The 72,089-nt window shown below is 36.8% G+C and overlaps 1 protein-coding gene and 1 pseudogene across 1 annotated transcript; one reads left to right on the top strand and one right to left on the bottom strand.

Annotated features, from left to right (window-relative positions):
- Positions 1 to 35,850: 35,850 nt before the first annotated feature.
- LOC149848850 (sister chromatid cohesion protein SCC2-like) lies at positions 35,851 to 38,191 on the top strand (annotated as a pseudogene).
- Positions 38,192 to 40,559: 2,368 nt separating this feature from the next.
- LOC149848849 (putative mitochondrial-processing peptidase subunit beta, mitochondrial) lies at positions 40,560 to 65,651 on the bottom strand. The gene is made up of 9 exons (XM_089997698.1): positions 64,842 to 65,651; positions 60,979 to 61,143; positions 60,639 to 60,776; positions 60,379 to 60,530; positions 60,150 to 60,258; positions 57,190 to 57,288; positions 55,942 to 56,007; positions 55,746 to 55,853; positions 40,560 to 41,019 (listed from the first exon to the last, which is right to left on the bottom strand). Exons 1-9 carry the CDS (start codon positions 65,529 to 65,531, stop codon positions 40,933 to 40,935), a joined length of 1,614 nt encoding a protein of 537 aa, XP_089853824.1. The 5' UTR covers positions 65,532 to 65,651; the 3' UTR covers positions 40,560 to 40,932.
- Positions 65,652 to 72,089: the final 6,438 nt, after the last annotated feature.

Raw genomic sequence — 72,089 nt, 5'->3', positions numbered from 1 at the left:
AATTTTGGGTTTTAGAAAAAGATTTAAAAGGTTGGATTTTTATGGGATGTTTAAGTAAAGCTTGCCAGATCCTAATCGGGCAAGCCTCACATGACCCCTTGTGCAACCCTAACAACAACCTGGGTTATCGTCCATATAAAATGGATCTAAATTAAGATCCAAATATTGGACAACAACCTAGGTTATCTTTCATACAAAATGAATCTAGATCAATATTCAAATGTTGAACAACAACCTAGGTTGTCTTCTATGCAAAACGGATCTAGATCCTAAGTTGTCATTCAGACAATTTGGGTTCAGGTCAGATCTATTTTCATAACAAACTTTGTTTCAGCCATAACTTTTGATTTATGTGCCTATTTGAGGTGATTTTTGATGTGTTGGAAAGCTTATAATGGTACTTTAATTACTATTTTGAAATAAAAACTTGAAAACATAGTTTTCTAGGCAAAAATATATATTTTAAGTAGATTCAACAGTTTTAGGAAAGAAACATTGGCGTTTCTATAAAAAATGATCATTTTAACAAAATCTATAAAATAATGATTGGTCAAAGTTGAGTGTCTACACCTAGAAAATCGATCATGTTGAACGCATCTTTAGGGTTAGATTTGCATAAAATAGCCCAAAACACATGTTTGCTCATGGTAGGTTGGCAATTATATATATATATATATATATATATATATATATATATATATATATATATATATATATATATATATATATATATGTGTGTGTGTGTTAATATTTGGTGCTATTAAAGTCACGAGCTAGAAATTATATGTTCAAGCTATAACAACTTAATCTGACCCTATAAATGTGTTCAACATAGTTTTTTTACTAAGGATCAAACCTTAGATCGTATTATTTCAATTTTAAAATATGAATTTTTAAGTCATAAAATTCTAGTCCATTGTAGGACATTAATTTTTTAAACCCTTAAAGAACCTACTTATAGTTAACAATCACATGATTCAAAACTCATTTTCTAGCTAGTGCGCAAACATTTTAGATCACATCCATAAAACCCGACTTATATGTCATAGAACTATTGAGCTGGAAATTATAGGTTCAAGCTATAATGACTCAATCGGGCTATATAAATATAGTCAGCATAGTTTTTTTTTTCCTAAGGATCAAACCTTAATCAGATTATTTTAATTTAAAAGTGTGATTTTTTCAGTCATAAAATTTTAGTGCATTGTAGACCATTGATTTTTTAAACCCTTAAAGAACCTACTTATATGACACAATTACATGATTCAAAACTCATTTTCTAGTGAGCAAACACTGTAGATCACATGTTCCCTGTACAAAAAATATGAAAGGTAGGTGGTTTATACTCAATAGTTCTGCGCCTTCTATGAAACCTGACAATACAGTTATAGAACCAAGCTGGATTAAGATAATAACAGGCTGCATCCGTAAAATATGGGCTGGACCCAATTGAAGCTCTAGTACATGGACATTGATATTAAGGTCTCGTGTCAGGTCAACTCAATGCAGCTGAGAGACGGACCTACATTAAGACTGGGGGGCGGGAGCCTCCCCCCAAGAATTTAAAACTTATATTGGGGTTCCCAATGATACCTGCTGATCCTTTGTCTAATTGTAACCGAGGTGACCCCTTGTCACCCTGTTCCTCTTCTCATCTCTTAGTATATTCAATTATCTTTCCCAAGGTTGTTAAATGTGATGAGGCGAAGCGAGGCCTTGAGCCTGTTATGAAGCGAGGCGTAAGCCTCGAGGCGTTGAAGCGTAAGCTTCATGATCAAAATAATAAAATATATAATATTAATAAAATAATGAATTTTTATTAATAATTTTACCGTAAAACATAGATGATAAACGGTGCAGGCCTTTTTTCTTATTTTTTCTATTTCCTTTTTTCCTTTTACTTTTTTTTTTTCCACCCTCTCTTATAAACGGTGCAGGCCCTTTGGTTTCCCCCTTTTACGAAAGGGAAAACTGAGAGAAGATGGAAGGTCGGGGGGCCAACGCCGTCCTCATCTCCGGCACCATCGACAGGCTCGACCTGCCCCTCTTTAGAACCACCGGCATGGGATGTCCGGTGGGTGGAGGCAAGGTTGTTAAATGCGATGAGGCGAAGCGAGGTGTTGAGCCTGCGCTTCGCCTCTGAGGCGTACGCCTCAGGTACTAAGGCGTACGCCTCTCACAACTGGTATAGAAGTGAAGCGGTGGGAGGGGAGGCAGGGAGCGGCGGAGGAGCAGTTGGCCGGCAAGTGGCGGTGGATCCACCGACACTTGGGGTTAGCACAGCCGACTAATCGAGCAGAGGAGGAAGACTTGGGGATGAAGGAGGGGGTTCTGGAGGTTGATGAGGGCCAGTTTGCGCATCACAGCACGCCTCAGTACCTTGAGCGTGCGCCTCGCCTCTGAGGCGTACGCTTCAGGTACTGAGGCGTACGCCTCTCACAACACTGGGTGGAGGTTCGACGGAGAAGCAGCTTCTGATCATCGATTCAATCTATCGTTCTTGCCCTAATTCGCATCTCCAATCAATGATGGACGCCGCTTCCTTGCTCTCCTGCTTGGAAAATCTCGAAATCAAAAACCTTTGTCGGGACTTCACCGCCTTCTTTCAGCCTCTCCTGCAACACCAGAAGGAGAAGCAGCAGAAGAAGAAAAAGGGGTTTTCCTGCAGAGCGCCTTCTGTTTCAGAACTCGCTCGTCGTCTTCCTCGAAGTTGGAGATTGTAGAGCTCAGCAAAAATCGTAAGATTTTTGGGGATTTCGTGAGGGAGATTTCCTTTTTTGTCATTCTTTTTTAGTTTAAATTTGCAATTTTTTTTGTTACGTAGGCAGAGCGCCTTCTGTATAAGAAGATTCAGAACTCACTCGTCGTCTTCCTCAGAGTTGGAGATTGCAGAGCTCAGTAAAAACCGTAAGATTTTTGAGGATTTTTAGTGTTTCGTGAGGCAGATTTCATTTTCTGGCGTTATTTTTTAGTTTAATAGAGAATTTGCGTTATTTTTCTTTTTTGTTACGTAGGCAGAGTGCCTTCTGTATCAGAACTCGCTCTTTGTCGTCCTCAGAGTTGGAAGTTGCAAAGCTCAGCAAAAATCGGTATGATTTTTGGGGATTTTATACTGTCTCGTGAGGCAGATTTCCTTTTTTGGCGTTTTTTTTAGTTTAGCAGAGAATTTGCGTTATTTTTTTCATTGCTGAGCTCTGCGTGGAGGCCGGGCCTGGTGACGCTGATGCTTACGCCTTAGAAGTGAAGCGCTTCTCGATGTGAGGCGCACGCTTCACCCATGTGAAGTGTGCGCTTCAAGACTCAGACGCTTCACTATAATGCCTCAGTACCTTCAGCGTGCGCTTCGCCTCTGAAGCGTACGCTTCAGGTACTGAGGCGTTCGCCTCTCACAACACTGATCTTTCCTCTCAAAAAACTGATATAACTTAAAAAGGTATTTAAAAATTTCATACTAATACTCGGGTCAGCGAAGACAGGTTGGATATTTTGGCAAAACTATATCTCATTCCCAGCTCACATGTTACTCAGGTCGGGTTGGGTTGACCCGAATAAAATTCGGTCAGCGTTGTCCTTCCCATACCTGAGTATTATTGTCCGGGACAAGTCAGGAATCTAACACAACATAAACTTGTTTTTTAATGATGTGTCGCCAGCGTGAAGGCCGTATGATCCGTTGAGTTATCATGAATCACCAAAACACCAGGCATCGCCCGCATTGGCCATTTATCTAATATATGTGACCCTTCCAGAAGTCGGGCTTTGGTGCACGTATTAGCTTGAGCTTTACTATGGTTACCAGAGTAACAGATACCATCAAACAAACTATTACTGATTCAATGAGGCATTCACAGTTTCACAGTCTGTCATACTTACACATGCATGGCTTAATCTTTGAGACAAGCAAATGACTACGGGCAGGATCAACCAGTTAACATCTCTCATAAACGTTGCAGCACTAGCTAGTAGGCCACGCAACTGCAAAGCTCTTATGACTCCCCACCTGAGCCAAGCTCACGTAGTGGCAAGGGAACCAACAACAACAACCAACAGCATGCTGCCGTGTGGCCTGCCAAACCGCATTTCCAAGCCCTCTGCAAGATGCACAAGGAACCTTGCAGTTGAGCTGTTAACACCAAGTAGGGACACGATTTCCCTGCAGCAAAGGGAAAGCAAAACACAACATAAACTTGTTGACAGCCAAGGATATCAATGGTTTAGATTTCGGTCAGATATCTGGCCTAATTTGAATCCATTTGGGTCACAGTTAGAACCCTTCAAAAAAACATTGTTGCATATTTTGCTTTATCTGAACCACCAAATGTATTTATCATTGCTTATTTATTTAAAAAATGTTATGGTTTGAAATAAATTAATTAAAAACTTGAATATTTTAATATCAAATTTTAGTGCGATATCAGCGATTGATTTTCCAGCTTTTTAGAAAACAAATCTGAGGATGAAAAACGTTTAATTCGCTACATGTTTTCTATATGGTAAACTATGATAAACACGTCTGCGGGTTAAGAGCAAACAAAAAAAACCTGTAGCCATGATTTTTTAAGGGTCCTAATTATAGTCACCGGTATTGCTGATATTTTGAAAGTATCATGATATTATTGGCTTTTCAAGATCAGCCGATATTTTAAAAAATTCATAAAACATTGTTTTTATATAGTTTACATTTTTTGTTTCTTTTTTATTTGAAAACCTTTTGTAATTGTTTCTTATATTTTTGCAAGAAAAGTACTATAGAACCTATTATTTCATATATTTTTATTATTCATAGCTTCCAACATTTTTCTGATATTTTTTTTAAGAAAAAACACTTTTTTTGAAAATATCTCCAAGAAAACCCCTAGCCAAGAATTTACTTTTAGTGATACAAGTGACTACGGTCTTAATAGGGAGCGAACAAAAAAAAGGGTAGGATGGTCCTTATATATATATATATATATATATATATATATATATATATATATATATATATATATATATATATATATATATATATATATATATATATATATATATCAGAGTTGTCGGTCAAGAAAAAAGGAGTGAGAAGCAATTCAGGAAGTGGAAGCAAGAAGCGAGGCACTTCAAAAATGTTAGGAAGTGAGAAGCGTGTAATGACTTAGAAGTGAACCGAAAGTGACATATGAATCGAACCGAAAGCAAACCAGGATTTGAAGAAAAAATGAAAGCGACCTAGGATTCAAGTGCAAAGTGAAAGAAAAACAAATGGGAATCAAAACAAAAAAAAAATACAATTATATTTTTCATAATTTACCAAATTATGAGATTTATGTCATTATTGATAAAATAAAACATGAGTAGATAACATTAAAGTTGATCTACTAATCTCAAAACTAAATCATATATATAAGTATAATCATTTAACAAATGCATCTTGTTACAATCATTTAATAAATAATACATGTATGTTTAACATATTGTGACGCCCCAATTTTTTTTTTCAAAACTTATTTTGAAATTTTCTTTTTTGAATAACAAGCACAATGGAAGACTTTTTCTTTTTTAAAACCATTTTTCGAAACACGGGTTCTAAACCAAAATCTCAAATATTTAAATACTTTGCACATATTTGCAAAAATATCATTTTCTCTATATACTATTACGGCACCAGCTATAGGCCAACACTACCTTGTTCACACATACTTTAAGTCAATCCTAATGTGTCATTCTAACCCTGAGTCAATACCCAAAACATTTTCATTTCACCGTGTATAAGTTTACTAAATACATCCCAACAACCAAAACAACTTCCTGAAGCAAAATAGCCAGTCCTACAAGGGCAAGCCGTTCTAAACTTCTAAGAATGGAACTCTTGTCATCTCCTTAGTTTTTCCATTCTTTTTCTTTTTGTTTCTTTTCTTTTCTTGAATCTTTGAGGCACTCCCTTCGTGCTTGTAACGTCGTAATTACATCTTCAATGGAATAAGAGAGGAAAGACATATGTCAGCATATCACCTTTTTCTTGAAACTTTCAGTATATTAATCTAAGTAACAGGAACTCGGCAAAGCAGGTGCCGCACCCGCGTCGACACTACACGAGTGCGCGTGCGGTTGTGGCACCGGGTGTGGTCAACACGAGCCTGGGTAAGGTCAACGCACCCAGGGTCATTTTCATCCACATTTCGAACGTTAAAAAAAATGATGGAAATGAGTGATTAGGGCAAAAACATTTTTTGCCCAAATCACTCCTCTCCTCTCCCATGCAGCTCAGCTCGAGCCCTCTCCTCCCAACGCCACCTCCTAAGCTCCTCCTCTCCCTCATCGTAGGTATGTCCCTCTCGCTCTCTGCTTGTGTCGGCAGGGGAGGGGCCGAGCACCCCATCTGCGCCCTCTCTTTCTCTTGTTGGGTTTGCAGGGGAGGGGTTGAGCCCCCCCTTGTGCCCTCTCGCTCTAAAGGTGGTTCGGCAGGGGAGGGGTTGAGCCCCCTCTGCTCCCTCTGATTTTGGCAGGGGAGGGGCCGAGCCCCTCCTCTCGCTCTCTTGTTGGGTTGGCAGGGGAGGGGCCGAGCCCCCCTGCTCCCTTTGTTTTCGGCAAGGGAGGGGTCGATCCCCCCCTCTCGCTCTCTTGTTGGGTTGGCAAGAGAGGGGCCGAGCCTCCCCTGCTCCCTTTGTTTTCGGCAAGGGAGGGGTCGAGCCCCCCCTCTCACTCTCTTGTTGGGTCGACAAGGGAGGGCTCACTCTCTTGTTGGGTCGACAAGGGAGGGGCTGAGCCCCCCCCCCCCCCCACCCACCCACCTCCTCTCGCTCTCTTGTTGGGTCAGCAAAGGAGGGACTGAGCCCCTCCTGCTTCCTCTGTTTTCGGCAGGGGAGGGGGTCGAGCCCCCGTCCCTGCTCCCTGTTTTTGGTAGGGGAGGGGCAAATCCCCCCTTATTGGTGATTTTATATCAAGATAATGTCAGTTTGTATAATTGATTTAAATTTTTGAATGTATTTTTTTTGTATTTTCAGGATAAAAATGATGGATAAAGGGAAAGGACTTGTGTCATCCTCATCCCAACGTGTGAGTTCTGCTGCTAGTTTTGCTGATAGTTTTAGTGGGATTGATGATGTGGGGCCACTATGGGTACATGTAGATAAACTTGCAGAAACTGGAGAATGAGGTGGTGGAAACAAGAGATTTTGATGCAAGCTCTGCGAAAGAGATTTTGTTGGGTCTTATACAAGAGTGAAGGCTCATTTGTTGAAGATACCAGGACATGGCATTTCAGCTTGCAGAAAAGTTGATGAGGCAATGCAAAGACAATACAAGAAAATACAAGAAGAATATAAGAAGAGAAAGGCAATGACTGATTCTTGTGCAGTTGGTGTGCCATTTGCAAGCCACCAAGAAGATGTTGAAAAAAAAAGAAAAGTCAATGTAGGAGGTAAAGGAATGATACAAGCATCATTCAATACATATGGAAGAGAAGAATTGGATAGAAAACTTGGGAGGTATTTTTATTCTGGTTCACTCTCATTTAATGCGGCTAGAAATACTTATTTGAAGGATTTAGTAACATCCTTGGCAAATTGTAATTTGAGTGGTTATGTGCCTCCAAGTTCAGAAAAAATATGAACCACACTTCTTACAGAAGAGAGGGCAAATGTGGAGAGGTTGCTGGAGATTAAAAAATATTCATGGGAGCAAAATGGAGTTTCTATTGTGTCTGATGGATGGACAGATATTCAAAAGCGTTCATTAATCAATTTTATTGTGTGTTCGCTTAGTGGCTTAATATTCTTGAAAGCAGTTGATGCATTTGGAGAATATAAAAATGCAGAGTAATTGAAGGGATTATTTATAGAAGTGATAAAAGAAGTGGGTGATCAAAAAATGGTACAAATCAATACAGACAATGCTTCAGTTTGTAAAAGTGCAGTGTTGAGTTTGGAGAGTGAGTACCCTCATATTTTTTGGACACCCTGTGTAGCACATAACTTAAATCTAGCCCTAAAGAGAATCTGCAACCCCAAAGAAGAAGAAAATTCACAAGCATATGCTTTATGTTCATGGATTGAAGATTTAGAAAGAAATGACAAAAGCATTAGGAATTTTGTTGTTAACCATCATTGTGCTAATGCTATATTTAATAGGCATTCTGACTTGAAATTGTTGAAGCTCGCTGAAACACGTTTTGTGTCCATCATTGTGATGGTGGAGAGGATTAAAAGAGTGAAGAATACTTTGATTAATATGGTGACTGATGAAAATTGAACATTCTATCGTGTTGATGATGATATCAAGGCTCAAGAAATTAAAAAATGCATTCTTGATGATGAGTTTTGGGAAAGAGTGATATACTTCCTTCAATTTATATAACCTATTTGGGAAATGTTAAGAGAAGTTGATAAGGATGGGCCCATGCTTCACAGAGTTTATGAAATGTGGGATAATATGATTGAAAAAATATATGTTATAGTTTTTAAGCATGAAGAAAAAAATCCTGCATTGGATGATTCAGATTTTTTTAATCACATTCATTCACTTTTAGTTAGAAGATGGGATAAAAGCAATACTCCTTTGCATTGCATGGCACATTCGCTTAATCCAAAATATTATGCAAGTAAGCGGCAGGCTGGTAGTATTGGTCATGTCCCTCCAAATTTAGACCCAGAGCTATCAAGACATAGAAATATGTGTATGACCAGACTTTTTCCATAAGCATATCTTCTACATCAAGTCACACAAGAGTTTGGAAAATTTTCATCTTCGAGATTATATGGACCGACATTATTCATGAGAGAAGAAGATAATATAGATCCTATCACATGGTGGTCAACATTTGGATCAGAAACACCTTTTCTCCAATGTCTTGCATTAAAATTGTTATCACCACCTGCTAGTTCATCTTGTTATGAAAGAAATTAGAGCACATATTCTCAAATCTACAACATGAAGAGAAACAAACTCACCAGCAAGCATGCAGAGGATTTAGTATATGTTCATTCAAATCTTTAATTACTTTCACGAACCAATTATGAATACAGGTACTAATTTGCTCTCTTAGTTATTTGATTATTTCTTAGTTTTTCATTTAAATATACTTGTATTGTATTTAACATTTTCAAATTGGGTTTGTAACGCATACATGGAACATCCAAATTTTGGGATGTAAACTCAGAAGAGTGTGACTTCGAGGGAGAGCATGATTTCAACATAACAAACATGGATTTAGCTGAGCCAAGTATTCCTTCTAATGATGCATTTGATGATGAAGAAGAAAATTATTAACATTCATTACTTCATCAGGATATACTTTGGTATGCAATTTAGTTCTTTTATGCTTTACTTATTTGATTGATATTTAGGTTGATTTATGTAATTGCTTTACTTATTTGATTGATAATTTGATATTTAGGTTGATATACTGCATGCATGATGAATGATATTATGACAATGTTAACTGCTAAATGTTAAACTGTTAAAACTTCAAAATTATATATATATATATATAGAGATATATATAAATTGTTTTTTACATTTTTGCCATTGTCACACCCGGGTTTTTTGGAAGTGTCGCATCCCCGCACCCACACCCATGTGACATAAATATTAATTTATTTGTTATTCTATTGATCAGACTAATGCAACAAGAAGCAATTTTATGCGTGTTACTATCTTTATGAGTTTTGAAAATTTAACAAAATTTAGCCAGATCCAAGGAGACCCACTAAAAAGAGACCCACTAAAAAAAAGAAGAATAAGAACAAGATGGAGGGCCAGTGAAGATCGAGGGTCCATTTGGATCCAATTCATTGGATCGTTGTTTATATATTTATTTATTTTGTTTGTGGTTTCTATTGGACATTTAATATATCCAAGCTCCATTTTATTATAGTTAGGGTTTATGTTATCTTATAAATATACATTACAAGGCTTCTACAGAGAGGTGGTTGGTGAATATTGGTAATTTTATTGATTTCTTGTTATTTTCGATCCATTGAATTGTGCAAGGGGATCCAGGGGAAGGAGGATCAAGCCTGATCACCCTATCATTGCTTGGGCCTCACATTTTATTGGTTGTATCCCAAGGGTGGACCCACGTTACGTGGAGGGTGAGCACATGTCCACCCTCACCCACAGAAATTCTCCTTGGGGGTATGGGTCAGGGTGGGCACTCGTGCCCAACCCAATGGGGGCCAACAGGCGAGCGTTGCCCATCCTGACTCCTTTGGCCTTTTCATTCCCAAAATCGTCCCCCCGCTTGGCTCCCCCCTGCCCATGACCCCATCTATAGTGCCCCCCCCCCCCTACGCCCTCTGCACCTCTGCCCATGCCTACGACCCCATAGGCCATAGCAACAAGTTGGTCTCTCTCTCTCTCTCTCTCTCTCTCTCTCTCTCTCTCTCTCTCTCTATATATATATATATATATATATATATATATATATATATATAAAAGCCTTCCCCTCAATGGTCAGATGCCATAATGGCATAGCATCACATAAAGATGCACACAAGTCCAGCTTGGCTCACCCACTTAAAATGGTGCTCTAGCTTGGCTCATGTCAAGCTTGGGCCGAGCTCGCCTCATTCATGCCAGAGGCAGGGGAAAAGTGACAATGCAGAAATACAGAGAAAAAAGAAAAGGGGAATGGGTGGCATGGCATCAAATTATGTACTTCGACTATTCTGCAATAAAGGAGGTATGATCCATACTCTCGTTGGGGATGTCGTTGATCTTCATTGGGTGGGCTCTTCTGCCGACGAGCCTCATCGAGTTTACGATGGCGATGGTCATTGGTGGGATGTCGATGAGCACCATCGAGCCCGTCGATCTTCACCCCCTCATTGATCCTGACGTGGATGACGACGGTGGTGCTGGCACCGATCTTGGGGTGGCAGATGCCTACGTCTTTTCCACCATTGTTGGTGTTGTCGAGGGTGACATGGTGGAGGATGGAGACGTGGTTGCTAATGATGACTCATGTGGCATGGTCGAGGAGGATGTTGGAGCGTCGGGGTGGATGTCGACGGTGAAGACATCAGAGATGTGTGACTAGAGGGCGAGGGAAGTGTGTCCCTAGAGCTAGAGGCGGTGGGAGATGCAATGGGTCTGGTGGGTGAGGAAGCCCTTGTAGTTGAGGAGGCAGGTGGGCAGTGCGGAGGTCGACGACGGCGGCAAAGGGGAGAGGAGGGGAGGAGGAGTCAAGGAAGTGGTTGTAGAGGAGGGTGTAGGAGCAGAGCTAGTTGCCCAGGTGGAAGGAGAGATGGAAAAGAGAGACAAGGATGGCACTAAAGGTAGGGGGATCGAGGCGGTGTGGGGGGCCCGAGGTAGGGCAGGGAGCCGAGGCGGTGTAGGGGGGTCTGAGGCAGGGGAGGGGTCGAGGCAAGGCAGGGGGCACGAAATTTTTTTTAATATATATATATATATATATATATATATATATATATATATATATATATATATATATATATATATATATATATGTGTGTGTGTGTGTGTGTGTGTGTGTGTGTGTGTGTATTATTTTATATTATATAAAAACTAGTCAAGACTTATCGAGCTCGGTTGGCTGATCAGACTCAGCTTGTTAGCTCGTTTGAGCCTCAACGTAGTGTACAAGCTCAGCTCATTTAGAGCTTGAGCTGAGCTAAACCGACCCGAGCCTGAGATGGCTCGATTTATTGTGCATCCCTAGTGCCACAGCCACAGACCCATTGCCATGGGCCACCATCTTCCAGCATTGAGCCAGCCTTCAGGTTATTGTGCCCACAAAATGAGTCTCTCTCTCTCTCTCTCTCTCTCTCTCTCTCTCTCTCTCTCTCTCTCTCTCTCTCTCTCTCTATATATATATATATATATATATATATATATATGACCATGTTGAATCGGCGTTATTAGGGATTATGGTTTCTCAAGTGGGACATAATGGGCTGTTTTTTCACATTCAAATCAATATTTATAAACAGCAAATAGTTACTTACACCCATTTACATTTGGTTTCTAAAAACCTAAATGACTTTTCACCTAAGGATGGCAATGGACCGCGGCGGGGGAAAAGGTCTCCACTCTCGCCCCCGTCTCAAAATCCTGCCCTCCATCCCCACCTCCATCCTTGCACGGGTTTTGATTTTAACCTCCATCCCCATTTCATCTCCTCCATCTTCAATCCAAACGGGGTGAGGCCGGGCGGGAACTCATTTTTTTTCGGTCCATTGTGATCCCTAAAGAAGGAATGAGGATGAGGCAAGGCGAGGATAGGGACCAAGACGGAGCGGGGCAAGGGAAAGTGTAAGTCCATCCCTGATCCAAACGAGACCAGGCAGGGCGGGGCCCGTTTCCCCTCGTTCCACTACCATCCCTAGTTTCACCAAATAGTTGGTGAGCGTCCTACAAGTGACACACAAATGGCATGTGGACTATTCGGTTCTACACGAAAATATTCGTGAAGCAAATTCATGTTTAAACAACAATAAAATGCAGAGAAATACCCATTTTAATTCACATCGAATAGTCTCCAAAAATCAGGTTTGAAATCGACACAAACACGGTTGATGTTAACTTAATTTTTTGTGCAAATAAGGAAGTGAAGAGAAGTATTCTCAATCCTAACAGATTCTATATATTCAGTCACACACATAATGTAATTTAGATTCACCTAATCAATTTAGGCACAGAATAAATTTTAGTTTAGAATAGATTTACTCTTAGCGGCAAACAATTTAATGCAAATCTAAAATTGCGTGAATTCAATCTTGTATATGAACCCAAAAAAATCACAAGAATAATCTGTTTTCAATTAAATATCAAATAGATGCTCTAATCTTTAAACATAAACATATTGAAACTCATAATATTCATGCATACACAGGTTGTTAATGATGATGTCAGTCCATAAAAATGTCTAATACAACCAGGTATAACATTCAAGAGAGAAGAGAAGAAAGGGGATTAGCTTAGCTCTGACGACAAGCTCGATGGCCAATGGTGTCTTCCTCTACTCTATAGATTCAACGACTTCAACAAGCACTCAAACAATTCAAATAGGAAATGTGTTCGGTTGAGATCAACGGGTAGCGCATGCTCTTCAACAACCACCAAGGAAGAGGAGTGACCGCGTCTTCTTTGCCACACGCGCACTTCAAGAGGGTTTCTTCTTTCACAATAGTAGCTTCTCTTACCCTTCATGCTTTGGGGTTTTAAGAAGAAGGAGCCCAATGTTCTTTTGTTTGGGGATTAGGGCTGTCGCCCCGTAGGTCCAATAGGAGGGATCCAAGGTCCAACAGCCATATGAAGGTCCAATGGGATATCGAGGTTTCCAGCAGCTCTATTTGAGATCCAAACGATACCCAAATACCAAATTACACGTGCATATCTGAATCCAAAATAAAAAATTTACCTAAAAACACACTACACGCTCCAGTAGCCTAAATGAATCCTACAAGCTATTGGAACTAGATATGGATCTACAGGGTTAATTCGGAAAACAAAAAATCTTGAATTTTTGCTTACAAAAATTTTCAAAAACCCTAAATAATATCTAGATTCTATAAAATGATTTTCGAACAAAAATAAATTATCAAAGTTCTTAAAATACCCAAAAATAGATGGTTTGGCCTTGTGGGCTTGATTTAAGCTAGGTTGATGTGTTTGGATTTGTTGGTATTCTTTCCCCAAAGGTGTCTTTATCACATTCTCCTCTAGCTCACCCAAATGCATTGCATCATCAGAGCCTGTGCCTGGCCAGTTGAATCACCTTGGTGCCTGAACATAAGTTTAACATGGAATACATCATAAGTATAATAACAAGATGGGAGACTCAACTTGAAAGCATAGTCATTAACAATTATAAGGAGAACAAAATAATGATTAGCCTGCTGGTTTGACTTTTTGCAGTGGTTATTTTTAACACATTATTTTCATTAAAAGCATTTGGAAAATTGTCAACCAAAGATAATAAAAACTGACTTTCCACAGATGTGGCAAGTACGGGTCGAATCCACAGGGAACGAGATACATTTTGAATTAAATCTAAAACATTAATTTATTAATATCATAATTGTTTACAACTATGTTAATATTGTAATTTTAATTAAATAATAATCTAAAAATGAAAATGAATTAAAACAAGTTGCTAAGTCTTCTCCAGATCGCCAGGGGTAATTTTGTCTTTTCGTCACACGTGCATCTGCACTTCGCATTGTAAATACACTTGTAGATATGTTTCTAACTTATCAACCTAAAACAATGAAAATATAGTGTCAGTAAATCATCACTAATTAATTCTAAGTTATACTATAACTATTTCTGAACTAATGACTAAATTAAACTACGATTAAAAACAAAGAAAACTTAAAACTATAATTTCTAACTAAACTAACTAAGTAAATCAACTTAAACTAGTCTAACTACTATTAGTTCACTAACTATATGTTAGAAAATACTAAAAACTACATAAAATCAAACAACTAAGTAAATGACTGTTTTGTCCCTCAATAGTGCAAAATCGAATTCAAATAGGTTTTCGCAAACAGGATGTATGAAGGGGCAAACTAAGTTTGATTCTAAGTATTTCTCTTTTGTTCTCTTTTTGACAGACTCAAGAGTCTGTCGGACTTTACATAATTGAAAAACTCATCCGGAAACTCCGGATATAAGCGTTTCAAGTTCGATAAAAATTATAGAACCATTTGACCCGAAATCTAAAATCGCGTAAAACTTAATTTTGCAGAACGCTTAAAAGGCAAACCAAATCAACTTGAAACAAGTTGATTTTTGGTTTGCACGCAGTTAACACACTAATGAATAGCATAGAACAGTAATTTCAAGAAAACTTATACTATTGCATGTAAGGTAGCGAGTTGAAATTAATGCAAAAACTGGGTTTCGGCTTCAGTACACTATTCACTTGAATGATCCAATGTTTACACTATGTATTCAAAATACTTGTAATAACAGTCATTCACAGTCCTAATACTAACTAACTAATAGAAAATAAATCAAATTACACTATGAAAATAAAATCTACACTAACTACCTACATTATTTGCGAGAAATACAACTAGTGCTAAATTAAAATGTGATGTTAAGCTATGTTAAACTCTTCTACAGTTATAAATTAATCTAAGTTAACTTGCTAACATCAACTAACCTACTGCTAATTACAAAGAAAGAACAAACATTTCAATCTATCTAAACCCCGAAAATTAGCTATTGCGAAAATCTACCTAAACACTACTAAATCAAGATTCAACTAGTACATAATTAAATCTAAACTACAGCACCCTAATTAACCACTAATTAACAATTACTAACAACCTACATGTTGTTAAAACAGAAAATTACAATTAGAATTACTCATACTAGGATGCTTAGATCGGTTGGGGAAATCCACCCGATTTTGGGGATTTTTACAATCTCTCTAACACACACAACACACGCTAATTAAACAGCACTAAAACTTATTAAACACCTTATAAGACATGCCTAATTTCTACTATTTTAATTATTAGATTCTAAAGCAAAAAGCTCCAGCCGGTTGGAACCAGTTCAGCCGGTTTAAGCACTAACATTAACAAGGGATTTTACAATCTGCAAAATACAATTCCACTTCAAATAAAATCCTAAATACACTTACAGTGGAGGCTGAAGCACTAGGGTGCTAATTCTATGGCTGGAAAACAGAGGACACGTAGGCAACACACAAACTGAAAAAAAAAACACATACACGCATAAACTCAAAAATCAAAGTTGCAATACAAATCAAGATTAACTACAAAGTAAACACCTAGACGCCCTCTATGTGCTGGTTTATGCACAAAAAATTTATGCTATGGCTGAACGAAAAACAGAAAAACAGAAACACTAAAAAAAACAAAACACACAATTAGGGGTTTTATGCTAAAAGAAGGGGAAAGAGGAAGACATACAGTAATTCCGGACGTCCGATGAATGGGGAGGTAGGAGGGAGCGGACTCTACCTCAAATTTGTGCCACAAAGGGCCCTCAATGGTGCTGGAACTCGTTCTCTTTGCTGCTACTCGCTGGAAGGGGGAAAAATGGTAGTACCCCGAATGTGGCGTGCTGAAAATGGCGCAGAGAACCGGATGGAGATAGGGCCGGCTGGCTGGGAAGGGGCAGACAGCACCCCTTCCACAGCTGGTGCACTCCACGTTGCTGCTGCTACCTGCAAGAGAGCATTGACTGTTAGTTCCAGCAAGGGAAGAAGAAAAGGAAGACATGAAGAAGAAGAGGCGTGGGAGAAAGGGGTGGCGGCTTCAATGGAGGCTGCGTTTTCTGCAACTCCCACGGATGGGGAATAAGATGAATGCCATGGACGGCTAGGGAAGAAGATGAGGGAGCTAGAATCGGGTTTTAGGGCACATAACCCAATGCAAAGACGCTCTTTGTTGGGCGTCTCTTAGGTTTTAACGCATATACCTCTTTCTGGAATTTCCAGAAAGAGGATTAAAAACATTTTATTCTCTAGGCGCCTAGCATGGAGGGGTTTTTAGAAAAGATTTTCTAAAACTCGAGTTTTGGGTCTAGTGTGGGTCAGATTGAAGTGTTTTCGCCCAGATCCAAGGCCCAAATGGACCAGTTGGATCCGAAATGACCCGGTTTGCCCCGAGGTTTGACCTGCTTTATTGTAAATGCAATAATTTTCTCGTTTTAAGTCCAATTTGAACAAAATTCGAACTGTATCTCAATGACATCTATATGCATCTAAGTGTGGGTTCTAAACCTATAAATAATGCGTTTATGCAATAAAAATATGTTATATTTATGTGTAATTTACGCATCATCACCTGTATTTTTTAAGATAATATATCCTTTAACAAAATAATCCAAATGAAACTATCAGATTCAAAGATTACCCGACTCCACCTTGTACTTTCACAAAAAAATGGATTTACCTATTCGCAAATTTCAAGAGAATTTCTATGTTCCTTGATTGACTTACGTACTAAACCAGTCATTAGAATAAAAGCTATTTCAACTCCAAGCAAGGAGTTAGTTCCATACAAACCTTCAAAAGAGTTATTTTCTTTTATCCTACTGACAGATTTTTTCACTGCAAATTAAACTAGAGACAAACATTCTAGCAATAGTTTGTTAGGTGTAACATGTAATTAATTTTTTCTCTCAACAAAGGACGCAATTTTCAAATTAAATGAGTGTTTGAAGATATCTATCAAAATGTTATTGGAATGATAAAGGAATTTCTCGAAGCATAGCCTTAAAACTGGATTTATGGTGCACATAAAAATAGATGGTGTATTTGATAAGGCAAAAAAATACCTAACCATTCATTCAAAGCAAAATTTTATTTATTCCTCATTGGGAAGGTAACTCGGATAGTAACTTGTCAGGGAACATATCCAATGGTATCAAACACTTGAGGATCTATCTCATGCTCTACTAAGGGTGGTTTAGACACTAAGAGAGTATAAAGTATAGGGATTTCAGATAAAGGTTCTTTTAGCTCATGTTGAGCTAAATCTGCAAAAGGTGGTTCACATATTCTCAGTTTTTGTGTAGAAAATGGAATAAGTAGACCTAAATAGAGCTGAAATTATCTTACTACCTATGGTGCACACAAACTTAAAATTGTCAGTTTTCAACCAATAATCACCTAGATCATGTTTTGGGGCCTAACAAATGTGATGTGCAATCATGGCCTCTTCCGAATCCTTAGATCTGATTTCTTCTATAGGTTCATCATTATATGTTGGTGTGAAGAATCCTTGCAAACAATCAAGTTTTCAAATAACTTGATACTTCAAATACTCAAAAAAATAAATGCATAGTGTTTATAAGCTTTACACCACAAAAGAAGTGCAATAAATGCACACTATTTATAAGCTTAAGGAGACAACTCCTTACTATAATACACTCCATCAATGGGCTCGCATAGCCCTTATTTATAAGCATACTTAAAGAGACGGTGGGCTATTCCTAACGACTCTTTTTAGAGATGTTGGGAATTAGCCCAACGTCTAGCTTTTTTAACAGTGTATGACAGTCAGTGGCTGACTGTTGTACACTGTACATTGTCACCCACTGACTGTGTACAGAAACATTATATAAAAAGAACAAAAAAATACAAAAATAAGAAAAAATAAATAGGAGGAATTACAACATATTCAAAAACATGAATATGCGTAAAATATAGAAATAACTAAAATACCCCTACATCTAATATAAGAAAGAAATATATATTTTATATATATAAGTAGTTGGATACATGTACATATATATATATATATATATATATATATATATATATATATATATATATATATATATATATCTTCTTTTATATATAGAAAATATATATAGAAAATACATTGTCTTATGAATTACAATTTAACACCTCCTCTCAAACTTAGGGCAAGATGGCCGAAAGTTTGCCAAGGAGGAAATTGAACCGCGGCGCACACAAAGCTTTGGTGAAGAAATTTGCCAACTGATATTCTGAAGTTATATATGGAAGATCTATAACTCCTTTCAGACACATTTCCCGAACATAGTGACAGTCCATCTCAATGTGTTTAGTCCGCTCATGAAAAGTATGATTTTTAGCAATGTATATTATACTCTTGTTATCAGAGCATAGCTTGGTGGACTCTTCTATTGAGATCTCCATGTCTTTTAATAGCTGATGAATCCATACAATTTCCATGGTAGTAGTCGTCATGGGCACAATATTCAGCTTCTGTTGAGGATAGCGACATTTTTTTATGCTTCTTACATCTCTATGAAATCAGCGAGTCTCCTAAAAACATAAAAAAATCAATGGTGGAGTGACGGTTATTTGGGTCACCTCCCCAATCAGAGTCAGTATAAGCAATTAATTTTAATTCAGAAAAAGAGGATAAGAATACTCCCTTGTTTAGTGTGCCCCTTTATGTATCTCACAATTCGCAAGATGGAACTCATGTGAACTGATGTTGGTGCATGTTAGAACTGACTTACACTATGAATTGCATGAGAGATATCTGGTCTAGTAATACTCAGATACATCAAAGATCTCACAAGTTGGTTGTAGGGGGTGGGATCGGAGAGAGGAATACCATCATCAATCTTCATTTTGGCTCCTACTAAAACAGAAGTTTCACAAACCTTATCATCCGTAATACCTGACCTGCTAATAATCTTAGAGGTAAGCTTAGTTTGAGATAAAAAATACCCTCTATGAGAGTATGTTACTTCAATACCCAAAAAATAAGTTAGAAATCCCAAATCAGACATTTCAAACCTATTCTTCAAAATTGATTTTATGCTTTTAATCCCTTTAGAATCACTTTTAGTTATAAACGTATCGTTCACATACAAGAGCATAATGACAATCTCTACATTGGTTTTTTTAACAAATAAGGCAGTGTCAGTGAAACAGGAAGAAAATCCATTTTCTAACATTATAGAGTTAAATCTATCATACCAAGCCCTGGGGGCTTGTTTTAAACCATAAAGTGCTTTTCTAAGGTGAAGCACTTTCCCTTTGGGAGTCTCCATTCCTTGTGGAGCATCCATATATACTTCTTCATTCAGATCACCATTTTGGAAGGCGTTTTTAACATCCATTTGATAGATGTTACATTTGTTGATTGAGGCAACGGTAATGAGACATCAGACAGTGACCATTCGGGCCAAAGGGGCAAAAGTTTTTTCATAGTCAATCATGTATTCTTGATTATATCCCTTTGAAACTAATTGAGCCTTATATCTCTCAAGAGATTCATCACTCTTAGTTTTTACCTTAAATACCCATCTACACCATATTGCTTTCTTATCCTTAAGAAGATCTTGAAACTCCCAAGTCTTTGCCCTGTTGAGAGCTTAAAGCTCACATTCCATTGCTTTCAGACATTCATTATTCTTTTTGGCTTCTTTAAAGTTTTTAGGTTCTATATAGGAATGAATAATGCTAAGGCAAGCTCTATTTTAGGAGTAAACGAATCATATAAAATAAACCTAGAAGGCATCTTTCTACTTCTCTCAGCTCTTCGTAGGTTTTCATCATTTGTTGAATTAGACCCACTAGGTTCACTGAATTTTTCAATTATACTCCTAAAACTTTTTCTATCTCTATGGGTATATGTTATAGGATCTCTTAATGCTCCTTCATTTCTATGTTGGGAGATAGGTGGATGGGAAGAGGTGTCTTCTTTATCATTGAAGTTATTATGAATGAAATTGTCATCACTATCATCATCATGTGCTAACATTTCAAATAAAAAAGAGTAATCTATGTTTTCTTCAAAAGGTTTACTCCTTTCAAAACCATCAACATTATCCAGAAAACTCATATTACTGGAAACATATAGCTTATCATTCTTAATATCATAACAACGAAACCCTTTTTGGGTTTCGGAAGATCCAAGAAAAGCGCAAACAATGGCTTTTGGTGAAAGCGTGTTGTTCTTTTCAGTAAGAACGAAGCATTTACAACCGAAAATTCTCAACTGACTATAGTCAAGCTCTTTGGTATATAATTTTCAAAAGGCGAGATATTGTTCAAGTTTTTAGAAGGTAGCCAATTTATCTGATAGACAGATGTTAAAGCCGCTTCAGCCCAAAAACCTTTTGGGATATTTTAAAAAACAAGTAATGTTCGAGTTGTCTCTAATATATGTTTATGCTTCCTTTCGGCTAATCCATTTTGTTGAGAGATTTTTGAACAAGATCTTTGGTAAAGAATACCATGACTTTCAAGATAATTTTTGAATTCAATTGAAAGGTATTCTTCACCAGAGTCTGTTCTAAAAATTTGTAGATTCCCATTAAATTGATTTTTAATTATCATATGATAGGTTTTAAAAATCGAGAAAACTTTATATTTGTGTTTAAGAAAATAAATCCAATAATATCTTGTGTAGTCGTCAACAAAAATGACATAATATGCAAATCCGCCTTTTGATAGGACGGGTGCCGGTCCCCATACATCCGAATGGATAATTTCAAAAGGTCTTGTTGTAAACATAGATCTTTGACGAAAATGCAATTTTTATAATTTTCCCATAATACAGTCGTTACAAGTGAAATCACTTTTACATAGACTTTTAACAAAAAGTAAATGAGAATTTTTTGCAATATTTGGATATCCAAGTCTCTTGTGTCACACATTAATATCCTTTTATTGGACAACATTACAAAACGGGTTCTTTGAAATTTGAAGAGAATCGACATAATATAGATTGCCCTTCCTAGAGCCTTCCCCAATCAATCTCTCGGACCGGCGATCCTATATCCAACATTTGTTAGATGAAAACTTTATATCACACCCATGATCCTAGAGTTGATAAACGAAAAGCAAATTTAAGTTTAATTTGGGTATAAATCTAATTTTTTGAATAAAGAACCATTGTTTTTCAAAATTTTCTATTCTTTTTACTTCAAGAGATGCTCCATCTGCAGTTGAAACAAAAGATGAAGAGGGATTTTTTGAGTATTCGAAAAAAGAACTAAAACTTGGGGTCATGTAGAAAGAAGCACTCGAATCTAAAAGCCAAGAGGTCTTACCGGAAGGAGAAGAGGTTGACATGGCAGCTCCGAAAATAGTCCATTTTAGCGATTTGTTGCAATGAGAGAGCTCCATTTGAAGATGATGAGCACTCTTCCTTTTGAGGTTGGGATATAGTAGTCATAGCAAGTAACTTTTTTCACTTTGGGCAAATAGGCTTGATATGCCCCGATTCCTTATAAAAATGGCATAAAAGCTTGCTATAATCCTTATTTCTTCCTTGACCACTTGAGTTTTATTTTGATAATCGATCTCTGATCAGTTCCAATAGAATGATCACGATGATCCTCTTATCAAACAAAAAACTAATCCAATGATCAGAACGCCATTACTCTGGCTCAGATGCCTGAGTTATCCTAAAATGTTCACTGGATTTCAACTCAAATCCAATCCGATACAGAATTCACGGCTGCTGAAAAGACAATAAAAAAATCCAGATGCTAATATAACGAATTCAAAATGCACAATGAAATCAAAATCAAACATTACACCTACGAATTACAAGAAATTAGACTAAAGAAACAGAAAAAGAAGAAGAAGAAGAAGATTAAATGCTTACCGTGAAATGGAAGAAATCGGGGAAGAGGTGGCCTCCACCATTCACGCCGCCGCCGCCGGACTGAAGATCCACCACCGGATTGAGGAAGATAATAGGGAAAAGGAGAAGAAGGAGGAAAGAAGAGAGGGAAAAGATGAGAAAAGAGAATCCGATGATGGAGAAGGGGGAAAAGAGAGGGAACAGAGGGGAAAGAGGATTGGGTTTGGCGCACAGGGTGAAGACACCCCCCTCTCCGTTTTTTCTGGGTTTTAAAAACAAGCAAACCGGTTTTGAACCGGTTTGCTGTTTGTTTTAACAAAATCCAAACTGGCTGGAACCGGTTTCCTTATTTAGTTTTCAGAAATGCAAACCGGTTCAAGCCGGTTTGTGTTATTTTTTCAGTTTTATTATTATTTTTTTTTTCAATTTTCAAAAATTACAAACCATGTAATGGTTTGTTTTTATTATTATTTTATTTATTTTTTTTCATTTTTAAAAGTAAAGAAAACCGTATAAATCGGTTTATTATGAAAATTTTCAAAAGTTAAAAAAAAACAAAACTCTTTATTTATAAAGAAACTCAAAAACTAATCTAACTATATATATTTTTTTTTCTTTTCTAAAAAAAACAAACACTTAAAATGAATATAAAACTATTTTTCTCCATTTTTTATTTTTTTATTTTTATTTTTAATTGAAAACTAAAACCAAACTACAAAAACTAAAATACGCATAAAAATGTAAAATAAAACTATTTTTCCTGCATTTTCTATTTTTAAATCATTTTAACATATTTACTCGAAAACTATCATAAAATTGGGTTTTTGAAACATTATTTTATAAAATCATGCATATTTTAATGTTAATAAACCCTGAATTATATGCATGATCAAATACCCCCATGCTTATGTTTTGCTAATCCTCGAGCAAACTAGAAAAATGCAAGAAATCAAACTATCACCTAACTCACTTTCGTAGGAATCACGGTTGCATTTAGCTCATGCAACAAGCCCTTTCAACCCCTGGGTTACCCCAGTGGACGAGTAAGGTCTCGTGAGGGTTTGCAGTGATGCTACCCACAAACATCTCTGTCATGTATGCATAATATTACACATCCTCACAATCAGTAGGTAATTAAAGACTTTGTTTTCACAAATATTTCCTGTTATTTCAAAATCAAAACATAATTAGAGTCTTTTATATACCACCACAGAAAAAGAATTTCTTTCACTTTTCTAAATATCACAATTATTTATGTTTAATTCTTAGAAAATCCAATAAAAACATATTATTATTTACTTATCCTCACTCATATGTTTACTGCACAGGTTTTCTCAATCACTTCTAAGCACTAAACTTTTCTCTCTTTTTCAGCTCTTTTCTCGATTTTTTCATTTTTTTCACGCTTTTTCTTTTTGCGCACTTATTCTTCTCTTATAGCTTGCGTGTGGTCTGCTTTTATGCCTTGTGCAACGTCAATATCTTCTATACTTATTCAATACATACCAAAAGATATCAACTAAGATATAAAAGTGACTTCCTTCATTCACCTTTATAACATGAGAGTCAAACATTTCAACTTGTATCTGTTCTCAGTTACTTAGGATCACAAAGTTTTCCACTCTCCTTTTCAAAAATGGAATTAAAAGTTTCAACTTACATCTAAGTTCCATCTACTAAGGATTGTGGAATTATCCAAACAACCTAACGCATGCTATTTTTTCTTTTGAGCTCATTTTTACGCTTTTGTTCATTTGCTTAGTTTTTTTCAAAAATAGAACTGTGCATATTCATATTTATGATTCAAAATAAATTCTAACATGTATCTATCATCATTTCTTTGAAATCCACATAAACAACCATAATTTTTAGATCTATGTCAGAAAAAAAATCGTGGGGCTTAAAAATCCTCTAAAAACATCAGATTTGAAATAACATTCATATAAGTTCAAACTATTTCTTTAAAAATCTACTTTTCATGAGAGATGTGTAAACATGTGCAAGAACGTAAACAGAAATATCAAGGTGTGCAAACTACACCCTCCCCCATGCTTGAATGACACTGTCCCAGTGGCACTCCCCCATGCTTATATGAAACTACGTGAATGCACATGAAAGAAATAAATGAGGGAAAAGAGTAGACATGAATTAAAAATACACGTTCTATGAATGTAATAAATGTAATGAATGCAATGTATACATGACAAAACATGAAACTCATAGAAAAGATAGAAAACGAAAAATAAAACCAAATGAAATCTACAAATCCTAACAACAAATGTAATACTGTATAGAATATGGGTTGCCTCCCATAAAGCGCTAAGTTTCACGTTCCCAGCCAGACGGATCCCTGGAAAAACCTTCATCGTCCATGAGATCAATGGACATGAAGTCAGGCTCTATGAAGAAAAAAGTGTCATCTGTGACACTACGCACTGTGTTTCCATCCCTTCTACCTCCAAATGTAGGATCATAACTCTCTCGACGTGAAGAACAGAGATTAGTCTCATCTGAGAGACTGGTCAAGAATCGAGAGTCTAGGACCGACCGAGTATCAATTAATGCAACTTCAGACAAGTGGTGAATATGATCAGGCTTGACTTGGTCAAGCACCTTCTGCATCTGCACCTCTTGCTTACTAAAAACAATCGGTGATCCTACAGGCTGAAAAAATGGGGCTTTATATGATGATAATGCATGATGTGAGTAAGGCCCCTTCTGTTGAGGTATCATGGAGATCGACTCGTTAGTAGAAATGATATGAGGTTCATGAGTCTATTCCTGAGTGGAGTGACACGCCTTCCCATACTGAAGGGATGTAATAGATTCGACTTGCTCATGATGTGAATCAGTGGGTTGTAAGTCAAATGACATGGAATTCTCTCCCTTTGAGATAACAGACTGACTATGAAGGTTCCCCTGGCTTTGCCTAGCGAAAGTCTCAACCAATTGTCCCATTTGAGTCTCTAGCTTGGCTATTGACTGCGTATGGGAGGTCAAAACTTGTAATGTCCTATCTTGGAAGGATTGACTAAATGAAGGCTCATGAGGATGGGGTTGAGTATAAGCATGTTGGGTTGGGGGATGAACCTGTGCAAAAATGGGGTGCGAGTAACCTTGTGAAGGGTTACTAGGTCTATACTGTGTCTGGGAGGGTTGATGGGATAGGGGAATGGATTGATTTCGCCAACCTGGGGTATATGAGGATGTAAATGAATCGGGCATGGGTTTAGCGAAACCTTGGGCAGCATTCACCTGCTCCTGAACTAATTCAGGATATAATGGCACTGTCGGACAATCCGCAACACAGTGTGCAGGGCTAGCACATAGTTCGCACACTCTTTCTATTGGATTTCTCGAGGAATTGGCTAGGAATTTATCTAACTTCCTAGTCAACTGGTCAACCTTGGTATGCAATTCTAACTCGGACCTAACTTCGGAAATTCCAACTTTCCTAGGACCACTAGACACAGGTGTAGTCCTATCGAGCCATGAAGACAAATTATGATGCATCGTGTTTTCACTCAAGGTCTCGAATAGAGATCACGCCTCGTCCTTACTCTTAAGCATAAAAGTGCCCCCACAAGACGAATCAACCATTTGACGATGCTTTTCAGTAAGCCCGTCATAAAAATACTGCACCAACTGCCAACGAGGCACCTGGTGATGGGGACACTTCCGAAGAAGATCTTTCAATCTCTCCCAAGACTCGTGAAATTGTTCTCCCTCAATTTGAGAAAAACTGGTTATAGCTTTACGAAACTGATTCGTTTTACCAATTGAGAAGTATTTTTTTAAAAATTCTCTTTGCATTCCTTCCCAAGTAGTAATACGAACCGTCTCAAGAGATTTTAACCAGTGCTTGGCTTTATCTTTGAGAGAGAACGGAAACAAGGTTAACTGCATAGCATCTTCTCCAAAATTATTGATTCGCACAGTCGAGCAAATCTCAAGGAATTCGTCGAGATGACGATATGGGTCCTCATTGCTAAGGCCATAAAACAAAGGTAACATTTGAATCACACTGGCCTTAATCTCAAAATGGCTCGCTCTTACATCAGGTCTCGTGATGCAGGAGGCGGGAGTATACGTATTTGGCATGAAGTACTCCCTCAAAGGACGGATCAATTGATGATCGTCAGCCATTGCTTACACCTTAGAGTAGACCGGTGTAGCACACGTCCTAACTCTGGGTTTTCTACCTAACTAACGCACTAAACGGCCAAACCACGCAAACCACAAAGCGAGTAAACTAAAAACAACAAAAACTAAACAAACACCACGCAGTTACACATAACAGAGATTATGCATGAGAAATATAAAATCTATGTGTACGGTACCAATCGTACACAGTCACCTCTAAGGGGGTCCTAGTAGGTGGGCTGTGCAGAAAAATAAGCTCTTCTCTAAGATATGCACATATGTGGTTCTAAACCTAAATGCAACACAAACACTAGGCAATAAAGCGAATACTAATATTACGCCGTCCCCTGGCAACGGCGGCAAAAATTTGATATCTTCTTTTAAATCGTTGTAATTTTTAAAAGATTTTTAAATGTAAAACATGTGAAAACCAGACATCAAATAATAAAAACCGGTTCTCACTAGTGGATGAGACTGGGTCGAACTCAGGGAACGGGAATATATCGTATTCAAGTACACAAATCTAAACTAATCTTTATTGCCTAATTATTTGAAATGTAAAATGTACGAGAAAATTAAAAACAACTAACTATTACAACCAATGAATACCCTTCGCAGAGGGCGTAAAGTGCAATATTTACAAACCCAATTAAATTCCTAATTCTAAACTAAAAAGTAAAAATTCTTCTATTCTTGCACTTCGTGTGTCGTGTAATCACTTCCGCTCTACTTCTGTGCGATCCTGCACAAATCAAATGAACACAAGCAGTACCACAGAAAGAAGAAATAGAATATCCTAAGCAAAATATACTAACTAAATGCTAAGAATACGAAATCATTAAAGAAATCTAAATGACAATTTTAAATGCAAATGATATTTTTTTTTTCTTTTATTAAATCTTCCTAAAAATGCTAATGATCTTTCTTAACTAAACTATTTTTAATAGCAAAATGATTAGCAACTAAGTAATCTAACAATGAGTTAATCAATTAATGAAGTAATCTAATATCAACACACTAAGTAATCTAAGTAATATCTATCTAAAAAAATCAGCAAAGTATTATCATCCGATAATTCGGTATCTCAAATCGGATCCGGATATCCAATTAACTGGTCCAGTACCACATCACTCTTGCCGGAATAACACATAACACAGGGATAATTTTTGATAGACTGAATTTGTTTAAAATATCTGATCAACTGAACAATTCATTTATCAATCCAGAAATTACATTGTCAATCCTATGAAATCAAAAATATGGATTCATGATATCAGGCAATTGATCAAACAGAAATCAAATACTGGCTCATTCAATACTGGCGGTCAATCGATTAACACAGCCCTTGCCGGAAGTCAATAAATCCAATGCATAATGTCGATAGAACAGAATTGAAGTTCAGGTGGATTTAGGCTGCCGGATAATGAGGTTTCCAGAGATATCAGTAGATAACCATTGATCAAACTAGAAATTCAGTAAATCGGTGATCAATCAAGCCAAACAACACTTAGAAAATCAATCAAAAGATCAATCAGATCTTGTTCCACCATGACACAAATTTTCATTGTAAAAACATTTTTCGGCGAGTAAATATAAAAATCAGTAAATGATTCCAGCTTCTGTGAAATAGATTCCGGTGAGTAAATATCAAGATCAAAAAATGATTACAGCATATTCAGATGGTCTAGATGATTCAGATCATTGCTAAAACACGATATATATCTCTCACCGGAAATCAGAAATCACAATACTTGCCGGAAAACAGAGATTGCATTTTAATTTGATAATCGATCTCTGATCAGTTCCAATAGAATGATCACGATGATCCTCTTATCAAACAAAAAACTAATCCAATGATCAGAACGCCATTACTCTGGCTCAGATGCCTGAGTTATCCTAAAATGTTCACTGGATTTCAACTCAAATCCAATCCGATACAGAATTCATGGCTGCTGAAAAGACAATAAAAAATCCAGATGCTAATATAACGAATTCAAAATGCACAATGAAATCAAAATCAAGCATTACACCTACGAATTACAAGAAATTAGACTAAAGAAACAGAAAAAGAAGAAGAAGAAGAAGAAGATTAAATGCTTACCGTGAAATGGAAGAAATCGGGGAAGAGGTGGCCTCCACCATTCACGCCGCCGCCGCCGGACTGAAGATCCACCACCGGATTGAGGAAGATAATAGGGAAAAGGAGAAGAAGGAGGAAAGAAGAGAGGGAAAAGATGGGAAAAGTGAATTCGATGATGGAGAAGGGGGAAAAGAGAGGGAACAGAGGGGAAAGAGGATTGGGTTTGGCGCACAGGGTGAAGACACCCCCCTCTCCGTTTTTTCTGGGTTTTAAAAACAAGCAAACCGGTTTTGAACCGGTTTGCTGTTTGTTTTAACAAAATCCAAATCGGCTGGAACCGGTTTCCTTATTTAGTTTTCAGAAATGCAAACCGGTTCAAGCCGGTTTATATTATTTTTTCAGTTTTATTATTATTTTTTTTTCAATTTTCAAAAATTACAAACCATGTAATGGTTTGTTTTTATTATTATTTTATTATTTTTTTTCATTTTTAAAAGTAAAGAAAACCGTATAAATTGGTTTATTATGAAAATTTTCAAAAGTTAAAAAAAACAAAACTCTTTATTTATAAAGAAACTCAAAAACTAATCTAACTATATATATTTTTTTTTTCTTTTCTAAAAAAAACAAACACTTAAAATGAATATAAAACTATTTTTCTTCATTTTTTATTTTTTTATTTTTATTTTTAATTTAAAACTAAAACCAAACTAAAAAAACTAAAATAGGCATAAAAATGTAAAATAAAACTATTTTTCCTGCATTTTCTATTTTTAAATCATTTTAACACATTTACTCGAAAACTATCATAAAATTGGGTTTTTGAAACATTATTTTATAAAATCATGCATATTTTAATGTTAATAAACCCTGAATTATATGCATGATCACAAGCTCATCCCAAATAGAAGAAAGTTTGGCAAAATACTCTCTTATAGTCATCTCTCTTAAATGAAGAGTTAGCGCCTTTTTTTAAAGGTAATATTTATGGGACAAGTCCCTAGAGGTGTACATCTTCTCAAGGCACTCCCACGCTTGAGAAGCTTTCTTAAACTTGAAAATATTGGCGTTAATTCTTGTTTCTATGGATGAGAAAATCTATGAGAGGATTTTAAAATTCTTTTTTTCCCATTCTTCATGTTTTTTGGTGTAGTCTTTAAGAGTCTTGGCTCTTTCTTCGCCTTCAAGGATTTTTATTTTTCCTTTCTCCATCAAGGTCATCTTTGGCTCCGGTTCGAGAACCGAGCTTTGGATATAGCCCCAAATCCCTTTTCCTTTAATATGAGCCTCCATGTTTTCGGCCCAGACGTGATAGTTGGACCCATTGAGCTTGGAGTCGAAAGAAAAATAAGTCTTTTTCACCCATTAGAGATGAGAGATGATAAAAAAGACTACATACCACAAAGGATTTTTAGACCTTTCTTGATAGAAGAGTCTTCTAAAATATTGGATGAACAAGAGGATCCACTCCAATCACCAAAAAATCGAGTGCACACTTTTTCAGGTACTCAAAAAAGTGAGAATTCACACGATCTTTCTTGCTCTGATACCATATGAAGAATCCTTATAAACAATCAAGTTTTCAAATAACTTGATACTTCAAATACTCAAGAAAATAAATGCACAGTGTTTATAAGATTTACACTACAAAAGAAATGCAATAAATGCATAGTGTTTATAAGCTTTACACCACAAAAAAAGTGCAATAAATGCACAGTATTTATAAGCTTAAGGAGACAACTCCTTACTGTAATACACTCCATCAATGGGCTCACATAGCCCTTATTTATAAGCATACTTAAAGAGACGTTGGGCTATTCTCAACGGCTCTTATTAGAGACGTTGGGAATTAGCCCAACGTCTATCTTTTTAAATAGTGTACAACAGTCAGTGGCTGACTGTTGTACACTGTACATAGTCAGCCACTGACTGTGTACAGAAACATTATATAAAAAGAACAAAAAAAATGGAAAAAAATACAAAAATAAGAAAAAATAAAAAGGAGGAATTACATTCATATTTAAAAACGTGAATATGCATAAAATGTAGAAATGACTAAAATACCCCTATAGTTAATATAAGAAAGAAATATATATTTTATATATACAAGTAGTTGGATATATATATATATATATGTGTGTGTGTGTGTGTGTGTGTGTGTGTGTCCTCTTTTATATATATAAAATATATAGAGAAAATGCATTGTCTTATGAATTACAATTTAACAGTTGGTTCACCCTCAAATTCATACGAGGGTTCTTCCTTCTTTATCAAAGATGGGTTCACCCTCAAATTCACATAAGGGTTCATTGTGAGGCTCTTCCATAAAAATCATAGAGGTATGAACAACCTCTTCTTCCTCCTTATTGTTCCTTCATGCTTGTTTGACCTTTATAACCACTAAATGTTGTGCCATTGTGTCCAACTAGTGTCGGAGATCACAGTTCTGCCTATGCAAAACATGAGACTCTAACACATCCATTTTATGCATCATGCCCTTGATCTGATGCTGACATAAATGATATTATTGGCAAAGTTCCTGAACAATCTCAAGGAACTCCATATATGTGTCTAGGCCTCTTACGCTTCGAGACATCATTTACCACTAAAGGACTATACCAAATTAGAAAACTTGATAGGATGCAATATTATACCAATGTGCCTACTAGGCGAGGACACTAAGGGAGACAGCCTAGCAATGTGTCTATGCTCAAGAACAACCAAAATGTGCTTAACATGAGTGTTTTAAGACAAGCCCAATAATTTTAGATCCAACAACTTATGTAATAGTTAAATTATTCATATGTGATTTAAAAATTATTTTTAATAATAATAAACATGTTTTTCTACCTTGCAGGATTGTATGCTAAATTGGCATCACTAGGGAGGTTGACGGGATGTTTACACAAGTCGTCCTACACACAGATTAAGGGCTTCTCAAGGGGGACCTAATGGGATATTTTTCCATGTTCAAATCAATATTTGTAAACAGAAAATAAGCACTTACAAACCTGATTTAAATCTGGTTTCTAAAAACCTAAATAGATCTTTGGGATGTTTCAACAAATGGTTGGTGAGTGTTCTACAAGTGACAAATGGTGTATGGACTGTTCAGTTTCACACATAAATATTTATGAAGCAAGATTTATGTTTAAAAAACAATAAAATACAGAGAAATACCCATTGTAATTCACATCAAATAGTCTCAAAAAATCAGGTTCCAAATTGACGCAAACTGGATTGATGCTAACTTAGTTTTTTGCATAAATAAGGAATTGAATACGAGTAATCCATGTCCTAACAAATTATAGATATTCAGTCATGCACATAATGTAATTAAGATTCACCTAATCAGTTTATGTATAGAATAAAATTCAGTTTAGAACATATTCACTCTTGACACAAATAATTTAACTCAAATTCGAAATTGAGTGAATTTAGTCTTGCATATGAACCGAAAAAAATCACAAAAAGAATAATTTGTTTTCAATTAACTTATCTTGTTGTGAATCATGTTATTCACAGTCGAAGCAAACATATTGAAATTGATGTTTATTTTGTTCAGGACCACGTTGCCAATGGCAAACTCAGGGTGTCTCATATTCCCTCTACATATCAAATTGCAGATGTTCTCACCAAAGCCCTTCCAGTTCCGCACTTTCAATTTTTGAGATTCAAACTCAATGTTCATCTTGGGTCGTTGAGTTTGCAGAAGGGATATTAGAATATCATATCCAGATCCAATCTCCATGTCTGGATCTAGATCCAAGAAGGGCATCTAGTATAACCAAGAAGTCCTTGTCAAAGATTCCAAGGAAGGCAAATCAAAGGAGTCCAATAAAGGAAGTTATTTCAAAGAAGATGTCATGGGACTCCCACATGAGAGAGGTCTCCCACATAAGAAATCGTCCAAGAGATTAAGTCCTAATGGGACTCCTCCCAAACATGAAACTTTGTAGGCCTAGAGTATTGGCCATCTTGTACTTGTACTCTATATAAGCATGTATCAATGAAGCTTACCCTCACCAAGAGAAAATCATTGAGGTGAAGGGGCCATGGACATAGAATCATTCATATTTAAATCATGTTAAATTGTGTACAGTGTATGATTGATATTCCTTTTTTCTCTCATATTCGTGCTCATTTATTGTATCAGAGTTAACACTGTGCAACATGTTTGCATCTACGTCAGCAAGCTCATCTCTAGAGATAAGTTATGTTTTGCCTGCTCCAACTGCTTTACAATATTTTTTTAGCACAAAGTTGTCTACATACAAATATTTGTTGTGGGAATCTCAATTTATCCCACTATGGATTTTTTATGATCTACATAGATTTAAAGATGGATCAAAATTGTAGTTAGAAAAATTAATTACCCAAGATAAAAAACAAGTGCTCAACTTTGAGCCTGTCAAATGGCAATGTCATGAACAACTTCTTCTTAGATGGCTTATTTCCTCCTTAACTGGACATGTTCACACACAAGTCGTTAGCTTGAAAACCTCATATGACGTTTGGGAAACCTATGTTGCTCACTCTCGATCTCGTGTATTGCAGCTAAAAGATCAACTACATACACTCAAAAAAAAAGAGAAAAGTATTGATGAACTTTTTCAGAAAGGAAAAATCCATCATCCACCAATTGGCCACAGCAGGCAAACCTATTCCAGATGAAGATTTTGTTTTGTTTATTTTACGAGTTCTTCCCCATGAGTATGCAGCCTTCAGAGTTTCCATGTATACCCAATTCGACCTGATATTTGTAAACCAGCTTCATAGTTTGTTTCTTCTAGAAGAAGCTCATATAGTTGAATCCACCACAACTAGTCATGATTTTAGTCTAGAAGCAAATTTTAACCAGAAGCTCAATAACAATTTCAACAACTTTGGTCAAGGATGCGGTAGAAATCCCCAATAAGGGGTCAGTTCATGGGTCATGGGTCATGGGCATGGACGTCAAGGTGGGCACTTTAATGGTTCTCAGAATACTTCAGGTGTTACATGTCAATACTGTGAAAAATTGAATCACATAGCCCACCAATGTCCTCTCCTCCAGAGAGAGCCTTTGTTAGAATCATCACCCATGACATATCTGCATCCACAATATCAAATTATTCAAACGAAGGTTGGTTTCCATATTTTGGTGCCTCTCACCATATGATTTCATACTTGAACTCTCTATGCTTCAACTCTGACTATCAAGGCAATGATATAGTTAAAATCAGTAACAAAACAAGTTTGCTTATTTCTTATATTGGTGAATCTATTCTTTCTCATGTTGGTATCAAATTTGTTTTAAGAGATATATGACATGTTCCTTAAATTAAAAAGCAATTATTATATGTTCATTGATTCACTCGAGATAACTGTTGTGTTAAGGATTCGATAACGGGAAAATAAATACTCCAAGGAATGACCAAGAATGGATTATACCACATCCAACTCAATCCTAATAAAGCAACCAACTTTGGAGAGTATTAGTTTGCCTTTCATTAATTGTATTAACTCTAAAGTGTAAGATGCTTGTCAAAAAGGGAAACACCATAAGCTTATCTTCTCTAATAGTATGCACAAGATTTCAAAACATTTAGATTTTATTTGTGTTGATGTGTATTCAAGGTTTCAAATACTATCTCAGTTTTGTGGATGGTTTTCTCAGTTTACTTGGATCTTTTTATGAAAACTAAATTTAATGTGGCTACTATATTTCAAAGATTCAAAGCTCATGTTGAAAACATTCTTGGCTCTAAAATCAAATTTTTATAAACTGGTGATTTTCATCAAATACGACATTTCTTGAGATACGAATGATTCTAGTGGTCATCTCATAACATTGATACCCTTTATAGCCATTTGCATATCCAACAAATCTGCAAATATTGGCTTTATCCCCAAATTTTTTTCTTTGGGTCTTATCAATATGAACATAGCAAATGCAACTAAAAGACTTCAGGATGTTTGCCATAAAGTATAAAATAGAGAGATTTTCTCTCCAATACTTTCATGGAAAGACGGTTTATTACATAAATTGCAGAATGAAAAACTTTTGTTCATAGTCCCATTGGTACACCACTGGCATGTATCATAGTGAGTGCACTTTCTACAATATGGTGATGTTTTTGCTTTGCAAGACCATTTTGTTGGGGGTGCAAGGACAAGGCACCCTTCGAACAATTCCATTTAGTTACAGAAATTCAATAAAATCATTAGAAACGTACTCACCACCTCCGTCACTTTGAAAATTAAGAATGGTCGAGGAAAACTGATTTTTGACATAGGCATGAAATTTGTGAAAGATGTCAAAAACTTCAGACTTTTATTTCATGAAAAATATCTACGAATAACGAGAATAATCATCGAAAAATATAACATAATATCTACTTTCAGAAGATGAATTTTCTAGAGCCGAACGCCAAACATTAGAATGCACAATTTTAAAAGGTTTCGAAACTCTTTTATTCATAGAATGAAAAAGAATTACATGACTTTTGCAAACTTGACAACTGGAACACAATGTCTTATGTAAATCATGACTCAAACTTGTCTCTGAAATCAACTTGTTAGAGACAAGGTGTTCAATAAATTTGGCGTTACAATGACCCAATCTACTATGCCAAAGATTGACAGTATTGACAAGACTAACTATATAAGCAAAGGACTTTTCTGGAACTGATGTTGAAGAAAAAGATGGACACTTTTGCAATAGATTTTCTTGAAAGACGTACATGTTCTCATGTCGCTTTCCTTCAGCGTATGTTATCTTCATGTGAAGATCCTTCACATACGACACAAAATCGAATTCACGACAATGACGCTAGAAATATAAAGGGGGGGGAGATTTGGAAGTTAGATTCACGACAATGACACAGGGAGGGAAAGATCTGATTCATGACACAACAAAAATAACTACCCAACCAGTTATAATCACGTTACAGCTTGCAGAATGATGATCAGCCCAATCGAACGTGTCGAATCATGCCCAATCATGCACCAGGCTCTGATACCATATTAGAGTTTTAAGTATTACCAGATCAAACCTGCAGTCGCTAGTTGATCAGCCTTGCAGAGGTTCTTTAGTCAGCAGCATCTCGTTGGTTTCTCTTTTAACGAGAGAGAGAGAGAGAGAGAGAGAGAGGTCCAGACTATGTTGTGCAGCAGCCAAGCCCTTCACGTGTAATGTCCTTTTATGTTACAATCAGATTAGGGCTGCAATCCAATGACTAAACAGCCCTCAATAATATAACTTAATTACATAGCATGTTTGGATTTTGGATCCATATCCGATCCAAACCTGAAACCATAAAATGACGTCTTAACAACAATCACATATTTTTTCTGATGTTGTTTTTGTTTTGGATAAACTGTGATAATGTTTTGTGATTGTGTTTTCTTTTTAAGATAGTAGATGTACATGTTAAATTGATAGTGGCTGCACATGTCAAACTTTAATTCATGGATTGTGCTTTAAGCAGACATGCTTAGACTTCTTAAAGTAGGCTTTGTCATCCTTGGAATTGTTGTTGCTTACTTTATTTAATGTTTTCTTATGCATATAGGTGTCTTTGCACTTTGTGTAGAATTTCTAGCAGGGGTGCAGGTTCAGTTATGTCTCTTATTCAAAGGTTCTTCAAACGTTTGGATGTCAGCAAGGGTAACACCGATGCTGATAATGAGCAGGTTCAATCCTTTTTCTTTAATTGAACTTCAGTCTGAGTTTGTTCATGGCAATCCTATTTGTTTTGTACTTCTGTTAATGTTCTGATATAATATAATATAATCGCATTCATAGTTTTAAGGACCATTCAGTTCTTGTGCATGTGCTTATATCAATATGCCCAAGTATTTTTGTCATGTACAGAGGCATAAAAAGGAAACACCAACTTCAAGAAAGACAAAGCATTTAACCTGATTTTCTTTTCTTTTCGATGTTATGATAATGCAAACACCAGCTTTATGGTATTTTAGATAATTAAGTACCAAATTTAGGGAAGCTGATATGCTGCAGCTGCGTTATGACCTCTCATGTTGCTAGCCATGTGACACAAACTCTAGTGGTTGTTTTGTTTGTTAACAATTCAAAACTTTGGCATTGGATATTAACCTCTATTTTGTTGCTACCTTGTTAAATTGCAGCCAGTACAGCGGTACCTCTTTTGTCTTGGGCTACTCATCTGATATAGTACAAAGTCAGGAGTGTCCCTCAATCATGAACATTTCTCTGTCATTAAGGTCCTCTCACTGCTGAAAGATTATCTGTGTTCAGAAAGCTTTGATGTAAAGGTCCTTTCTTTGCAGGTGAGTATCATTATCTGTTCGCAGTAATGTATGCATACATTGTACTTAGAACTGTTGATATAACTTTCAAGCTTTATCTAGGCTCTGGGATTTATCTTGATTGCTATGCCTGAATATATTATGGAGAAGGATATTGAGAAAATAGTAGAGGCTGCCTTATCCCCTAGTTCAGACACTCAACTTAAGGTAGATTTACTATTCTTTCTTTAGCTTCTCTCCAGTCTTGCGTCAACTGAAACTGTCATTTTACAGATTCAGTCATTGCAAAACCTACATGAGTATCTTCTTGACATGGAAGGTGAAATGGTGATTGACGGTGGCAAGAGTTGTGCCAATCAAGGTACTGGAGGGCCTGGATATGAAGTGCCTGTTGTTGCTGGTGACAGTAACATCTGTGGAGGAATAATTCAGTTGCACTGGAATAGCATCTTGGATAATTGCTTGAATGTGAATGAGCAAGTCCGTCAGGCTTCTGTTAAGGTAGAAATATTTAGCTTGTTAGTTGGCATGGACTTTCCTTTTTTAATCTACTAGAGAAGCCAATCTCTTGCAGTTTCCCTATTTCACCATTTTTGGTAATCCTTATCGTTTTCTTCCGGAAAAACTTTAGAATAAGAAGGAAAAAAGAACTTTTTCATGACAGTGCTCAGGAGTATTTTTGTTAAAGACAATGTTGAGCCTTATGAACTGTTTTATTTTATTATTATTGTTGTAGCACTAAATCAATTGACTTCTTTGTGTCCTGATGTGCAGATTGTTGAGGTTGTGTTTCGTCAAGGTCTGGTTCATCCAATAACATCCATTCCATACCTCATTGCGTTGGAAACAGACCAGCTTGAGATACATTCAAAGTTGGTTCATCGCTTGTTAATGAACATGAATGAAAAGTATGCCTGGGATATTTTCAACTAGATCAGTTTATATATACTTATCATTTCATAGGTTAACCAAATGTGTATACAGGTATCATACCTTTTTCGATAACAGATTGGGTGACGGCCTTCAGATGTCATTTTATTTTATCCAGTCAAGAAATGGATGTTCCTTAGGTACTTATAGCAGCAGCAAAGTTCACGGAAATATTAAAGGGAAGAATGATGGAAGTATTCTGTCTTATGCGAAGCTTGGAATATCTCAAATTTACAGGCTTATTAGAAGAAATCGTGTTTCTAGAAACAAATTCATGTCATCACTAGTGCGTCAATTTGATTCTGGAACATGGAACAGTTCTACAACTCCCTTTCTAGTGCAACTACTTTGGATTGCCAAGAAGATATGCTGATTGCACTGCAGCTCAGTCCTAAAATCAGAACAATTCTGGAATAATTTTCTTTCATCAAAGAAAACTACCGACACTCTTATGGCAAATATTGTATGTGTGTTCACATGCATGTGTTGATGTTTAAGTTATTAATAATGGCTTTCATTTTTACAGATGCTGCACTGAGATTCTCACCAGTCTTCCATTCACATCACCTGATGAACCACTGTATCTGGTCTATACAATTAATAGTCATACAAGTTAGAGTGGGTGCTCTCGAGTCAAGTATGAAAGCCTTGAGGTCTGGTTGCAATCAGTCTCTATGCTGAAACTTCTCACAACGATACCATAGAGAACCAACTAAAGGCAGAGCATCTGTCTAACAATCATGATTTTTCTGATACTAAACCAGAAGCTTCCATGCCTGCAGCCAGTTGCTCTGATGTCTCTGAGGAAGATCAAAATAAATTTAAGGTAGTCGTCTAGAGATCTTTTGTTAAGCACGGGTGCAGCTATCCTGCACTTCTGGTTTGTCTTTTCTGTTTTTCATGCTGCATGATCATGTACAATTTTTGGTTTTTGTGTCTATTATGGTTCTTTTATGCCCGTTCCTGTACTCTCTTACGGGTAAAGTTTTACATTTTCCTACTATGAGCAACACTGTTTAGAATTTGTAGATAACTGCTTAGTGTTACTGCAGTTAAATTTTCTTGCACGCTTATTGCTTGAGTAGGCTGACTGCCAAGCTGCAATAGCTTTGCGATTGCTCATGAAGCTCAAGAGACACTTGAAAACTGTCTACAGCCTAAATGATTCCCCTTGTCAGGCATGCTTCTTACCTAGTTGTTCATCTATACTTAAGCGATATAGCTCCATACCAATCTGATAATAAGAGAATCTTGTTCTGATTTCTTCTGTATTGCAGGCATTTGATCCAGCCGAACCTTTAAAACCAGAAGTCCTCTCCAAGCAAAGTGTACCGTTTGAACTGCAAGACATTCCCTTCAACTTGCCCACCACTCAGCCAAGAAATGCTGGTGAAATACCAGGTAATGGATGATGTTGATCTATGTTTTTGTTTCTCAAGTTTTCCCCACCCAGTTAGCTGTCTTATTCAAAGCTTATTTATGCCCTACTCAGGATTAACGTCCCAAGTTGCAAAATTCGTTTACTTCTATGATTTTGTCCTAATTCAGGTTTGGCCAGAAGAGCCCTTGAAACCCTTATCCCTGACATGGATCATCCTGACAAAGTTGAAGTGTTGCTGCTTGGTCTTCCGATCATGTTGCCCAAACTATGTATTTTCTAGAATGATCCACATAAATCTCTTGGAAGCTCTTACTCACAATTATATACTTTCTGTTGAACATGTCAACCATAATTGGGGAATGAGAGTGAGGTGAGGCTTGGAGTGAAACTTGAGCAAATGTTAAATTTTGGAAATTATAAATACAGATCCCTTGAGGCCAATATATGTATTCCTGATAACTTGATTCATCCGCCAGCATGCCAACTCTGCTAAGTATCTCATAGACTTGAGGCAGTTACACCAGTATGCATTGCTGTTCTTCATCTTTTGCACTTGAATTGGTTTTTGTATGTGCATAGCGATTTAGGCGTTCTTATTATTCGAGTAGGAATTCAAGGCGGCACTGAAAGAAGACACTGTTGATTATTCCACCCTACACTGCTAATATCAACAAAAGAGGTCTCGGACATCAGGCATGGATGCTGGCAATGGTTATGCTGTAAGAAAGACAGAGTACAAGAAACAGCAAACCAGTTCGGGATGTGGACCATGACAACGAAGACAATGCTGATGATGACTGGATGAGTGGGTATTATAGGGCTGGTGGAAGGAGTGGTCAAGGGAGGAGGTAATATTGGCAGCCTGGAGAGAATAAAATTGGCTGCATTGTACATTGTTTTCTCAATATAGTTGGAGAAAGTAAAAAAAAAAAAGAATTGAGTCGTTGATTAGGATTCAGTGGGCAGTGGAACTTTATCAGAGGTGCCATCAACTGTAACATTCGTTATCATGCTTATTGTGAATAGAAATCTAGGGTTCATTCATTCATGTATACCGCTATAGTCTCTCTCTCTGTTCGTAGGAACAGATTCTTAGTAAAATAACAGATAATTATTATAAAAATATCTCAGTATTTGACAGTAATTAATAACATATATGTTGCCTTAGAACGTTGTGCACGCACATTATTTGTAGGAAACGTTTAGAGGCTAGATCAGGAAGACTTCTCTAGGTATTGATCTATATGTGTAACTTCCGATTTTTCAAATTTGAACTCAATTTGGTTCCGAAATGCAGTTCGGTTGCAGATGGGCCTTGCTTTGCAGCTACAACTCGAGCCTTATTTTACACATGAAAAGTTTAAAATGCTTCTGGGTTATACATGCACTAGTAGGCTATATTGACATCAAATGTAAGGATACGAGTGCTGGGCAATCCCTTATAAGATCTTCCCATTCGCATGTTCTAGCAGCACGCCACAAAGTTGGAAGCAGGATGTAAGATTAAAAAACAAGCTCAGAAGTCCAAATTCATGAACTTTGAAGTTTCGGCAAAAGTCAGTCCCTAGCAGATTATGCACCTCTGTTCAGGTAGATTTGTTTTGAAGAAACTTGTTCTTAAGCAGAGTCTACTGGGGTAGGCAGCTAAGGTGTTCATACTCTAAAAAAAAGAATCACATACAGCATTCGGCACTAATGTCCATGTGTAAAAGCCTATGACCAATGTTAAACTGAGCCAAATTGCCCGCTGATGATTGATTATTTCTAAATTTTGATTTAAAATAGGATATCATCAGGTTCTTTACCTGCTGGATCAAATCCAGGATGTACAACTGCCTTTGTAACATGCATTTCTCGAGTCTCCCAAGCTTTCACCATCAATTGGTCGAGTACAAGCTCCATAGCCCAGTGTCAGGTTGTAGGTAAAATGAGAAGATATTCAACACTTGCCAGAGCAAAATGACAATGGAAAAGAAGTTTGGCAACACAGCATAATAAATAAGATGCTGATTATTTCACCGAAATTGATGCTACAATTCTAATGGAAAAAGAAAACGCCAGCCATGAAACCTCATGTTATACTGTGTATGAGCTAATGGAGCCTAGTAGCGGAGCCAGTAAGTTCGGCGCCTGAACCAGTTGTAGTCAGGAAGGCCCTGTATTGGTCCCATGGCAGCAATGGCTACATCCTGCAAAACAAGTCCAGAAATCAATAATTTTCATTTCCCCATAACAATTCACAGAGCAATAATTGCTAGCTTGATAGAATTGAAGACTATCACCAATTCATATGATAAGGGATGTTTGGCTGCAGATTTTGGGCAAACATATTTGGAATGGAATTAGGTAAAATCCAAATTATTCATTCATGTTGTAACCATAAAAAACATGCCGACTCACTCACATGTGAGCTGCCAAGAACTTGTTAGATTTAGGTTTTTTGAAGTTCGTGCAGAGGAAAAAAAGACGAGAAAGATTTAGGCTGAACTCTCACAATTCCCAATATAGGAAAATTGTGCCTCATTGTGACTATTTATATTCACTTTACACTGTTCACGATGCCTAGTCGTGAACAGTAATGCCGTGAATAGTGACACGAGCAATATGGATCTAGATCAAGATCCAAATCCAACCACCTCAAACCTCACACTCTAATAGCCTCCCTCAAGTTGTACATGGTTAACAACCATGAACAACATGCTTCTTAAATACCAAAACCTGTTCTTTGTGAGGCCTTTAGTGAACAAGTCAACCACTTGGTCTTCAATCTGGACATATTTGGTCTCAATCTCCTGATCTTTAACTTTCTAACGAATAAAATGTTGATCAATTTCAATATGTTTATTGAAATCTTAATAGATCCTTGATTATCACACAACAAGAGTGACTTGGGAATGACTTATCTCAAATCATAAAGCATGTGACTAATCTATGTCATCTCAGCTGTAACTGCAGCCACGGAACAATATTCAGCCTCTGTACCGAACCTCGCAATAGCCTTTTGTTTCTTACTACCCTATGAGACCAAATTTCTTCCAAGAAAAACACAGTATCCAAAAATGGACCTTCTCTCATCAGGATCTCCTGCCCAGTCTGCATCTAAATAATTTGTAACCATTAACATATCTTCATGTGGTGCCCTATTTTTGTAGGGCAAGCCATCTCCAACAGTGCCCTTTAAATATCTCAAAATTCTCTTCACACCCTCCATATGTGGCTGATGCATGAATTGTGATACCTAATTAATAGCAAAAACAATATCTGGACGAGTGAAAGTAAGATATTGCAACATTCCAACTATGCTTCTGAACTATGTAGGGTCATGAAAATATTCTCCATCATTTTGGTCCAATCTCTGATGAATGGGAACTGGGGTTGCAATGGGTTTACAATCTTTCATACCAGTTTTATTTAGAAGATCCACCTTGTATTTGTGCTGAGTTAAAATAAGAGAACCAGCTTGCCGATTTACCTCTATCCAAGAAAATATGGTAACAAACCAAGATCTTTCATCTTAAAATTTTTGTGCAAGAACCTCTTGTTCACTACAAATGTGAGTAACAATTATATCATCAACATAAATTAGTAACACATTGATAAAATTGTTACTTTTATAAATAAAAGTAAATTATCTAATGGGAACTGAGTAAAACCATAGCCTTGAATTGCAACCGAAAAACTCTCATACCAAGACCTTGAAGCTTGCTTTAGTCCATAAATAGTTCTTTTTAACCTACAAACATGAGCTTTTGGATCCTTTTCACTATACCCTAGTGTCTATTCCATATAAACTTTATCCTTAAGATGCCCATGTAGGAACACATTATTTCTTGTTAAAATATTGTATATACCTGACTGATATACATATATCAGCCAGGGGTATTTTGGTCTTTTTTAAAACATGTATTTAGTACAGTCCATTAAGGACTAAAATGTACTTTTTCTCTTTTTATTTTTACTTTTTGTATTAAATGCTAATGTGACTGTTGGGAGTTTGGGAGGGAGTCCAACTAGTCGTTGGACTACCCCCCTACAATCATAAATATGATCGTTGGAAGGCAGTCCAACGACTGTTGGACTGCCTCCCTCACTCTACTCTTGTATGCAATGCTCTTAGAAGCATTTTATGTGAAGTTTATAAAGATCTTTTTATTCTTATAGGCTTTTATGCCTTTGTGTTATTGTGTAGTTCATATTCCTTATCTCTTTTATGAGATTGTGATTGGTCCATTAGAGACCACGGTTTTGTTGTGCACTTGTATAGCCCTTAATCGGCATTGTATTTGTGTACAATTGATTCATTACATGGTATCAGAGTGTGGCTCTTGAAGAAGTGAAAAGTTATTTCGGGATTATTCTACTTGTGGTATTGCTTCTCAACTTTGGGTCCTCTTCTAACTCCTCTACTCAAAATTCTTGAAATAATTATGGGAGAAAGAGATTATGCCTGTCATTTCCTACAAGTTAAATGAAAGCAATTACTTGATGTGGGCGACGGCAATAGAGAATCACATCAAAGGTAAGAAGCTATGGGGTTTTGTTAGTGGTACCGCTAATGAACCGCAACTCAAATTGACACGAAAAGAAGGAGATCAAGTCAAAGCTTTGTCCGGAGAAGAAAAGGAGAAAGCTTTGCAAGAATATAAAAACAAGTTGGAGGATTGGGAAGCGAGCAATGCTCAAATTCTCTCATGATTTATGAATACCATGGAATTCAAAACCGCCACCAACATTATCAAGTTCAAAAAAGCATACGATGCATGATTTTTTCTAAAGAGTACCTTCATCCAAAAAGATATGTCTAGGCTATATTATCTTCAAGACAAGGTAAGTAACGCAAAATAAGGGGATAAAAGTGTAAAACTTTTATGGTATTTTATCTCCCTATTTGGGGTGAACTAACAATGTTATAACCAAAATGCAAAGGTTTGACTATTGAAATGAGAAGATCCCAAATAGAAAGAGAAAATCAGTTTTCTGTCCTTTATGACCGGAGGCCTCTAGCCAGAATTTGAACAAGTTAGGTCTTCTTTGCTTCATAGAACTTTGACACTTCTACTATTGCTCAAATTTGCCAAGAGAAAACAAGACTTGGAATACACAAGTCTAATAATGAGGTCTTTGTCATGGCAAGACTCAAAAATTTTGTAAAAACGTATAAACCACCTCATTTTGAGAGGAAATTCAAAAGAGAATGACATAATGGAGGAGGATACAAAGGCAAAATCATTTGTCATCATTGTAAGTAACTGGGGCATATAAGACCAGATTGTCCCAAATTTAAAAAAGTGGCCACCTTAAGTGAAGAACCTCAAGAATCAAAGAAAGGAGACAACTTCAATCATTTGACCATTGCCCAAATAGCAGAGGTTGTCTCACACATTCTTAAGGGCACTCTTACATCCAACGCCACCATCTCCTCATCTTCTCCTCCATGTAAGTCGTCTTGGATTTTGGATTCAGGTGCCTCTTTTCACATGACTTATAATGAGTCTCTATTATCCGATTGCACTAATTCATATTTTTCATGTGTATCAACTGTCGATGGTACTTCTTTAAAAATTAAAAGTATAGGAAACCTCAACAATTTCTCAAAAAATTTATGTCCTAAAAGTGAAGGTTATTCCAAAATTGGATTTAAATCTTTTTCAGTATCTCAAAATTTTTATTGTGGATGTAAAGTATTCTTCTCATCTAAGGCTTGTTGAGTGCAGGATCTCCAACGAAACTGATTGAGCAAAGTCAGAGAAGAGATCTTTACTAGCTACTCTTGTATGCAATGCTCTTAGAAGCATTTTATGTGAAGTTTATAAAGATCTTTTTATTCTTATAGGCTTTTATGCCTTTGTGTTATTGTGTAGCTCATATTCCTTATCTCTTTTATGAGATTGTGATCGGTCCATTAGAGACCACGGTTTTGTTGTGCACTTGTACATCACTTTATTGGCATTGTATTCGTGCACCATTGATTCATTACATGGTATCTACTTGTGGTAGTGCTTCTCAACTTTGAGTCATCTTCTAACTCCTCTACTCAAAATTCTTTAAATAATTATGGGAGAAAGAGACTCTGCCACCGTCATTTCCTACAAGTTAAATTAAAGCAATTACTTGATGTGGGCGTGAGCAATAGAGAATCACATCAAAGGTAAGAAGCTATGGGGGTTTGTTAGTGGTACCGCTAATGAACCGCAACTCAAATTGACACGAAGAGAAGGAGATCAAGTCAAAGCTTTGTCCGGAGAAGAAAATGAGAAAGCTTTGCAAGAATATAAAAACAAGTTGGAGGATTGGGAAGCGAGCAATGCTCAAATTCTCTCATGATTTATGAATACCATGGAATTCAAAATCGCTACCAACATTATCAAGTTCAAAAAAGCATGCGATGCATGGTTTTTTCTAAAGAGTACCTTCATCCAAAAAGATATGTCTAGGCTATATTATCTTCAAGACAAGGTACGTAATGCAAAATAAGAAGATAAAAGTGTAAGAAACTTTTATGGTATTTTATCTCCTATTTGGGATGAACTAGCCATGTTATAACCAAAATGAAAAGGTTCGACTATTGAAATGAGAAGATCTCAAATAGAAAGAGAAAATCTTTTTTCTATCCTTTATGACCGGAGGCCTCCAACCAGAATTTGAACAAGTTAGGTCTTCTTTGCTTCATAGGACTTTGACTCCTTCTATAAGTGAGGCTATTGCTCAAATTTGTCAAGAGAAAACAAGACTTGGAATACACAAGTCTAATAATGAGGTTTTTGCCATGGCAAGACCCGAAAAATTTGTAAAAACGTATAAACCACCTCATTTTGAGAGGAAATTAAATGGAGAATGACATAATGGAGAAGGATACAAAGGCAAAATCATTTGTCATCATTGTAAGGAACCAGGGCATATAAGACCAGATTGTCCCAAATTTAAAAAAGTGGCCACCTTAAGTGAAGAACCTCAAGAATCAAAGAAAGGGGACAGCTTCAATGATTTCACCATTGCCCAAATGGCAGAGGTTGTCTCACAAATTCTTAAGGGCACTCTTACATCCGACGCCACCATCTCCTCCTCTTCTCCTCCAGGTAAGTCATCTTGGATTTTGGATTCAGGTGCCTCTTTTCACATGACTTATAATGAGTCTCTATTATCCGATTGCACTAATTCATATTTTTCATGTGTATCAACCGTCGATGGTACTTCTTTAAAAATTAAAAGTATAGGAAACCCCAACAATTTCTCAAAAAATTTATGTCCCAAAAGTAAAGGTTATTCCAAAATTAGATTTAAATCTTTTTCAATATCTCAAATTTTTTATTGTGGATGTAAAGTATTCTTCTCATCTAAGGCTTGTTGGGTGCAAGATCTCCAGTTAGTGAAGCTGATTGGGCAAGGTCAGAGAAGAGATCTTTACTATATGGATTCCTTATGTTTACCTAAAAACTCATTTTGTAATCATGTCAAAGACATTACTTTAGATCTTTGGCATAAAAGATTAAGACATCCAAGTATATCCAAATTATCTCATTTTTCATTTTTGAAAAAAAATTGTAAAGATAAAGATTTTGTATGTGAAGATTGTATACATGGAAAAATGCAAATGACACCTTTTGGATCTAGAACCTCCATGTCTAACGAAAATTTTGAATTAGTGCATTCGGATGTATGGGGTTCCGCTCCCGTTATGCCAAAAAGTGGTTATTCATTTTATGTTATATTCATATATGATTTTAGTAGACATACTTGGATATACTTCCTTGTACTCAAATCCAAAGTTTTTTCGTGTTTTAAAAACTTTCATATTCGTGTTAAAAATCAATTTGAAACAAATATTAAAGTATTTTACTCCGACTCTGGGGGGGAGTTTCTTTCAAATGAATTTCAATTGTAAACACGTAAAATTGTACACCAAAAATCTTGTCCTTGGACCCCTCAACAAAATGGCATTTCCGAAAGAAAGCATCATCACATTATTGGAACTACTAGAACCATACTTATTTCAAAAGAAATTCCAAAAAAAAATGGGCCGAAGCTACTCTAACTGCAGTATATCTAATAAATAGAACGCCTTCTAAAACATTGGAAAACAAATTTTCTATTAAAAAACTTTTAAAAAATTCTCCTAACTTAAAAGGTTAAGGGTATTTGGATGAAAAAAAATTGTGCTTCTTGAAAAATATAACAAACGTGCTCCTAAAGCCATAAAATGTGTCTTTCTTGGATATGCCGAAAATAAAAAAGGCTATCCACAACAAATAATAAGCTTTATGTTTCTAAAAATGTTACTTTTCTTGAAAATGAAGATGGATTTGCTTTTGAAAAACCTAAGGAAGAATCTGAGTATGCTTTCTTATTTGATTTGTTACCTAAATGAAATAATGAAATTGTTGATAATGACATTGGTAATTTGAAGTCTATTAATAACTCAAGTGAAGAAAAAGAATCATCTCATAATCTCCTACAATACTCTAGACGAGATAATGGGGAGCATCTTGAAAGATATAATCAATCAACAAATGTTGAAGAAACTAGTGTTAGAAGATCTGAAGGAATACATAAGCCTCCAAATAGATTTGTTTCGTATGAATCATTTTCTCCAAACTATAAGACTTGTCTTCTAGCCATTCATTCATACCATGAACCCTCTAACTACAATGAAGCTAAAAACATAAAAAAATAGGTTGAAGCCATGAAAATAAAATTAGATGCATTAGATAAGGCTCATACTTAGGCAATTCAACCTCTCTCCAAAGGAAAGAAAACAATAGGGTGTAGATGGGTTTTTAAAATCAAAACAAAAAGTGACGGGTCCCTAAAAGATACAAAGAAAGATTAGTTGCGAAAGGATACTCTCAGGAATATGGAATAGATTATGAGAAAACTTTTGCCCCATTAGCTCATATAACCACAGTTAGGGCTCTAGTTGTAGTAGCATCCATTAGAAAATGGCATATATATTAGTTAGATGTTAAGAATGCATTCTTAAATTAAAATTTAAATGAAGAAGTGTACATGGATCCTGCCCTGGGTTTGACTATTGAAAATGGTATGGTTCTTCATCTTCAAAAAGCTTTATATGGACTTAAATAAGCCCCTAAAGCATGGTATGATCGATTTAGTGGTATTGTGTTGAATCTTGGATTTAAATTTTGTTACACTGACATTGTCCTTTTTGTAAGATCTACTGGTACCTCACTTATCATTCTCCTGTTATATGTTGATGATATGATCATCACTGAAAATGATCAGAAGAAAATTCAAGAAATTAAATTTATGCTTAAAAAAACTTTTGATATGACTGACTGACCTCGGTTTTTTGAGATATTTTTTAGGAATTGAAGTAGCCTACTTGCCAAGAGGGTACATTTTGTCTCAAACCAAGTTTGCAGCTGATATTGTTGCACGCTTGGGAATCACTGACACAAAATATGCTGATACTCCTGAAGTGATAAATGCAAAAACGAAAGCTAAAGACGGAGTGTTATTAGATGATTCAACTCCTTATAGACAACTTATCAAATCATTAATGTATTTATCTATTACCACGCCAAACATTGTGCATGTATACACTGCAAGTCAATTTCAACATGCACCCACGGGCCACATCAGTTCACATGAGTGCAGTATTAAGAATAGTTTGATACATCAAGAAAACTATATCTAAAGGGTTATTCATATCCTTTTAATCATCTTTAAATCTTATTGCTACTGATTCTAACTGAAGAGGTGATCCCAATAATTGTCACTCAACTACAGGTTTTTGTGTGTTTATAGGTGATTCCCTCATTTCTTGGCGATGCAAAAAACAACAGAAAATGTATTTGTCTTCCACGGAAGTTGAGTATAGGGCGATGGCTACAACAACCACTGAGGTCGTGTGGATGAGAGCACTACTTTCAGATATGGGTGTTGATATGTCAGAACCTTCAAAACTATGATGTGATAACAAAAACGCCATACATATAGTTGTTAAAATATAAAATCGCATATCTCATATGTAATCTCATAGGCATCTCATGTATTTCCTTGTAATATTTTTTCCTTTTTTTCTAGTTAGTTTTTAGTTTGATTAGTTCTAGTTTAAACCCAACTAGAACTAACTTAAATCCTCTTTTTTGGACCCATATAGGTTTCACCTTTTTGACTAGTCAAAAAGGTCTTTTTGACCAAGTCAAAAAGGTGCTGCCCCAATGGGAGCCGTTGGGAGTCCAATGACTCCGTTGAGGCTCCTCTCCTCTTCCCTATATATATTCCCACTATTCCCCCTTGTATACTTTTTCTCGTATGGGATTTTATCCCTATTCATTAAAGTCATTTATTTTATGTTTTTATACCCTTTTTGTGTAGTTTATATTTAAGAGTTCTCTTTGTGAACCTTAGTGGTTCTTATGGTGCATTTGTGAGAGCTTGTTGAGAGATATCTTTGTGGTGTTTTTTCACTTTCTTACAATAGCCAACAATCACACATTTCACGAGAGAACGAAACATATCGAGATGGATTGCTACTATGTTTACGAAGAATAAATGAAGGAGACAATTACTTTGTCATATGTTCAATCCAAGTTTCAGATTTTGGACTTTTTCACCAAAGCTCTCCCTCTACCCAGATTCTTGTATTTTCTTAATAAACTTTCAGTAATTTCACTTAATACAGTTCATTAGGGACTGAAATGTAGTCTCTTTTTTATTTTTACTTTTTTGTATTAAATGCTAATATGACTGCTGGGAGGCAGTCTCACTTCAAGTGAGGCTCTATAAATAGAGCCTCACTCTACTTTTGTATGCAATGCTCTTAGAAACATTTTAGGTGAAGTTTATAAAGATCTTTTATTCTCATAGGCTTTTGTGCCTTTGTGTTATTGTGTAATTCATATTCCTTCTCTTTTATGAGATTGTGATCGGTCCATTAGAGACCACGATTTTGTTGTGCACTTGTGTAGCCTTTATTGGCATTGTATTTGTGCACCGTTGATTCATTACATTTACATCCATCCGACTTAGTTGCCACCCATGATCAACTACTAGAGAAAGGATGATCTGTATAGTACCTATTTTGACAACAGAAGTGAAGGTCTCATCATAATCATGCCCATACTTCTGAGTGAATCCTTTTGCTACTAGGCGAGCTTTATATCTCTCGATAGTTCCATCGGATTTATATTTTATTTTATACACCTATTTTGAACTAACTACATTTTTACCAGGCGGTCTTTTCACTATCTCCTATGTATGGCATTCATGCAAGGTCTGCATTTCTTCATTTATAGCTTCTATCCACTTATTTGAGTTCAGTGCATGCTGAAATGTTTTGGGATTTTACTATTGTCTGATTTGAGTAAGGAAGCACTGAAAATCTATGCTGAAATTTTCATAACACACCCATCTTTCAATCGAATGTCTTATCCTACTTGATCTTCTTATTGACTGAAGTTGTCTCTCTTGATCTGACGACTGTTGTTCTTGCATAACCAACTAGCTTTGATTACGCCTCCCTCTTTGAATCTTCTTGATGTACTTTCTACATTGCTTGAATCAGTTTCTGTGTCACAATCCAATTCAATTGGTGGATGTTATAAGACATCTTGGCTTTGATCAGGAAAAAGATCTGATTGTTTTACCCTATCATTCATGGCAAAAAATAGGCTATTATCCAGCCAAGGTTGATATACTTCAATATTATTCTTGTCCTGCAAAACATAATGGCTACACTGATCATTTGAGAAGTTGCACTCATCAAACACATTTCTAGATATTTTAATTTTGTCTGACTTGGAATCATAGCACCTGTAACCTTTGTAATCATTAGCATATCCAACAAAACGACAAGTATGGGCTTTATCCTGAAATTTGTTTCTCAACTGGCTTTCCACATTAACATAACACACATCCAAATGCCTTTAACTCATTATAATTCAGGTGCTTCTCGTATAAAATAAAATAAGGAGAATTGTTCTGCAAAAGTTTTATGGGCAATCTGTTTATGACATATCCAGCTTTATGAAATGCCTCGGTCCATAACTTTATGGGAACTTTACTCTCACAAATCATGAACATCACACTCTCTATAATATGGTGATGCTTTCTTTGAGCAATGTCATTTTTGTTAAAGTGTCCGTGGGGATGAAACTCTTCGACCAATTTCACTATTCCGTAGAAAAATCAACAAATTCCTTTGACGAGTATTCACCACCACCATCAAACTAGAGATTTAAAATATTTTATGAAAATGAGTACAAACATAGGCCCAAAAGGTTTTAAACACACCAAAAACATCAAATTTATGCTTTAAGAAAAATATCAAAGAGTAATGAGAATAGTCATCAATAAATAATACATAATATTTGTTACCAGAAGAGGAAGAAAGTGGAGATGGTCCCCATACACCATAATGAATAATATCAAAAGGTCTTGAAGTTCTTTTATTATATGAATTAAATAGCAAAACATGACTTACAAACTTGACAACTAGGACATAGACTATCACAAAACTCTTCACCCAAGCCAGATTTGAGTAACAATTTATTTGAAACTAATCTTTCAATAAAAACTCCACCACAATGACCTAACCTACTATGCCAAACATTTGACTAACTAGACTTTGAAATACTGAAAACACACGCAGAGGAATCAAGCTCCGAGTGACTATCCAATGTTGCTCGAGTAGTCAAGGGATCTTCTTTGAAGACGTACATGTTGCCACATCTTTCTCCCTCAACGAATGTCTTCCTCGTTTGAAGATCCTTGACATACACAAAAGATTGAGCAAATTCAACATACGAATTGGTATCATCAACAAGCTTAGACACAAAAACTATATTATTTTTTATATTAGGGAAACACAATACATCAAACAACTAGACAAAATGTGATTTAGACAAAAGAGGGACAATATCTCTGGAGTGTGTAATGGGGTGGCATCTACCATCTCCAGTAACAATGTTATTCTTGCCAGAATAAGGAATCAGTTTGGAGAATTTACCTGCATCACCTGTGACATGGTTGGAAGCTCTTGAATCAACGTACCAAACACCCTGATCGTTTTGCTTGAAACTGAGTCCGAAAAGGGCAGCCAAAAAAAGCTCATTGTCAGGGTCAGTTTGCCCCTTGTTTTGCCCTTAATCCTTGGTTAAATATTTGCCTTTAGCTTCAGGATTATACCTCATCTTTAAACCAACACTTTGTTTTTACATGTCCTTTCTTCTTGCAAATATAGCATGTAGGAATGTTATTATTGAATACACTTCTTCCTCATGGAAGGATGTTGGGAGTAAGAAGAATCCTTCGACCTCCCTGATTGTAACTTCTACCTCTACCACGTCTGTAGCCTGAAAAGGATCCCATAAACAACATATCATAAGAATCTGCTTCAGTCTTTTCTGTATCTGACATCCCCCTCAACGACATCTCATAAATGAGGAGTTTGGCTTTCAGGTCATCAAAAGTACAAACGATCCCAATATACTGTATAGTGAACAACACATGGAATTTGGGTCCCAAGCCAACTAGAGCTTGCTGAATTTTGTACTTCTTTGACACATAACATCCAATTAACGCTAGTTGATCTGTAATGGACTTGATCTTGTTGAAATGTTCCATAATAGACATGGATGCCTACTTCAACATCTGAAATTCTCTTTTCAAATAAATGATCATGGCCTCTGAAATCTGTAAGTCTGCTATAATGTATTTCATAACGTCATCGCAGTGCAATCATTTGGAATTCCCACCAATACTTCCAAGAGATAGGGTTGAAGTTATGTAGGTCACTAAGGCTTGATCTTTCTTCATCCAGTTGACAAAATCTGGATTCCTAACGGTGCTCATTGCAGTTACAGCCCCTTTGTCATCCTTATCTTCCTGCATAAGAAACTCATATAGAGCAGCAACTGATCCATCGATGTGACCAACGAGATCCTGACTCCTAATAAAATGAATAATTTGTCTTTTCCAGGTAAGGTAGTTGGAGTTATTTAGTTTTTCAGAAATTAATTAGCCAAGAAAGTTAGCAGAGATGAATCTTGAAGAAGAACTTGAATCCATGACAGGCTATGTCACACGGACTCGGCTAAAGGGTTGCCGCACCCGCGTCGACACGCACGGACTCGGGTGCGGACTCGGGTGCGGCTTCGGACTCGGCCCGGACTCGGTCAACGCCGAGTCGGACTCGGTCAACGCCGAGTCGGACTCGGTCAACGAGTCCGGGCCGAGTCCGTCCACATTTTGGACTCGGTCAACTTTGACCGAGTCCAAAATTGTCCATTTCGAGTTTTAAATTATGTTTTGGATCCGGGTCGGGTCGGGTCCAAACCCGACCCAGATCCAAATTTTTTTTGGCAGCCGAACCCTAAAAGGGGTTTATCGACAGGGAGAGGGGCTTATCCTCTCGATTTTGCCTCTCCCCCTCAGCCCCTGCAGCTTTCTCCTGTAACCACGCCGGCGATCCGAACTCCGGCGACAGGCAGCCACCGTCTCCCCCTCCGTCAGGTATGTCGACCCTCCTGCACCCTCTGCTCGTAGCCTCCCTCCTTGCACCCTTTGCACGCAGAAGAGGGGCTCGGCCCCCCTCCCTGCACCCTCTGCTCGTAGGGGAGGGGATCGGCCCCTCCCTGCACCCTCTGCTCGCAGGGGAGGGGCTCGGCCCCTCCCTGCACCCTCTGCTCGCAGGGGAGGGGCACGGCCCCTCCCTGCACCCTCTGCTCGCAGAGGAGGGGCTCGGCCCCCCTCCCTGCACCCTTTGCACGCAGAAGAGGGGCTCGGCCCCCCTCCCTGCACCCTCTGCTCGCAGGGGAGGGGTTCGGCCCCCCTCCCTGCACCCTCGGCTCGCAGAGGAGGGGCTCGGCCCCTCCCTGCACCCTCGGCTCGCAGGGGAGGGGTTCGGCCCCCCTCCCTGCACCCTCGGCTCGCAGAGGAGGGGCTCGGTCCCCCTCCCTGCACCCTCTGCTCGCAGAAGAGGGGCTCGGCCCCCCTCCCTGCACCCTCTGCTCGCACTAGAGGGGCTCGGCCCCCCTCCCTGCACCCTCTGCTCACAGGGGAGGGGCTCGGCCCCCCTCCCTGCACCCTCGGTTCGCAGGGGAGGGGCTCGGCCCCCCTCCCTGCACCCTCTGCTCGCAGAGGAGGGGCTCGGCCCCCCTCCCTGCACCCTCTGCTCGCAGGGGAGGGACTCGGCCCCCCTCCCTGCACCCTCTGCTCGCAGGGGAGGGGCTCGGCCCCCCTCCCTGCACCCTCTGCTCGCTGATTATTTTGGTAGTATATTATAAATAATTATAATATTTAAAATATATATATTTATAATATATATTTTTTAATATATATATATATATAGCCGAGTCCCCGTGTCCAAATTTTTTGGAATTGCGCCGCACCCGTGTCGCACCCGCACCCGCACCCATGTGACATAGATGACAGGTAAATAAGGACTCAATGCAAAAGGAACAAAACAGGGCAGTAAATAATTAGAAAAAGAAAATAAGATAATCAATAACCATAATTGGCAGCAATAACAGTCACGTCCAATTTTTTTTTTGCAGAAAGGAACATGAACAGTAAATCAGATATGTTGCTGCAAATAGAATATCTTAATGAAATCAAACGTCAAGGTCAACTTGGAATCTTTTTTTGTTGAATGACGCAAAACAAGAATCGTTGGCCTTAGGTGACATCAATTTGTTTTTCAGATATGATATATTTTTCAGATCTGATAAATCTAGTTCAGCCAGACCGAAAACACAAACGAGCCAAAATTTATAAAAGAGATTTCAAATCCAAGATCTTAGAAAGAAAAGAAAGAGTCAAGAAATACATAGATCTGATTTGAAGGGGAAGAAATAACGAGAAAACGAAGATAAAGAGAGATTAGAGAATCAACAAATACACTGACATGATTTAAGAATCAAGAACCAAGAGAAGAGACGCAGATTTGAGAGAAAATGAAAGAAAATGAAGGGAGAAAAGAATAGAAGACTCAACTGTTACCCGGAAAAAGAAAGATTGAATCTTAAAGGTCAACAAGATTTTTCCCGCTTTGGATCATGGCTCTGATACCATGTTAGATTAAGATTTTCTAAGGTTCCTGCAGAGAGAAAGAATACAAGAGAAAGGTTTGGGCTGAACTCTCATGATTCCCAATATGAGAAAATTGCACCTCATTGTGACTATTTATATTCACTTTACACTAAAATACATCTTTACTAAAACACTTATTAACACAAAATACAAAAAGACTAATAAAGGGTATTTTAGGAACACAATATATAATGAAATACAATAGGGAACTAGGAAACATGAACACTAATTTCGTAAACAGTGATGCGAGTGATATCCGACCACCTCAAACCTCATGCTCTAATAGAACTTTCAAAATGGATAAAGTTTACAAAACAATAGCAGTTTTTGCTTGTGTTTTATTTAAAATGCATTGGGACGGGACCAAACTAACATGCCCTAATGGGGTATTTGGTTGCACATTTTGGAAGAAATGAGATTTAGATAAAATACATTTTTGAATAGAATTAGATAAAACTAATCCTCTCTCCCACGTTTTACTTTGAAGTAAACATGCCAACTCACATGTAAAACTTGCAAAACATGGTAAACTTTGTATGTATTTTATTTAAAACATATTTCTCGGGTGGGTCCAAGCACATCCCTTAACATTAATGGATTCACGCACATCCAAACATGTGACTGCTGCCACTTTAATGCTTGTCTATACGGATAATTCGATCCATGCAAGGCATGGATAAGAAGCCACAAATGAAAAAAGACCAAAAAGCATGTCTTTCATTTAGATTTTTTAAGTCTATATATGATTAATTGCCATTTTAGAAAAAGAAGCATTAAAGCAATGAACACCTCCTTGACAAGTCATAACATTAGCATAGAAACAAAGAGCAGAAAAGAAATGCTAGAACGCATTGTGACATACCCTATCAAATATAAACCGGTTTGCTACTCGCTTCACAGTGCTAGCATCTACTGCATCTATTCTAGCAAACAACTCAGCTATGGGGATCCTCCGCCCGTAAGTAAGAAGCTGCAAGCATATTGAACAATGGAAATTCAAAGCTCCATGATACCAAGGAAACAATGACGAAAAAGCATGAACTGAGAAACAAATGTACCTGGCGACCAATATCTTCAGCAATGGGGCTAGTTCCATCAATGTGAAGTTGCAGAGAAGATTTTAGCTGTACAATAGCAACAGGATTGTAATACAGTCAAGTCGAACTACAAGAAAAAGAATAAACAAAAAAAATTATGATCTGTATTCAGCCTTAACTCAATCTGATTAGTCCAGCAGCCAATCTCAGACTCGGATCTTAAAGAATCCAAGAATGGCAGTGAATTGACTGGATTCCTTAGTCTCCCAACTCGCTTAAATTCATGATGACCAAAATGTTTAGAGTAAAATGCATAGACCAATTCAACCAGTCTATCTGAACTGCACATACAATATCAATGAAATTGGGAAAAACTTCCAGCTGTTCTTGGCCAAGTATCAACAATTTGAATGGTATGGCAAGGCTTTCCCTTTGAACCTTTAATGTGGAGAAAGACATCAAGGGAAAAAATCTTCTGAATTATCAGGGCCTATCAGAAGCATTTAATGAACTCACAAATATGTTTGTTCTGTTGGTTAACAACTAGCAAGACATCAATATGGAATGTCAAGATGTTCAGCAAAGAACTGCTCAGTCGTCTTGCCCAACCATCAGAAAAAGCTGGATCTGTTTTAATGTGCAAATGGGCAGCAACCACATAAATCTTAGCAGTTTGGAATATATTTAATAATGGCATGCACTTCTTAACTAAAGGTTCCTGAGTTGAAATCCCAAGGTTGCCTACTGAAGAAGTCAATGCAAGACAGCCAATTGAGAATGGATTACAAATTAAGACCATCACAAAGACGGATTAGGAATGCAAGATTGGCTGGTCTTAATGTATAAGTTCTTTCAGAGATCGCCGCCAATGTCTGATTGGCTGATTGGGCACTGGCGCACGAAATTCTGCAGTGCATAGGCTAATTTTTTCTTGAGATGCAGGGAGATGCGATATCACTTATGGTGATTGAGGGGCAACCTTTGGTGATGTGTGGAGTCTGTGACCCCCTTTTAGATTAACATTAGGAGTGCTCATCTAGCCTAAATTAGCAAACTGCCAAACGGAGTGACATTTTTTGAAATTGTTGTTATTAGTTTACAGGGTCAAATAAGCCAGTTCAAGGATTTTTCACACAAAGAATGTAGCTACTGTAGGTACACCATGTGCAAAGTAAAAATTGATTCATATTGCTGTATCATCCTAAACAACTTCAGCATATTATGCTATAAGAATGATATGTGGACATGTAAAAATGCAAACAATTTTACCTGATTACGAGCACGAGTAACATCTGCCTCTGAAACTCGGTATGAAAGCTTGCTTATCTCATACATAATTGCATAGGCCAAATCATCCAGACAGTCAGGCTGCCAACAAAAAAAACTTCAAAATTCAATGATAGACATCTTAGGAACAGAAAAGCAGGTAAAAATGCAAATCACAGCTGCATGACCTACACTATACATTCAAACAAAAGTTGATAAAATGACATCTTAGGAACGGAAAAACAAGCAAAAATGCAAGTCATACCTGCATGACCTACACTATACATTCAAAAGTTGATAAAATGACATCTTAGGAACAGAAAAAAAAAGTCAAATGCAAGTCACACTCTGCATACATTCAAAACTATGTCACAGGGATTCGGCCAGACAGGTGCCGCAACCGCATCGACACGACACGGGTAAGGGTGCGGCACCCGGTGCGATCAACCCGACCCTGGGTGCGGTCAACGCACCCAGGGTCGTTTTGGTCCATTTTTTGGATTTTTTTTTATTTGCCCTATTAAACCTCGTGGAAGCGTGGAAGGAGACGACATGGAGCCCTCGACTCGGTGACTACCATGGAGCCCTCACCTTCATCCTCTTCTTTGTCGTTTACCTTACTGGTTGGACGCCACCGTTGATCGCTGGTCCAGCTAGACTCGACCTCACCAAGGAGGTGCGGTTCACGAGGGGCCACCATCATTGGATGGGGCAGTTCGTTATTTCCAACGTGGTGCCATTGGTTGGAGCTACCCAGGAGATTATCATGCCCTCTCAACTTCCTTTTCTGAGAGCCAATGAGAGGCAAAGTAGCCCCTTAAATAGAGGAGTCATTATTGAATATTATGTGGATACTCTCAATATTATTGGCAACAAGGTTGGGCCAATCAATGCTCTCTTTTTTTATAACGTGTGAGACTGCCCTTTATTGCCCTCTCCCTATCACCAATGGTTTCAAGGCATTTAAATGGCCTCTCGCGCATGATTGGTTGGATCTTCACATGGCCCCACTATTACAATTGTTAATTCAGACCCATAATGTGTAACGGTTCTAGTCCCTCGTTATGAAGTTCATCCGGACCCAGAACCTGAAGTGGGCCCAGACTACTTAAAGTGGGCTCGGACTCAGTACCTAAAGTGGATCCTGACCCGGTTTCTCAAACTGGACATGACAGGCCAGATTTGCCCAACTCTTTTGGGTCGACCGGAGCCAACCTGCCCCATGATTTGGATGCTCACCACCACCTTCTTCAAGGTGGCATTGAGGGGTGCCTCCTCCCTGTACGTTTGACCCGTGCCGGGGGGAACCCCCGGACTCTCTCTCTCTCTCTCTCTCTCTCTCTCTCTCTCTCTCTCTCTCTCTCTCTCTCTCTCTCTCTCTCTCTCTCTCTCTCTCTATATATATATATATATATATATATATATATATATATATATATATATATATATACAACAACAACAACAACTACGCCTTCATCCCAAAACAATTGGGGTCGGCGATATGAACCAAAAAAGAAATTCATTTTGGGTCTTCCACATGAATCATTTTCCTCCAATCATTTCTATCCAATGCCATCGGTGAGGTTCAAAGCATTCATATCCTTTCCTATCATCTCCATCCAAGTCTTCCTAGGCCTACCCCGACCTCTTTTAACTAATATATTTTCCCATTTCTCCAACCTTCTAACTGGAGCATCATTAGGCCTTCGCCGAATATGCCCAAACCACCGTAAACGATTCTCTCGCATCTTATTTTCAATGGGTGCAACACCTACCTTCTTACGTATCTCTTCGTTCTGAATCTTATCTTTTATTGTATTTCCACACATCCATCTAAGCATCCGCATCTCAGCTACACTCATTTTTTGAATATGATGTCTCTTGGCAGCCCAACATTCCGTACCATATAGTAAAGCGGGCCTAATAGTCGTCCTATAAAACTTTCCCTTCAACCGCAATGGCATTCTGCGATCGCACAGCACTCCAGTTGCACTTTTCCATTTCATCCACCCAACCTTTATCCTATGATTTACATCTCCATCAATTTCTCCATACTTTTGAATGATGGGTCCCAAATATTTGAAATAATCATTCACCGGTATTTCTTGCTCACCAAGCTTCACTACACTCCCATCACTACTTCGTTGCTTACTAAACCGACATTCCATATATTCAGTCTTACTCTTACTCAACTTAAAACCTCTTGCTTCCAATGTCTGTCTCCATAATTCCAACTTAGCATTAACCCCAGCTCTAGACTCATCAATCAAAACAATATCATCAGCAAACAACATACACCACGGTACATTTTCTTGAATTGATCTCGTAAGCTCATCCATCACTATCGCAAATATAAAAGGGCTTAAAGCAGATCCTTGATGTAACCCAACCGTTATCGGAAAATTGGTTGTCACCCCTCCACAAGTGCAGATATTGGTTACTACTCCTTCATACATATCTTTAATTATACTAATGTACTTGAGAGAAACACACACACACACACACACACACACACACACACACACACACACATATATATATATATATATATATATATATATATATATTAATTTTTTTTTGCCGCATCCCCGCAACCGCACCCGCACCCGCACCCATGTGACATAGATTCAAAAGCATATGTAACTAGTTGGATAATAAAAAGTGCAAGAGAGAAGGGATGAAATGAAAATTCATATACCCAACCAACTTAGGAAATTCAATCACTAGGATAAGATGCAAGGAGACTCAAGACAGCACAGTAAACAGGCTGTAGGTTACAATGTAACAATTGAAAATGCACAAACTAGCAACTTCAACAAGAGTTATATTAACAATAGATATGTAAGATAGAGAGGGAATTGGACTGCAGAATAATCACGAGAGGAATTCATTTTTAACCTTTGATGATAGTCATTTTATCCATATGTTTATGAATTCGTAATTAAAAGGTGAACCTCACAAACCTTAGCAATTGCATAAACACCAAACAAGCCTGTGTCCTTGTAGTTGGTGTTAAAGGCCATCATGCTCTCGGCAATCTCATTGATTCCAATCCTTTGAGCAAGTTCTGACCTGCTCAAAACCCAAAGAGAAAATTATGCAAATCAGGTGGGGCAGAAGAAAGATCTTCAAATGATAAACAATTTCATCTTGTAACAGAACTGAAGTTTAGGGAAAAGAAAAAAAACTGACCCCATGTGTTTCCCTCCACCTGCATTCTTGTTCCAAGAACCCAGCATCGATTGCATGACCATTAATGCAATAGAATCTGGATCTGTCCAGGATGCTCCACTAAATGCAACAGCAAATTGTGCAAGGGGAACATCATCATCTATAATTCTAACCTAACTCAAATACAAAAAAAGTCAGAAGATTAGTTTCACAGGAAAGTTTCAACATTCAAAAACATGTATACATCAACAACCAAAACAGAAGAGAAAATGTATGTAGACCTCAGATCCAGTAAAAATAGCTGGTTCTTTTGCCACCAACTGAGAGGCTGTAGTAGAATCAGGTGGTAGCTTTGAAAATAGCTTCTTCACTTGTTCAACTATATCCTCGTGCTTCACAGCACCAGCAGCAGAAATAACCTACAATATGAAAACAATGAATTAGGCCTACAGAAATAAGTTTTGCTAAATCTTGCAGAGTTGCTAAACAACAACGATTTAACTCATTCTGAGTAGTTGAAAAGATGAATAAAATAAAAGTTGAGTCCATTGCGATCATGTAGGGTCAACTATAAAGACTAATCACGAAAGCTTCAAGCTTCAGTCAAGGACAGAAGTAGACCATTCTGGGAGCTGTGTAGTGAGTTGAAATATAGTTCTTCAAATGAGACTTTGAGATTGTCTTGATATTTTGAGCAGGCCCCAATATCGTCCTACCCAAAGGAGTATACTGGAAAGCTGTAGCATGCAAATGGTCAAAAATGACTTCTTCAGCTTGACCTTCCACCTACAAATACATTTTTCGTGTCAGATATCATTTTCTGATAAAAAACTCTGAAGTCAACTTTTAGACAGAAAGAGAGATACATACAGCAAAGATGTCTATTAGAAAACAAGTTAGGCTTATATCTAATAATAAAGAAGATGGAAAATGCTGCAGGTGAAAAGCACAATCTCTGTTATTGACACAAACAAAGCTTAAATAATATAATACAGCATTTATATGAAATAAACTAGCAATATATCTAAAATAATCTAGATTCCATGTTTGATAAAATAAAATTTTATCTGCATATAGAAACAGAAAACACACACAGTTCAATATATCTCGTGATTTAGCAGAAAATGACTTATGATGTTCAGACCACGTACATTAAGAGGCATGCAGTCAAAAGACACAATCAATAGGATGCATTAAAACCCACATCCTATTACCCATCCATGTATTGCATTCAAATATGAATCAATTTTCCCCTATGGTACTGGGACACTCCATTTTGCCCTCTGTACCCGTGTCGACACACGTATCCTCGTGTCAACACCCGGACATGCCATTTTACTCTCTATACATACAAGTTTGTATTTAATTTATAATTATATTTTCAGTTTATAACTTTATATTTTCAGTATATAATATATATATTTTATACTGCATATATATTTAGATTATATTCAGTTTATTTTGTATTTATGTGATATTTAATATATATATATAGAAATATATATATATATAGAAATATATATATAGATATATAGATATATATATAGAGAGATATATAGATAGCCATGTCCCCATACCAACATTTTTTGGAATTGCCATGCCATACCCGCTGTACCCGTACCCAAGTGAAATAGATTTTCCCTGAGGGCAGAAGGTAAAATTTATTATTTTTAATAAAACAAGAAAAGATAGCAAATGTGGTGACAAGGATATGAATCAAACAAAAATATCTAAACAAGAAAGTATCTGAAAGCCAGTTACATACTATGCCCAGTTTTATATATATATATATATATATAAGATTTTCAAACCAAAAAAATATTAATTATGTTTTATGAGTTAATTTGTATCTAAGTGAAGTGGTTCCAATAAGTTCACAATATAACTTAGGATCAAGATTGTGGTATAAATATGAATTTATAGCTTGGGACAAATCCCACTAATTTATTCATTATATGGTCTACCCCAGGGATACCGGAAGCACTACAGTGCTTCACCGAATCACACATTTTAAACTGGAAGCTCGCTTAAGGGAAGCAAGCTTCCCAACAATAGGAAGAGTGTTCCCAAACCAAAAAGGAATTGTGCTTCCTCGAATGAGAAAACACAATTCCCCCTTTGACAGAAACTTGATTCCCAGAGTTAGTAATCTAGTTTCCTGAGTCGATTCCTCTTTTTTGTGCTCAGGCATTTTTGCCCCTACCTGATTCATTTTTTACCAAAAAACAAAAGGAAAGTTCAGATTTTATGGGTAAAAAGGTCATTTGGTATAAAAAAATTAAAATACAAAGGGGGATGATTTGGGGCTTTTCGAAGGTTTGAGCCTTTGAGAAACGCAATGCTCTAGGGTTCTTGTTTGTGGCTTCTTGCTTCCCTGAATCCAGCCACGTGAGACGATTTTCGGCAACGGTCATCGCCTTCTTTATAAGGTACTCTCTCTCTCTCTCTCTCTCTCTCTCTCTCTCTCTCTCTCTCTCTCTCTCTCTCTCTCTCTCTCTCTCTCTATCTATCTATCTATCTATCTATATATATATATATATCCAGTTTTTACCAGAAACTTTATATATATATATATATATGAAAACCTCTCCAATGAAAACGGTCCCAAACCTACTAAATGGGAAAAATTTGGTATTTTTTTCAAAATTCTAACCATACAGATGTGTTCAGCATGATTGATTTACTAGAAATTGACACTTGGATCATGAATTTTGGATAGAAAAATGGCATTTGGAGCCTCAAAAATTTATGAAAATTGTACGGTGTTGGTTTTTTAAACTTATAAAAACCTATCAATGCATCGGAATCAAATGCTCCAAGAACTGATTCCTATAAAAACAAGAATATAGATCACATCTGTACGGTCAGAATTAAAAAAAAAAACACCAAAATCCAATAAAACGTCCATTTGGTAGGTTTGAGAGGGTTTTCCATTGGGAAAGCTCTCTCTCTCTCTCTCTCTCTCTCTCTCTCTCTCTCTCTCTCTCTCTCTCTCTCTCTCTCTATATATATATATATATATATATATATATATATATATATATATATATATATATATATATATATATATATATATATAGGGTTAATCTAATATTAAACTAGTTGTGTTTAACATCTGGTAGATTCAACCTTATAAAAATGACTAAAATACCCTTAAAAGAATGGTAATTTTAGAAATGCATGGCTAGTTTTTGGGCATTACAGGTCTTTTAAACTTGAAGGGAATTGAAATGTCAACCACCTTTTCCAAAAGAAACAACTTTATGAATCCATCAAATTTATCTTTTTGACCTCAAAAAGTAACCATATATTTTCAAAAATACCACTTTTGAAGGGTATTTTAGTCATTTTAATATGGTTGAATTCATCTAATGTTGAACACAAGTAGTTTAATGTTATATACATAGTTTATGTCCATGAATGAAACCTGGGGCGTAATATTCAAACTGCTCCAACTAAAATGGGGAGGAAAGAATCAGGAAAAAAAGGGAAACACAAAGAGAAAATGAGTCAAAAACAAAATAAAGGGACGAAAGATATTTTCTAACAAGCAGCCAGTACACACTTATTTCAATCAAAATGTTAATTGAACTAAAATATATAGACCTGTATCAAAAACAGTGATATTACAGATCTCATAATTCTTCAGCATAAAGGAAATCAACAATAACTAAAAAATATAAGTAATCTATTAAACTGGATAAAAAATGAATTGTCAAACTTCGAAAATTCTCCAACAACTGCAGCAGACTCTTTGAAAGACCCTTTAGTTCTTGTAACATGGAAAACAACCAAATTCACTGAAGCAAACAGCTTATTGCCTCATATAATTAAGATGGTCGTAACGACAGAGACTAGGCATTCAAGATGGCAGATCTCTATCAAGCATTCAATATTCAGGCGGCCATAACACATTTTGATTCTCCAAATAAATGTAACATCTTTTCCGTTGGTTACGTATGCAGTGAAAATTGTAGATTTACAATGTGTGCCCTTTCTCAATTAACCAAAAGATGGCTTTCAGAGATCCAGAATAACACATTAACCATCTAATTATCTACAATAAAAGAAGAATCCACATATACATGAATTTCCCACAATTCCATGGTGAAAGAATCCACTCGAAAATCATGAGAAATCAAATGAAATCACCCTATAAAAAATGAATTTTCTACAGAAAGAATAAAATCTCCCAGCAAACACTTTTTGCATTAAGTGCATACGTTCACAGAAAGCAGTGCAATTACTCAAATTAAACTATTCAGAATCAACCATTTCCCACAGAAATAAATCATCAAACCAACAAAGCACAAAAAAACGATAATTAGGAGAAATGTCACCTCAAAATAATAGCTTTTCCAAACAATATCAACGTAGAGTTTCCAATTGCCAAAATTAACCAAGAGGAAAATGGAAAAAAACTCTCGCAAGTTAGAATCAAACGCAGTAAATCGCAACCAAAATTTTCCAAAGTTATGGCGCACCTCTTCCATCTCGCGAAGGATAACATCTCGCTCCCGATTGATCCGGTCCTCGCTGAAACACGAATTCTGCAGTATGTCCGCCAAGATATCCAACGCCACCGGAACGTCCTCATTCAACACCTTCGCGTAATACGTCGTCTGCTCCCTCGAGGTGTAGGCGTTCAGGTGCCCGCCCATATTCTCGATCTCCTCCTCCAGCGCCCTCACCGACCTCTTCTGTGTCCCCTTGAAGATCATGTGCTCCAGGAAATGTGCCGTCCCGTTGGTCTCTTCCGTCTCGAACCGGCTCCCGGAATCGATCCACACCCCGACCGTCGCCGTCCTCGCCGCGAGGTTCGACTCCGTCGCGACGCGCAGCCCGTTGGGGAGTGTCGTCACCCGCGTCTCCGGCGCCGAGAGGATCCTCGTGTGGTCAGTGAGCACGGGCTCCGGCGAGGCGTACTTGAGGAAGCGGGGGTCGGGGTTCTCGAGCTTCCGGAGCTTCGCCTTCACCTCCTCGGAGAGGCGGTCGTAGATCATCACGTTGGGCGCTGGAGGTGAGATCGGCGCCGCCGGAAACTGCGAGGGCACCGCCGGGGAGTGGCTCGAAGAGAGGCGATCGGATTGGAGGATCCACGGCCGGGAGAGCGAGGGCTTCCGAGAACGACGGGCGAGGTTGAGGATCGCCTTGCTCGCCATTTCCCTAGCCATCTCTCTCAGAAATCCCTAGTTTGCCAGAAAAAATTGGTGTCGTTTTCAGTGAGAAATGGGGAGAATTAGGGTTTCTTCCTCCCGAGAGAGAGAGAGAGAGAAATCTCTGGCCTTTTTGGTTTCCGCTGGCAATTTTTAATTTTTTTTTCCATCCAGGATTCCTGGGCTAGAGATCAAATCGTATCGGAGATGAATCTGTACCGTTTTGGGCAAAGACCAAGACTCGCGCCCTTTTTCGGACCCCTTTTGGACGCGTTTGTTTCTCACCAGAAAACGTGGAAAAACAAGGGATTGTTTTCTCATGAGCGTGGAACAATCACTCTGCGAGAAAGAAGACTGTGGGTCCCACATGGGCCCCATGTGCTTCATGGAAAAACTCAGCTGCCATCAGCACTGCACGCGGGCTAGGTTCAAGCTGAGCTTAGGCTTGAAGCTAAAGCTGGCAAACGAGACCAACAGGTCGCGCTTCGGCTCGTGAGAAGCTCAGCTCAGAAATTGAGCTCGACAAGCAAACTACGAGCTGGATCATTTAGATAAACGAATCAAGCACAAACATGGCAAGCTAGGCTCAGTTGGGCTTGTATAGGCTAGTTTTACATATAATATAGTCATATTTTATATTTTATAAATTGATTATATAATATATATTTAACATATAATATGTGTTTTATATATTTATTAATTATTATATACATATTTTATGTATTTTTTATCTTTTTTATATTATCAAACTTAAAAAACATTTAAAAAAAATTTTTTTTTTTTTAAAGAGCCAGCTAGTGATCGGCACATAACGAGCTCAGGCTCAGCTCAACTTGTGGCAAGCTCACAAGATGAGCTCGAGCAGGATTAGCAAGCTGAGCCCGAACAGCCCAAGCTCGGTTCATTTGGCCCATTGAATCTCAATTGGATCTATTATAGGAAAAAACCTTACACGTGTCCTATAAGAATTACAGCATCCAGACTACTACTAACATCTGATAAAATTCTATTTTTTTATGTTATATTGAAATTTATGGATTTCAATGGAAATTTGAATCAAATCACGAGAAAGAATGAGAAGGGATAAAGGGAGAAGCAAGTGGAAAACAAAAGAGAAGTGATTTGAGAAGCGAGTGAGAAACGCTTTTCATGTTTCTCACAAATATGAAGCATGCTTCTCATATATGGAAAGCGAGTTTCTCCTATGCCTCTCTCATAAGTGAGAAAATTCTCTTTGCATCTCCCAAAAAAGGAAAGTGCGACGCTTTTAGCTTTGAGTTCAGCCTCACTTCTTAAGCGAACCTCCTTACCAAACTTGAGTCCTGTTAGACCCTTCACAAGTCAGGTTGGGGCCATCTGAAGCTGAACACCTCTGATTGGGCTTTCACATTTCAACCCACACTAACACTAAAGGAGTAATGATTTGGTGGTGGAACTCAATGTCGCAAATAACGACATGGGATTTTCTCTTTGAGAAAGTCTTTTCCAAGAATTTAAAATTTAATATTTAGGAAAAATCTCAGAAAATTTAGCATATATCGAAATTTGAAGGTCTATTAAAATATATATATATATATACAGAAAGTTAAAGATGTTAAAAACAATATAATATCGTGATAAAATGCATGATCTTTTCAAAACAAATGACATTTTTTGCATTACCAAGAATTTTTAAACAAAAAATAGAAAAGGAGAAATACCACAATAATATTTGGTTTTTTCAGCAATCGTCAATACATCATTACTTTATTGAAGGTTTTATCTTGAAATATCTTTGTCATGTCGACTTGTGAAAGGTGCAAACAAAAAGCCGCCTAAAATGAAGGCAAAAAATTAGATGCTCGTTATTACTAACAAAGACGCAGATGAAAATATTTTTTACCACCATACCATTACTGATCACAAACTAGAAAATATAATAAACATGTGCAATTTTCTTTCTTGGCAATTTTACCTTTTTGTTTAGTCAAATCATCGCGCCATATTAGGTAACTTACATGACACCTCATTTTTCTAGGCTACAACTTGCTAGCACAATTGAAAGTAGGAAAATAGTAGAAATAGTGGAAGTAGAAAAGAAAAAAATGCAATTTTTTATATATTCTAAATGCGAGAAAATTCAAGTTTTTCTAAAAAGCCTTATTTTTTGCAGAAAGGGGTTGAAACAATTTCCTATAAAAAATCTTTTTTTGGATTTAGAGTTGTTCACCCACAACACATTTCATTCCATCTGCTGCCACAATAAGAGCTTTCTTTATCTTCTTTTCCTCTCGTCCACCACCATTTTTAGGTCTTTCTCTCATTTTTCAATCTGTTTTCATGCTACATAAACAAGCAAAAAAATTTAATTTGAAAAAATACCATATCAAAACTTCTCATAAGCAAAAAAAAAAAATTATATGAGATTTTTTTCTTAAAAAAAAACGATGAGATTTCAAAAATGCCTCACAATTTGCCAAAACACCCCATGACTAAAGTTTTGATTCCTCACTTTTTTAGGATATTTTTGTCCTTCGCATAAGTAAACCTGCTAACGTTTGCATGATAGATATATACATCATCCGAAAGTCGCAACATCTTAATAACATGAAGATTCACATGAACATTTCACAGACTTGATGAAATTTGCATAAAAAAATACAAATATGACTAACTTTAATTCAAACACAGTAGATTCACAACCCTGATGCAAATGTTCTAGAATTTAAAAGTTTGAAATCAATAGGTTTGTTTTATACATTTGCACAAACGTCATGCAGATCTCCTATAATTAGAAACATGTTTAAAGTCAAGACATACGTCAGCAAATATACAACTGACCTTCGCAATAATTTTGTGTAGATGTCCTTACTATTGCATGTTTACTGATTTTGTGTTCATATCACATTTTTGTGAATGCCATGACCTTCACGTGAATGCCATGTAAATCTCCTATAACTAAAAACTCACACAAAGTATGGATGTATGTCCGCAAATGTATATTGACATTTGCAAATATATGTTGTGAATGTTTTTGCCTTTACATGTTTCATGATTGTAGGTTCACGTCACACATTTGTGAATGTCACAACCTTGATGCAGATACCATACGAACTTCTTTTAATTGAACTCTCATTAATTTTGGACGTGCATCCGCAATTGTGTATTCTAACTTTTGCAAACATGTGTTGTGATGTCCTAACTTTTGCATATTTTCTTATTCATATATAAAGCCATTGGTGGTCGTTTTTTCATTTTTTTTTAATTAGAAACCTAACCTTTTCTTTTTAGAATCCTAACCCTTTTTCCCTTGCTCTTTGCGATGATTTATGTGCAATTCATCTTGCAACATTCTAGTGAAGTTGTCTCATTTTTTGGTCAACCAATGAGGTTACAACATCGTTTTGTCAATTGGTGAGGTTGCGATAATTTTTTGGTCAACTTTTCCTTCTTCGTACCCTTAAAAACTTTGGACAAAAAGAAAAATGAGTTTCATATATTTTCTTGAATTATATATATATATATATATATATATATATATTGGTTGTGTAGTGTATGTGTTTTATTGTTGTCGGTTATGATTTATGCTTGTTTGCTTGTATTTTATTTAATATTTAGCACTAGATTGTACGTTTATGATTGTTCACACTTATGTATATATATATATATATATATATATATATATATATATATATATATATATATATATATATATATATATATATATATATATATTGGGCATGTAGTAGTGTTTGGTTGTTGTTGTAGATTATTTATGTTTATTTGCTTATCTTTTTTTTAATATTTAGTTGTTTTGTTTTAAGATAATGGACTAGGGTTAATTGTGCATAATTATTCAATTAAGATAACGAGATTATAGTTGAAGTAATTGATTTTAAGTATGTGACAACAATAGTAGTTGGTATAGGTAGTTGTGTTAATTGAATGTATGAAGGCTATATGGATGATTTTTTTATTCAATTGATATATAATATATTATATGGTTGGTGTAGGCAATTAATGATGATCTCATAAATGGTTAAAGTAGACCATTGTTTCATTGTGGACTCTCATTGAAAATCTATAATGATATAAAAAATAGTGGTTTTAAGAAATCTATGGATATGATGTCTCTTAAAACCGAATATGTTAAAGAGTATCTGAGCTTTCAATATAGATATTTTGCAAACATAGAAAGGCAAAAAAGATTGATACTTATTTTGGATGACGATGATGTTAACTTTATATTATGTAATAGTGATATTTACTTAATTGTTTTATTGTACAACATGATAAAGTTAAACAAAAAGAAGTTGGAAGTGACTACTAAGAAGCAAAGGATTTATCTTAGGTAATATATGTTAAGGGCAATCGTAAGGTGAACATCCAGCTCTCCCAAACGGTTGGCAATATTCATGTTCGTAAAATGCATATGAAGGACATTTAGTGGTCCTAAGCAATTGGGGATATGGATGTCGTACACGCATGCAATAAACAACTTGTACCAATAAATAATGTTTTACATGATCATAAAATGTGTAACGACCCCAAATTATACCTTTTGAAAATGTGGAATATATATATATATATATATATATATATATATATATATATATATATATATATATATATAAATATTTCAATGCGGAAACCTTCCTAGAGATTCGGGGTCCCCACAGTTCCAATTTCCATTGGATAGCCCAAACACCACAAACAAACTTGCAACCATCATCCATAAGAACCAAAACAATTTCTTCATTTATGAGTAAGAGTAAATTGTAGAGACAATGTTTAGATTCGACTGAAAGTAAACTAACAACTGAAAAAGCAAGAAGGATTGAAGAAAGAGACACCATGTCCCCTGATGAAGTTGACCAACCCAAGTATGACTTTCATTCATTCTCATTAGTCAGTCTAACCTCATTGTTCACCATATCCTGTGAAAAACCAACAAAGTAGGGTGTCAGAACCGAAATTTTGAGCACAACTACTTCTAAAGAAACCAGATGAGATGAAGAACACAAACAAGATTTTATGTAATGATTTGAGTGAGTGCAAATATAACAATTTGCAGAATCTAAATAATCATTCATACAACCAGTTACATATGCTAAACAAAAAGAAACAGTGAGGCATGAGCATAGACAAGAACTAAGTAATAAGATATTTCAGTATGCTCGAAAGGAAGTAATTAACATACACTCATCATTCTACCATGAATTAGAGAACAATTCAATTATGCATGATCTAGTGCATAGCAGAAAAATGCATGATTATGTGCAATGCATGATTCATTTTTGTTATCTTTCATTTAAGTTTCATTTTTCCATATGCATGCCCTATTAAATAAACACAACTTTAAGTTCCTCTTTTTAATTGCCGTTGCCCGCGGATACACCAAACACGTATAATCCCCGAGGTCAACTAGGTTCCTAGGGTAGCTTAACACATAATTTGTATTTTATTACTGGGTTCCAACTTATCCCTCGACTGAATCACCTTCGGAACATTAGACCTCCACATCTAATGTCGGGGACACAAGAGACACCCCACGCCCACAAGTGTCACTTCCTTATTACCATAAACAACAGTTGTGTCAAACACATCACTCCCGGGTAAAGTGGCGGGACCCTTAAAACTGTGTTCAGGAGAAAAAACCTTAATATCGAGTTTAGGGGACAAAATTTCAGAACACAGAGTTTTTGTATCCTCACAGTCTCCCCAAGACCGGATCTCTAACATTCTCATACTCCAGATGAGATATCCTAGAACATATATTACACTGTTCTTATTCATTATATTTTTATTAAAGTTAATTCTTTAAGTTTGCAACACCATAAGCAAAAGTAAAGTGAAAACCCGCATCCTCTCTTGTGGGGACCCTTACGGGACTCCAGCTCGTATAAACAACTAGAACAGTGTAGTAGTGTGCCAAACCATCTTATGTGGCTTAAGTGATATAGTTAAAAAAATATGTGAAAGAAAACCAAACCTACGGCTCTCCAGGTCGATGATGGTTCATTTAAGGCATCGATGCACCACATAATAAACCTAAATTAGTGTTTCATTCATAACACTAGGCTAAAGTGCCAAAAGCATGTTCACTTATGCAATCATAAACCCAAATATAATGCATGTCATTACTCATTCATATGCATTTTCACTATGTGTGGTACCTACATCATATACGTGTATTAACCAATGCACATTTATTTTGAGTGTGTGAGTGTACATGTAAAGTTTCACATATTCATCAAGCATACATGCTCAAAAAGAAAACCAGTAACCGAGTCATGCTCACATGCATGATTGTACAACCGATATCATGTAATGCAAAAATAACATTTACCAATTATCGGCAGAAATGTAAACTTTGACATATACTAGGTAAGTTGGTCGAGCTTACCTATCCCGGACCCCCATCCTCCTAACTAAACAGTCCATTTAATTCAGCCGACTACATATCCACCAATCATATTGAAATTACAGGGATTTACAGGAAAGAAGAATACAGTTTGCATAATGCCAGGAGCCAGTGCCACGAAAAGTATTCACATTTGAAATCACAAGGATCGACTGATCATGACCCAGGGCCTA

This window comes from Nuphar pumila, chromosome 1, assembly GCF_984573655.1.
Source record: "Nuphar pumila chromosome 1, dmNupPumi1.hap1.1, whole genome shotgun sequence".
Classification (NCBI taxonomy): domain Eukaryota; kingdom Viridiplantae; phylum Streptophyta; class Magnoliopsida; order Nymphaeales; family Nymphaeaceae; genus Nuphar; species Nuphar pumila.
This window is presented reverse-complemented; position numbering and strand designations above follow the sequence as displayed.

Coding starts and splice junctions, on each gene's coding strand:
- LOC149848849 (XM_089997698.1), bottom strand. CDS start 65,531: ATGGCTAGGGAAATGGCGAGCAAGGCGATCCTCAACCTCGCCCGTCGT. Junction 56,008..57,189: donor TTACTCGTGCTCGTAATCAG/GTAAAATTGTTT, acceptor GCTATTGTACAG/CTAAAATCTTCTCTGCAACT. Junction 55,854..55,941: donor CTGAAGATATTGGTCGCCAG/GTACATTTGTTT, acceptor ATATGCTTGCAG/CTTCTTACTTACGGGCGGAG.